A 72,089-nucleotide genomic window follows, 5' to 3' on the forward strand; every position below is an offset into this window, starting at 1 on the left:
GACTGTCCTTGACTGGTACAGCAAGCCCCCACTTAAACCCCATAAAACCCCATAAAACACCGGCCATGACACTGAAATATAGCACTTTGCAGACACATCCCGTCCTGGCTCATAGAAACGCACAGAACTGGCAACAAAAATATAAAGGTAAATTAACTTTTATTTATTAAAATTAAAATGATTCCAGGTAATGATTGCTTAACCTGAAAATAAAGTAGGAACATTAGAAAAACCCCAATGAAGTTAAAGAATTATTTCATTCTGAGGGTCAAGTTGTCTGTACTTTTTTCGTTTTTCTTTTTTTTTTTTTTTTTGCAGAAGCTAATTACACAACGTCCATCTGCAGCACTGTCACAGATATTTTTTGGCAGATATAAGTCAGCAACACGGTAATTTATGCTGAAAGAGCATGACTGAGCTGTTTTGTAGATTCATGCCAGACAACTGGCACAATGCGGACACACTTGGATACAGACAGACGCTTTATGGTCCAGACGAGCATATGCAGGCAAAGAAGTGTGGAGCTGCAACAGCTGTACTAATGATGCGGGGCGAGGCTGAGAGAAGATCATTCTGGGATTGTAGACTCCAATTACTCAGGATGGACGGGCCGAGGGAACAAATGTGCCCTATCATGAGCAGCATCACAATCACCTCTCCATAAACACTTTGGCGTTAGTGAGGGAGAGAGGATGGGTGGGCATCAGAGTGTGTCTGTGAATGCTAGAAAAGACAAGAGAGAGGAATTGAAATAAATAAAGAATGAGAGAAAAAGGGAAGGGAAATTCAGTGGGACTTTTAAAGTCTAGCCAGGTCTGTTAGGCAGGAGACACACCGAGTTTGCAACAAAAGCAATCAAAGAGTCAACAACATGCAGTTGTAGCTACTAATACACACATATAAATATATAGTCATTGGATATTTTTAATCGAGATGATTGCAATCAAACTATATATTGACAAAATAAGTATCATTTTCAAATCAAATACTAATTTGGCTGCTAAATTATGAGCACAAGAAAAAAGATATTTTTTGTTGTAATTTATTTGCCATCATATTGTGACGAAGTGATACTTTACCCATTGGGTTTCCCAGTGTTTCAGGAGCCTCTGATTATTCGAGCAACGTCTTTAAAAGTAAATACGTAACTCTAGCTCACAGACAAAGCCTATTTATTATGAGTGCAAAGATTTATGGCCTTTTCATTTCATTTGACAAGCTGAATCATAAGCAATATTGATGCAAAACATGAAGAGTTAGATGAAAAAGCTAACCAGCCACCAATGTTTAAAGTTTCAAATGCTTTATTGTGCTAAATCTAAAAATGACCATCCCAGTGAATCATTTGCACATTTTTCTTTTGAGAATCACACAGATATTCTTTGTTAAATGTTACGAAGTAAGTTGATAAACTGAACTTGGAAATTATTTCAAAACTTAACACAATAAAATGAGCTGCAACGACTTAAGTTTTAAGTTGCACTTGAGGCAAGTTTTTATCTTAATATCTAGCTTTATTTCTAGCTGTGATTAATGAAAACGCAGCTAAAAATAAAAGCATTCCTGCTTCTTTCACGGTTCCACTAGCTGAAAAATATTGCTACGGACAACTACTTTGGTTGCTGAGGTTTATCAGATTGACTTTGTCATGACTTAAAAAAATTTTTTAAGTCATGACAAAGGTGATTAGACCTTTGTCATGACTGGCGCTTTTTTTTTTTGGCTGAAAGTTCTGATAATCTTCTAATAAACTAGCATTCTCGAGTTGCAAAGCGACTCGTTGTATCACTCACAAGATTCAAAGACTGTTTTCTTACCTGTGTCTCCGCTTCCTTATTATTGCTGAAGCCTTTCATTGGGAGTAAAAAAAAAAGTATTTGTTTTTGAGTGTGCATGTTTGCAGAAATGAGAAGAAAAATATATATCAGCAGACTTTTTCCCGGTCGCACTTATTTGCAACATCAGGATAAATGTGTGAGGAATAGCATCGAGTACGGAAGTGAAGGAACATGCTTGATACAATTTTAATTTCATTATGAGCAGCAATAATTGAATGTAACTCTTGTCTGCAACATAAGTGGGCTTTGACAGGGCCGCTCGGCTCAGTGTGGACGTTTTAATGCCTGTTGTGAGGAGAGACGCCCTCAGGAGCGAATGACACTGTTTAAAGTTGAAGCGGAAAGGTCAACCCGGGTTGAGGTCGTGTACATGACTGCTGGCCATAACGAGTAAAGCAGCTCTGATCTCTGTTATCTAGAGTCATGGGTTTGACTTTCAGCCAGCTCTGACCACCCACACATCTATCTGCATAAAAAGTGAGGCGATATGAAGAGCATCTCTAGAGGAAAATTAAAGTGAACTACTGTAAAGCTGCTGCTCTCAGCAGCACCATGATATAATTCAGACAGTCGCATTCTTGCTTATTCAGAAATTCAGTTCTTGTTTTATGTCAAAAATATTTTCTTCTTTTCAAAGATTCAAATAATATCATGCTTAACCTTTGATAGACACCTGGGAAACAACTACAGTCCAATTATTTTTTTAAATTGGTAGTTTGAGTTTTTATTGTTGATTAAAGATATATAGATACATCTCCATAAATCTGTTAGTCTTTTCCAATTATACAACATAAAATACATGGCAGACAAAGAGGAAGCCTGTCTCAAACACAGCTCTTTTATAGGAAGTGATCTGATAATAAATGCTTGAACTCAATCACTTTTGAGTCATGAATCTAACTCTTCAGCTTTTGAACTGACCTGTGTAATTACTGGCATGTAATAATAAATCCCATCTGACAGACAGGTGAACCCTTTAAAAGAAACACTGTGCAGAAAGACCTTAGGATCACTTCCTCCTTATATCTCGCCAAACTTCATATTCTTAATTGACACCGTGATCAACTGGATCACACAATATGAGATTGTGCTCATGCAGAAGTGACTGCCGTCCAGACAGGTAGAATTAAACCTCAGCCAAATGCTGCTTGCAGGCACAAACTTCACCTGGTTTATTGTTCCTCTGACAGAAGCGGAGAAGAAGAAGGGAGTGCGACATATCAGACCTTAGAAAAACACATTAAACTGTCTGTTTGTATTACTTATACATGAACAACATGGCAGAGAAAACAACAACAAACAAAATCCAGATTTCTGTAATAGAAATCATCATTGCTTATATTTTCCAACTGCCTTTATGGTCCAGTTTAACAAGAAATGGCCAGTTCTCTTGCCGCACTTCCTTATTAAAATCAAACTTGTCAATTATTTTTTGTATTAAATATTTTGTTTAAACTTGCAAGCATGCTAGAGTTTCAATTATCTCAACAAATTGAATGCAGCCAGCCAAAACAGAGCATGTCCACAGAAACACACACATCAGAGTTTTGGCCCTACAAGATAAACCTCTGGTTGGTCTAAAGCTTCTAAGCACTCACTTGAAATATATCATTCACTTTTGTTGTCAGTAGGCATAATTGGGCAGAGATATCACTGCACTAGCTGAAACAAAAAACCCCAACAAAAACCCACAACGCCTCCACAGAGGTGACAATTGTATTCCTATCCGCTGCCACTGTCAGAGTCTGTCCACAGCAGCAAATTAGAGGGGTTAACACCAGACAGTCAGCAGACAGAGAAAATTCTCCAAACTCAAGGAAGACCCAGGTGGGTAGTGCTCTCCCGAATGAAACCTGCTTCCTGTGAGACCGCAGACAAAGCTTTGGTTCTCAGAGAAAACTCACACATGCACAGGCAAAGACAGGTAAACACAAGCAGAATACATCACACGGGCACAGATCTCCAGCTTTCACAGAACAAGATGTGTAACAGTTTCAGGTGAAAATAGAAAATGTGGGTGAATAAAGAAAAAATAATAAAAGGATATAGATGGCAGTCAGAAAACAGAAACGACAGCCCAGAACTGAATATTTCACCATGAAGTTTCCAGTTTGAAGATGAAAACGTGCAGCGAGGCCTTCAGCTTATGGTGGCAACTGAAGAGCCTGACTTTTTTCCCCAGACAAAACCAGACCACTGCAGACAATACTAGCATGTACTATAATACATTGATGTTTTAAAATGTTTGTTTTGTTGTTGATAACATAACATCTGCCTTTTAAAGAGCTTTGAACAAAACACTGGTCACCTTTAATATTTTTTCTCATTTTTCATTTATTGTCACACTTGAATGCGTCAGGTCATTAGACCAAATTTAATATCCAACAAATTTAACCTGAGAAATTAAAATATATATATATTTTTAAATGAAGATTTTTAACTATTTATATATAATTATATACATATAAATATGTAAATCAACTCATTAAAGAGTAAAACCCCCTGGGGGTTTTAGGTTACTTTAAAATCCCCTGGTAATTTTGATTTAGGTTACTTTATGTAAAGATGAGTTCACCAGTTATGCAGTCTGATTACTGTCAGACCTGCAGAATCAAGAAATGCTTTCAGCATGACCTGGCCCACAACATGAAGTAAGGTGAGACATTTCAGAAAACAACACGGCATTCCCCAAATTAAAGTTATTTTAAGCCCAACAAGAAACAAAATAATCAATACATTTCTTAATCTAGAGAGAGTCACAAAGCCATTTGTAAGGTTTAGATCTCCAGTCCAACACAATGAGAGCCATTATCAACAAGTTGAGGGAACAGAGGTGAATCTTCACAAATGTAGTTAGCCAATAAAAAAAAATTTAAAAAAAAAGTCCAAGAATAATTCCCCCTGACATTAATTTGGTAATTAAATGAATATATTTAAGAAGTTTATTTTCGCCTGCCTACCTCCTCCTTGCATTTGGAAACTGCTCTTTGCCGCTTTATGACACAATAAATCTCTGTCCATGAAATCATCATTTGTACATATTCAACAAATTTTGATGAGGCTCATTTGCCAGATTAAAAGTATCTTTCAAAAATAACACTTAATTGAACATATTTTTCAATGACCCCATATTTCTACAATAAATATATATTTTTTTCTATTATTGGTCTGATTCTGATCTTTAAAGTCATATTTTCATCAGTTATAAGCAGTAAATCAGCAAAGGCTTAAACATTTGTTAGCGTGTTACTAATCTGTACAACATGCTTCACTTTGTGAATTCAGCTACTGAAATAAATTTACTTTTCAATATTATTTCTAGCATATTATTAAAAACTCACATGATACATTTCAATTTTGTGTACTAAGAACCATCACTCCTCAACTCCACATCTGATTTCAACACTAATTACTCCAAATAATCTCTCTCTGATAATTTGTGACCTCTCTCTGAGTGACAGATGGTCATTTTTCACCTACAACAAGCCAGTCTGGTTTGCAGGATCATGATGCAACACCTAGTCGACTGGTTGCACTCTCTGTCTGGGCCGTCACGTTTTCAGCACACTCCTGCTGCGCCTAATTCTCAAGTTGCCTGCAGATCTGCCAGTTGGGCCCAACTGTCACTCAGATGGACAGTAATGACTCTGCCAGGCTAAATCCTGCACAATGACTATTCTTAAGGGAGGCTGCAATTCAAATTAGACAGTCATCCTTTCTCTGGACTGTTTAGTAACCTGCATGGTAACAGTCTTTGCTGCAGAGTAAAAATAAAACATTTTATGATGCGTATTGAACTTCTTTAAGAACAATTTCTCACTAATTTAAATAGAAAAAAAAACAGCTATGCTTACATAGACAATCCACTTCACATAGTTCACAATGATTCTGAGACAGATTCCATCCATCCATCCATCCATCCATCCATCCATCCATCCATCCATCCATCCATCCATCCATCCATCCATCCATCCATCCATCCATCCATCCATCCATCCATCCATCCATCCATCCATCCATCCATCCATCCATCCATCCATCCATCCATCACTTGTGTTAATGGACTTTGCTGTCCCCTCTGTAGCTACAACAGTTTGCTTCTTCTCTCTAAGGCATTATTTGACAGAGTTAGCATGTTTTGTGATGCTAGTCATTGGCGTAAAATCAAGTTGGAACATGAAGGAGATATTCCCAAACTGCTTCAACAAAGTTCTCCTGGTGACAGCCTAACCCAGACTCGTCCATTGGATTGGTGGACATCATTCGCCGCTCTGCTGCAGTGACCCTGCTTCTCAAGGCACACTGCATGTTTTAGACGTTTCCCTGCTTGGACACACCTGATTCACAGGAATACAGTTCAACAAGATCAGCTAACAGTTAAATTCAGGTGTCCTGAAGCAGGGAAATATCTAAAACATGCACGGCAGTGTGTCTTGAGGTCCAAAGTTGAGAGACATGGCTTTAGGGAAAATGTCTCCACTGCTTTGGAGCCGTGCAAACTTTATGCTGTGAGGCTTGGATATGGAGACGAATGTCATGAAGCTCTGAAGGAACTGTTGTTGAGCCAATTTTAGACCACACGAGAGTCACACATATGAAGCTACTAGCTGGTCTATGTTAAATCTGCACCTCAACATCCACCAACTGACTACACTCACTAGCGTGAGCATGAAAGCCTTTTCCATTGTGATGACATTGTCATGCACTCAGTCGACTGAAGGAATTCACAGCAGGAATTCACAATGCCCCTCACACTACGTCCCTCTGAAATCCAAGCACCAACTATACAAGCAAGCATCTTTATCATTAATAACATAAAGAGATGAAAGAGGCGCACCATGTGATGCACATGTGGCCTATATTTTATTCTCCAACACTGCATTCTCCATGCTTTACAGTTCAATCCATTCACCATTTTTAGGCTGATCTGTATCTCGCCACTCAAGATCAATTGTTATAAATGTAAATGCATATGAAGCCTCTAGACCTACAGCTCTGAAGTTAGTGTTTTTTAAATTTATTATTGATTAAAATCATTGCCATTTTCAGGTTGATCTAATACAACCTGAAGATGACGAACACGTTCTTGGACTTGTCTCTCCGTTCCAAAGTATTCTTTGTGGATGTATTTGAAATTCATCAAGCAAAGATATGTGTACTGACTACTGATTGGAGTACATGAAGAGTTTACTCAAAGACGGGACAATATTACATAGTGCAAACTAATTATACTTGTTCCAATAGTAATTATGCCAATAAGTAATCTTATTTAAAAAGATCTGATAAATTGCAAAGCCTTGTTTGTTCTGGAAAAAGTTAAATCAAACTGTATGACAACATAAAGCTTTGCATGTCTTTTTCCTAGGTCGTTACAGGAAGTTTCAAAGTTCAAATAGAGGCCAATCGCAGCCTCTATTTGAAGCTGCGATTCAAATAGAGACAGTGATAAAGACAGTGATACCAAAGACATGGTATCACCGTCTTTGGTATCACAAAGACAGTGATATCATGGCAAACAAGAGGTCATTTTCCTTTTTAAAGCTAAAGCAGCAAAGGAAAGAATTCTCTCATGTTGAATGAATAAAATGGATCCTGTTGACACCTGAACACTTCACTCTGGCGTCCATGGATAAGTCATCAATGATTCATAGGGAAATCTTTAAAAGGAGGAAAGCACAACTTTTACTTGAAACTGCCCTTCCTGCTGACAATGTCATGTATTCAATGCTTCAAAAGATTATTGTTTTGCTGGAAAACAAAGTGACATAGGAGCAACAGTTAACAGTTCTTTTTATTGCAGGAGAATTCAGTTTTGAACTTGCAAATGTTAGACAGACTCTCACTAAGAAGGAAATCAGAAATGCCATTGATCTGGCCTTTCGGTTCCTCAGAGAAGATAATTTGTCAAACAAAGGTTACGAACCAGATGAGAACTACAATCTGCTCTATCATGTGATGCCAGCGAGAGAGAAAGTCCCCGGGGCTGAATGTTACTCCACTGAACTATTCACTCTTGGCCAGATTGCTGTGTGCCCAGGTAACACTGCCATTTGTCACTGTCATCAGCTGCTACTGTAGCTTCTCTCGTGAAGAAAAAAAGAAACATAGCACATAGATGGGACAATTAATGGTAGCTGTTATCAGTGGTTAATAGTTGTGAACTCTGCAGCAGCATTGTGTGCGACAGAGGATTCTTCATCAGTGCCTTTAAGATGAGCTCAGTAGATTAGAACATCATCAAGATAGGAAACCTGTGTCACAAAATGGTGCATGTTAAAGTGTGATCTTGCCCTACATAAATACACAATAGCAGAGAACAGATAAGCAGTAAAAAGATACTGAGTACCTAATGAGGCACAGTGAGATTGTTTTGCGTGATCATATAGATTTCCACAACCGTTAGGTCCTTATTCAAAGATACACAAGGAAACTAAATGCTGCCCAGAAACCGTCAGTAGTTTGGCCTGGCGAAGAGCAACCAGCCCACTGGAAACTAACACATTTCAATATGTGCACTCGACTTTATATCTGTCTTTACAGTTGGATTTAATAAATCTATATATCTATGAAATAATTGGGAATTTTATTTCCCTTTGGTTTGTCTGGCATTTGTTTGGAGTCAGGGTTATGTATTAATAAAATAAAGTGAAATGTATTTGAATTTCTCCATAGGTTGTTTATCAGACCAATTTGTCAGTAAAACAAAGACAGTGATACCATGGTCATTAAAGCAGGTATGGGTATTTTTGTTTCAGTTGTGAATAATAACCATACTATGTCTGAGTTTGGTAACTTGAGCTACACTCCTTATTATTTAGGTCAAAGCCCTTTAATCAACTTCGCCTCTCAATCTCCTGTAGCAGACTTGTGCAATTTACAACCCACTGGCAACCTTTGATAGGCCCATTTGTAAATCCCATTACTTTGTTATAGATGCACAAAATACTGTCATTTGACTTTTATTTTGAAGGCCAGTAGTGCTTTCTTAACATCATCGGTGTGCTTATGTGTCTCAGGCAGGGGCGCCTAACTTATGACAAATATTCAAAGATACACAACGTCAAAGATACAACATTTGGCCACCCTTCCGCTTGAAGGTTGTGGTTATGTTGGTTACAGGGGAACTTTTTTCTGCTACACCATTTTTCTTCCACTGAACTTTAATATGCTTTGATGCAACAGTCTGAGAACAGTCAACTTCTTAAGCAATGACCTTGTTGCCTTACAATCCACCACTTATTTCAACAGTCTCCCCCATGATTGTGTTAGCTCTAACAACTTAACATCAAAATTGTTTTTCAAAAAGCTTCTTTTTCAGCCTTATCCTTAATTTAAATTTTCAGAAATTTTGAGATGAGTTTTGGATTTCCACTTGCTTCAAGCCATAATGATCAAAATTAACAACAACAAAAAATCTTTCAGTAGTGTGTGAAAGGAGTTTTATGTTTTAAAATGTAACTGCAGACGTAATATTTTTTGATAATAATCAGATTTATTTGGATGCGTCTGTAATTAATGACAAGGAGGTTAGAAAAATATTGTGGATCCTGTTCTCATATTTTGTGCATCTTAAAGAGAAATCGGAATAAGCAAAAAATCTGTTTTGTCATTTGAAGGTTTTACAAAAAATATATCTCAGTAATCTAGCCAAGAATGAAGAATAAAAAATATGAAACCTTCTGGTCACCTTTTCATTTCTGAATCTACATTCCTCAAACAGAAAAGCAGGGTCACTCAATTACAAAGAGTAAAAGCAGGACATCAACCAGAGGCACAGTTAAGTGAGACCGAACACAACGGCTCAAAAGACGGGACAATTTAGTAAGGAAAAAAATCATTGATATGAAGAAAAGAAAGTCATTTGTAAAGCTTCTTTAACTACCAGAGGCAGGCTCCTGGCTATCTTACTCTTTCGAAGGCGAGCTGCTGTGCTAAAAAACAAGAATGTTTATCTGTAATATCTAGGTTCATCTACTGATGGCCAATTATATATGGTGTTTAGAAGCTGTGGCCCCAGGACTCTATTTAATGAACATGTATTCACGCCGACCCGGAGTGGAGGTCTGCCTTTTCACTTTAAAGAGTCAGTGTGAGGAAAAGCAGCTTGTTTTGTTGCTGGTCCATGTGAACGACTCCTTCTCTTCCGTCTCCCAGGTTTGATGTGGATCAATTTGGACCTGATCATTTCTGGCGGCCGTGGCTGCACTTTAATTCAGCGTGGCTGAGCGCTCTGTGATTAATGGGAGGTATTTAGCTGGGGGATGTGGTCAATAAGTTCACGCCGGTCTCACAAACACTGAGAATGTCCACCAGAGACGAGACTGCCTCAATCCATCAGGGGGACACCACCCAGAGGTTCCAGGGTTAATAGCAGCAGCAGCAGGTGGAGAAGGCAGACCAAAAAAAAAAAAACACAACAAAAAACTTTGGAGCTTTGGTGAGCTTGGATTTAATTTGAGCAACCTTGCTGGAGAGCTGCAACATCAAGCTCTTCAAAAGCTCCCAATTATGTGCTTTTTCAGGGAAGCAGAGGGAGGCGAACAGAAAGGGGCAGAGAGTGTTCTGAATGCTCAGAGGGTGGAAAGTGTACATCCACATTTGAGAACTCGAGGGAAATGCAATCCTCAAGGAAGAAAGGCGAGATAAATGCCTCAGACCAGACGGATCAGCTCACATCTCTGTGATTGAGCCCACCAGAGAACGACTAATGACTTTAAGTGGTGAGCTTATAAATCATATAAGAATGCCAAGTATTATTACGTAAATGTACTGATGCCCTTACCCATCACCCATTTGCTCTTTGAGCTTCTTCCTTCTGCAGGCCTCATAATTAAAGGCAAGCCTCTTTAGGGACATTTCCAATGAAATCGTGAAACTCATGTTTTTTATATCTTGAAACCAAAAGAAAAGACAAATTTGGCAATTTCATTGAGGAGAAGAATGTGATTTCTACCTTAAATATGTGCAATTAAAGAATAGCCTACAGCAGCAGAATCCTATAGTTTTGGGAACCACAGTATACAATGTCTCAAATAAGCCACAATATCGTTAACATGGCGCGAGAGCTGCGTGTGTTTCCCATAAAGTGTCCCTGTAGAGCTGACTGTAACAACACTGACCTCCAGTGTGAGCGAGAAAAGGACGGAGCAGTGCGCGTTGTCCTTGGTGCGGGCTTCACGCCTGCCAGTTTGCGTTCTGGCAGCAATCTGTGCCCCTGCGTGCATGCCTCTGCTCGTTTTCTCTCTCTCTCTGCAAAAGAAGTTTTAAGGTCTATATTGAAAAGAGAGCCAGAGAGAGAAAGAGAGAGAGAGAGGCAGAGAGAGAGAGAGAGAGAGAGAGAGAGAGAGAGAGAGAGAGAGACGGTAAAATAGGGGAAGGAATATTTTGTTTCTCAGCTGTCAAAGGGTGCAGACGCTCCATACGCATTTGGCGTTTTAATTGGGTGTGAATTCTGTAAAAGTTTCCACCGTTCTTTCACTCCCTGTCTTTTTCCATCCTTCGGGGTGGAGCAGGTCTCTGATTGATCCTTCTTTTTCTTTTCTTCGTATTTTTTTTTCTTTTGCAAAGGACACGTGGTTGTTACAAACCTCTCTCAGGACGCAGCGGGGAGGTGGAGAGATGCGGGCGCAGTCGGGATGGGAGAGGACGCTGTGAGGAGACTGCCGCTTTTTATCCATGGAAATTTGGCCGCTGAGCTGCACGCACGTTTTGGTGAAAGGATTTTTTTTTTTTAAGAGTCGCATCTTGGACTATTTCCCTGACTTGTTTTTTCTATAGGAGACTTAGGCGCAGGATGGGAACGATTCCAGGAGGGGAGAAGAGAATAAAATGTGATGTAGGTAGATTTATTATGCATGGAAATATGCGCTCAAGTCTCAATCAGGTTTTCCCTCGAACATTTACTTTTTTTAAAGTCATACACTGAGCAAAGGATGGATTACTTGAATTCTTCTACCCTAGAAAATGAGACAGAGGTGGGAAATATCTCCTCTAATTCCACATCTGAACAGCCGTACACCCAGCTCGCAATCTGGGGTTTGGCTGGACTGGTCAGCTTTCTCATTTTGTTTACAATAGTCGGTAATGTGCTGGTTGTTATTGCAGTTCTCACCAGCAGAGCTCTCAAGCCACCCCAAAACCTCTTCTTGGTCTCCTTGGCCAGCGCAGACATACTGGTAGCCACTCTGGTCATGCCCTTCTCTCTGGCAAATGAACTTATGGGCTATTGGTTTTTTGGCAAAATTTGGTGTGACATCTACCTGGCTCTGGATGTTTTGTTTTGCACCTCTTCCATCGTTCACCTTTGTGCCATCAGTCTGGACAGATACTGGTCGGTGACACAGGCTGTCGAGTACAACTTAAAGAGAACGCCTAAACGAGTTAAAGGTATGATCATAGTGGTGTGGTTGATCTCGGCTGTAATCTCCTTCCCGCCACTGATTTCGATGGACAGGAGCAGCAATGAAAGGAAACCCGTGTGTCAGCTGAACGACGTGACCTGGTACATTCTCTACTCTAGCATTGGATCCTTCTTTGCTCCGTGTGTTATAATGATCTTGGTCTACATTCGAATCTATCAAGTGGCAAAAACCAGGACCAGGACAATGTCGGAAAAGAAGAGGAGCGTGGATTCCCCTCTGGAAAATGGGATGGACCAAGCCGAGCCAGGCACGGGAGGGTCCATCAAGTCCACCCAGGGAGGAAGCGCGAAGGAGCGAGAACGTGAGAACGGACACTGCCAAGAGCAAACCGTCGGATCCCCTCCGTCAAATGAGCCAAAACATCCATTAAATAACCACGAAGACGAGTTTGACGATAGCAGCTCATCGGACGAGAAACCAAAAAAGTGCATTGGTTCTTCCAAACTAAGCCAGAACAACAGAAAAGACAGGAAGTCCAGCAGGAAGAGCAGCTCTGCCTCCAAATACTCCAGCAGGAAGTCGCGTTCCAGCTCGAAGTCCTTGGAGCTGTTCTCCTCCCGTCGGAAACGTCGGAGCACCGTCAACCGAAAGAAAATCTCTGCCGCCCGGGAGAAGCGCTTTACGTTTGTCCTCGCTGTGGTCATGGGCGTTTTTGTCGTGTGCTGGTTCCCTTTCTTCTTCTCCTACAGTCTGTATGGAATCTGCCGCAATTCATGCAAGATCCCAGATGTGCTGTTTAAGTTCTTCTTCTGGATCGGCTACTGTAACAGCTCCCTCAACCCGGTCATCTATACCATCTTCAATCAGGACTTTCGTAGAGCCTTTCAGAAGATTCTCTGCAACTCATGGAAACGGTCTTTTTGAGAAAGTCCTGGATGACCGGGGGTTTTATTAAGTGGACATAAAGTCAAATGTCCCAGTGTCGTTTGACTAATGAAGCCTGAGGTGCTTTCACGCGCTCACTTTTAAGGATCTGACTCGGAACGATGGGACATCAGCAGAAAGGGAATAACATGAAGGGAATAAACACATGAGTCTGGCATCTTATGCCTCTCAGACTGATCTGATTTAAGCCTGAGCTGCTTTCCTCCAATGGTTTTGTCTCTCTTGCATTGAAGTAATCAGACTCTTTCCAGGCTCTGTGATGAATGCCTGCCACAGTGGCTGCCTTTGGGTGAACTTGACAGCAGGCGAGGAGTTAACAGAGTAGCACAGTTTATAAACTCACAACACCATAAATTAGTATGATGTGAAGGCCTTGACAATCTTTCTGAGACTGTTGGTTGTGACATTAGTATCTTTTTCTTTGTCTGTTCACTGTTTTTTTCTTCTTCTTGACCTTACTGTTACATCATGCTCTCAATATGAAGACCATTGGGACAAAGGGGCTCCTTGCTTACTGCATAAGTAGCGAAACTGTTTCACCAAAAAAAGGACTTGAACTGATGAACAAAAGTTACCTTCTGTGTTTATCATCATGTGTGAGATGAACCTAGCCACCAGGAAATAGCACATGATGATTCTGGCTATGCTTATTTTTTTCCCTTCATGCCTTTGCACCTTCTCTCTCTTCTTTGAGAATAGCTTGCAAATGGAGTTACTGTAGAGGTAGGTGGACACTCACAGAGGCATGATTGCGTGTTTTAAAAGAGAACACAGAGATAAAGTTTGCAACATACGAATGTCTGTGGAGATAAGTGAGCTACATCTTACCTCCATCTGCTGTTTGTGTGTGTGTGTGTGTGTGTGTGGGGGGGGTGTGTGTGTGTGTGTGTGTGTGTGTGTGTGTGTGTGTGGGGGGGGGTGTGTGTGTGTGTGTGTGTGTGTGGGTGTGTGTGTGTGTGTGTGTGTGATCGAGTGTCTTTCTGCTCCTCTCACAGACGCTCTGTCCTTAAAGTCAAACTCGGTAATGTTCCTCTATAATGATCGCTGCTCATATGAAATAAAAACATGTACAAATGTATATCATGAGTATTCACAAATACATGAACAAGATTTAATCAGCTAAAATATTCATCTATTCAGCCGGAAGGCTAATGTTATTTTCTTGTGTAAATAACTGAAAATGTACTTTACTGTTCCTGTGTGATGCCTCATATGCACATGTCAATATGATGAAAATGTTTGTTTAATGAACAATGCTCTGATGTATTTCCATGTTACACCTAACCTCTGTCTTTTTTCTAAAGGAACAAATGTTTATCTGCTTTGAGCACATGTGAAATTATCAAATAAAGACATTTACTGCAGCTTTCCGCTGAGGGCATGTGCTAAATTATTGCATCACATTGGCTCTATTTATTTTAACTGCAGAACTACATTGTGTGTTTACTCACATGAATTGGAAATGTACATTTCTGTCTTATGAGCTTGAATCAAACTATTCTGCAGAAGGAGTAATATAATGTAGTTTGGCTGCTTCAGATACCTTCAGCATGGACACAGCGAGCTTCAGCTTATGTTAAAATTATTGTTGCTGATGCACAGAAAGGTAAATTGGGTTCAAGTCTGGACGTTGGGTCTGTCGAACACATGAAAATACGTTGATCTAAATCATTCTGCTGCAGTTCTCCATGTTGGGTCATTCTCCTGCTGGAAGGTGAACCTCTGCCCCAGTTTCAAATCTTGTGTAGCATCTAACAGGTTTTATTTACAGGGCTGCCTTTTATTTTTAATCCATCTTTTCTCCCATTGATTCTGACAAGCTTCCCTGCCACAGTAGCATTTTGAATGTTGGCCATAAAGTTCAGTCTCAGTCTTATCAGAGCACCTTTTTCTACATTTGTTGTGTACCCTACATGACTCATGTGAAACTACAAAAGGTGATCATTCACTGCTGTATTTGTGTGACGGTTTACTTCTTGAAACTCTTAAAAAGGGCATCTTTGTGCAGGGCACAGCTAACAGCTGTCTGTAAACAGATTCTTCAACCTGAAGTGTAGATTTATGCAGCTTCTGACAGAAAATAGGCAAATGTTTTGGGTTGTAACATGGCAAAATGTATACAAATTTAACAGGTATCTGCAAGACACTATACCAACCCAGTTTTTTTCAAATCATAAATATTAATTTTTAAATGGTTAATGTATTATTTAAAGTGAACTATTTTCACATTTTACAAGTTATTTTAACCCAATTGACTAATATTCTGATCTAAATATCAATAATTAAGTCAAAATGTTTTGTGTATTTTGAATAGAATGTAAATGGAGGATTTTTAAGCGTTTTGGTAGGGATTCACCTCACTGTAAATAAATGTGAAGTGGAGAAAAATGCATTATTCTGTCATCATTTCTGTAAATTCAGAAAAAAACGATTGAAAATAAATTATATTTAGTCAACTAACACTGGGTTGCAATGCTGTAGAGATCACATTGTATATTACTTGACAGACTTTGAGTAAAACTAAAATTATTTTAAGAGCAAACTGGAACAGTAAAAACAGCAAATCTTGTGCAATAGTCATTTGTGGCTCTTTCTTGGTGATGATTCAGTGGCAATATTGGGAAGAATGTCATGATTTTTAAAAATAAAAACAAGTTTATTTTTAAGGAATCCAGTGGCATAATCTCTACTGAGAGTGGAATCGCAGCTGTGACTCCATTCCAGTGTGGCCACTGTGACAAAAAATATGTTTGTCACATACTCCATTTAACTTCATGTGAATAAATGTTGACAAAAATCTTTCATTGAAGCATTTGGAAGCTTTTTAATAATTTACAATTACTTGTTTTACCTTGAGCTATAGATAGAAAAGAATAATTTTCGAACGTGTGTATTTAGAAAAAATGTGACGCTTCTCTTATTTGGCGACAGTTAAGTTTCTTCACAAGCAATTAACTTCTTCCATCAATATCTTTTGTAGAAAAAACTGTAACTAAAATCATATCAGGTAACACAGGTATGAAAGGTTCTGTGGTTATTACAGGGTGTTAGAGACTGGGACTATGTGGGTGTAGTGATTTGCGACAGTCAGATTGCCTGTCAACCTCACAGTGACAACAAAAATTCAATAAAGTCCCACAATTTTGGAGTTGCTTGGAGGTTTATTTTTGAGCTCATGACAGAGCAACCTGAACGGCATCTCCCTTTATTTGTCTTATCTAAGCTGATTGTTGACTGGCTCTCCTGGCTCAGACAGGATTGTGCTATACATCGGAAAGAGAATATCCAGCCTCCCAAAAGCTGTCGGAATACTCTTTTGTGCACGTCTGTATAGAGCCGTTTAGAACATAAAGGCTGGAAAAGGGAAGGAAACATCCTGGATCTGGGCTGTTTAACATTTCCCTGTCGAGCATCTACAGCTACGCAGAAATCACAGATTGCATCTGTTCTGTTCACACAAACAAAAATGTTACATGTTGTCATTTTTCCACCCACTCAGGGCTTCGGTATAGTTATTTTATAGTTTTGGCAGCTATGGCAAAAAGTAGGTGGCGATATTTATTATTTCTCAAGAAAAACAAGGTGAAATTTTGACCCTTCATCAGTGATCATGCTTGTCAAAGCAAGGTGATTTCACAGTTTGTTATGAATCAACATGTTTATGTTTGTATATGAGAAATGATAAAAATCATTAAAAAAAATGTGCTTAATGCTTTAATTTGTTTGTTAAAAGGTGGCTCAGGTAGTGAAATGGCCACGATAAAGTGTCCTTGTGGAATTGTTCATAAAATATTTGGATTTTATCTTGAGAATAATGATGTCAAAATAATTCCATGAAGTTTCACTGTTGAAGTCTGGCATTTAGGAAGAAGGACGCTGAATACACAATATCCTTGAATTGAATTTGGTTTAAAAATACTTGATCAATCCTAACTGTTTGCGTTTCTCAAGGAGTCTATAAATGCCATTGGCTGTGGGCAGGAAGATCTCCTTCAGTGATCAGCCTTTGGTTAGCAAGTCTTCAGCTCTGGAGGACAGACAGTTGTGCTGGAACAAGGCAAGATGTCTTCCACAACACTGGAATATTAGCCTGGGTAAATCAAAGGTTAGAGAGATGCTGCAGAATCTGACACAGCTGGTTCTCACAGGCCGTCTGGAAGTGCAGCCTTGTTCTGGTTCCACCTCCCTGGCTGCATCTTCACGTGTCTGCTGAGGAGATGAAAGGGGCATCCTCACATGTTGGTGTGGCTGGAAGCAACTTGAAGCGGTCCTGCTGACACAGCAAAACCTGCAACATTGATTGCAAAATCTATTCTTCTGGGCATTGAAGGTTACACTAGCAGCTTTGAGGGAATCAATAGATAAGCAGTGGGCAGGCATGGAGAGAATGGTTAGCTATATACTACCTTGTTGGATCTGCAACAATCCTTCCATCTTCCAGGTAAATTCACACTTATTCACTCATTTAATGAATCCAAGGGTTTGTGGTGACAGCATGTTCCAGAATCAGGTAAGGTTGGGAAGCGTTTGTGATTGAGAGTGGTTCTCCAACCTTGTGGCAGGTCTGTCAAACCTGTGCTTGTCAGAAGGACAGAGGTTGAATGAAAGAGTAGGATATTTAATTTAATTAGACAGTAAATATCCATCTTCAAGTAATTCTGAATGCTCTGCTTGGTATGACATAATATGCTGTTAAAACCATTGCATTTCTGCAGAATGCATGTTCAGATACTTGGATGGAAAATGTGAAGGTCCATTGCTTTTATGGAACGAGATCGAATCCAGTATTTTTGGTAATATGGTGCAATATAAATACAAACAATTCATTTTTACTCTATTTGCAGTGTCATGAAATGTTTTGATGAAGGAAAGCCTCCCATCAGTCTGTGAGTCAGTTCAAGCTGCCAACAACCAGATCTGCAATACAGTGGATTAGACACTAATACTACATATCAGTACCGAATATGTAGTACTAAGCTTTATATACAAAAATATTTGAACATCTTCAAAATGTTAACCTTTTCTAATAGTGAATGTGTCAGATGTTTTCATTCATTTAATTATTTTTGGTGATGCATTTTTAGAAATTGGAACCATCAAAATATTAGTTTTCAACTAAGATGCCAATGTTTTTCATGGCTCATTGTAAAATGAACTCTGAACTTTGGAAAGCGTTCTAGACGCTTAGATAAATGGCTCACTAAACTTGACTAGTTTTTAGATGTATGGTTTGTAATGGCAGAGCCTTCTTTTCATATTTTAACTCTGGAAGGAGACTCTTCTCAATAATATTTTTATAGAAGGAGGACATATATTTATATATATACCCTAAAATGTCACATGTTCAGGTCCTATAATGTCTTTCCCCTAAATTAAGTTTTTTTCCTGCCCAAGTTTAACTTTGCTGTAAAACCCAACTGTTAGTCATTATGTCCTAGCGTTGGGGCTGTATGTTTGTCTTCGATTTAGTAGCGCATTTTTCTTTGGTTTTCAATAAACCATTTATTTGAGCACATCAACAGTGTGTCTTGAAGTACGTGACATCTCTTTTCAAAACGAGTTTGTCTCTGCGTCAAGGCTAACATGACAGAACCAATTATGTGTCTGACAGTTTGCTCATTAGTTTTCAAACTTATACGCCTCTTGATGCTCTGATTGTATAGAAAGATGGACAAAGCTGCTAAGAGTTGAATACAATTTTCTCAGTTGTTTGTTCATGTAAATTTTTCCTTGTCACACACAACCAGCATTGTCAACGAAGACTCCTTGACAGCGCTTCAAAAGTTCTAGCAGTACACTAACAGTGTTGATTTAGATCAAATCTGAGTTGCATTCTTCAACTTTTTACTGCATTAATTTTCTGACATTCAATACACCATGTTAAAATTCAAAAAAAACTTGTCATGCATGCATGCGAAGGCCCAAATAGATTCACATACAAATAGGACACAGTGCTGCATGATTTAACACTTTAAGGTTTTGCTGATAGCAAGCACAGAGTAATTAAGAAGTTTTATGCATTTATGCAAAAGGTCACCTTCACTTTACTGCTCTGCTTCTTCTTTGGTCTCCTTTTGACCCTTGTTGAGTCATAAATCATCCTCTTTTAATCACAGTGTGACCAAAGTCCCTGCATTTCCTTTCCTGGTTATTGGGAGATCATTAGACAAAGATGTATCACAGTCATGCATGTTGAGTCAAGGTTGATTGGTAAGAAGTTAACATTACTCTCTTACTTTGGTTTGAGTGTAATATTTAGCCTGTTTGATAAAGATATTGTCCATTGGTTCCTTTAAAAAGAAGAAAGAGTTGGAATCAGTCCGAGGTCAGCTCCATAAATTCACTTTCTTCTGCTCAGTTTTGTTAATTGGTGGACAGTGATGGACTGCGATCAATACATCGCCCTGGCATTTCCAACAGACTACCCCTTATTTCAACCCAAATGTTAACATAAAAGGCTTGAGGATATACAAAAAAAACATTCAAACTGACTGGAATGCAGAGAAAATCTATGAAGGAAAGCCTCTCATCAGTCTGAGTCAGTTCAAGCTGCCAACATCTGCAACACAGTGGGATCACAACATGATACCGATTTTAAAAAGACACATTCGCCACAAAGAACACAGAATAAAAGACAACAAAATATCCAACTTTTTTTTTTCTTATAAACCTTTTATAATTCTGTTCCAAGATGAATCAGTACTTTTATTGCCATTGTGTAGTTCAATTCAAGTTGTGTCTGTGTATTATTTTGATTGCATATCTGTGGGTAGGATGCTACAGTTAGATGACATCGGTTTTATGCTAACATCAAGTACCTTTCAAATGGAAAATGACCTGTTCTAACTATACTTACCTCTCTCAGTTGTAGCAAAACTGAAAGTACTCACCTTCATTTGGTAGATAATGCTGAGAAGGATCTGTTTTATTAAAAAAAGGTCAACAGGTATATATGTAGACAGGAGCCAGGGGCAGGGCAAGAATCAATTCTTTAATCAAATTCTACTCACTTTTTTTTAAAGGTTTTCTGTTTCCATCTTAGCACTGCAGCAGGCATAAGTAGATGAGAAAGGGACTGCGTCCCACCGTCTAGGATCAGTTTTGCACTCGTCCCACTCTCTTAGCTCCTGTCTTTCACCTGGTTTAAGCTCTCCAGCAGCATCAATCTATCCATTCTCCTCTGTCTGACAGAGGCTCTCCATTCTCTGAAGCAGCTTTGCGTCAGTGAGTAGAAGCTTACTGAGAGGAGAGCACAGACCCTTCCAACACTCGACAGCCTGACGTAAATACACCTTGTGGCTTTGTTCTTAGTCACAGCTTATTAGTTTTGATCTGACGAACATTCTCAAAACCTTTTATAATGCTGTTCCAAGATGAATCAGTGCTTTTACGGCCATTGTGTAGTTCAATTCAAGTTGTGTCTGTGTTTTATTTTTATTGCATATCTGTGAGTGGGATGCTACATTTAGATGGTGAAATATGAAATCTTTTGCCGCTCTTTATTCGAAAACAACTCACTTCAATGCAGTTGTCAGTAAATGACTCAATACTGCACAAACCTAGGAGTAATTTTATCATAAAATGGCCTTGTTTTTCAGCCTTAACAACTCTATGACGCAATAGACGTTCCCATCTTCCACTGAGGTCAAACCGTCTTTGATTAATCTCTGGTCACCTTATTAGCTATACTTCGTCAATTGTATAACTGACAAATTCACTATTTCTCAATAAATAGTGAATTATATTCAGCTGGAAACTTTGTGTGTCTAGTATCAATGTTACTCACTTAACTTTTCATGATACTTGTTCAATGTGTCTTTTCAAAAGATTCTTGGTGTGCCCCAAAGTCACCTGCGAGGCATTCACAGCGACTGCTTAGACTTCAGCCGACTCTTTTTGACTTGAAGGAGCAACATCTCAAAATCCCTCTGGATTGTCAGGCTTTTCTATCATCCCTGCAGGTGAGCTTACCCAGTTATTAGGGAAACTCAACTCTGTTGTTTCTGAGCTTGTCATGAGAAACAAGTTTTCCACCAAGTTCAGCCCTGAGTCCTCCTGCAAGCCATCCTCAGCAGATGCTCTGACCACTTAAACTGGCTCCTCTTTATGCGGAGGAGCAGCTGCTTCACTCTGATCCCACAGGCACCTCAGAGATCGTCTCAACTCCTACACACGAGTCCAGACCCCCTGCTGAGGGACAGCCTGTTAATCTGAGTGCAACTTAAGTTAAACTTTTTGGAAACTTTCTAATGACAATGCCAATTCCACTTGCTCCACACCAATCTTAAAGCTTCTGAACTGGCTTCCTGTGTGCAGATTTGATACCGAGGATCTCTTATTGTTTCGTTGGATCGCATCTTTAAATCACGTTAGACAAGTTAGTGCTTCCTTTATTTTTATGTCAGTATGTTGAGATTGTTTTCAATTTGTCTTAGGCAGGTCTAAAAGACAAAGTGTTTGTTAGGTATTTTCCTCGAACCTACAATAAAATAACCACAGACAACGTATATGAATTAAATATGGTCAGGCTTCTGCAGAAGGAGAAATCCCGATCAACAGCTCCTCCGAGCTGGTCAAAAGAGAGTTCTCATCTGCTTTCACGTGAGCTCCCTCTTTATTGTCAAAGCATCAAACAACAGAGGTCGTAAAACATTTAACACAAACAGACCAACAACTCAGTTCCAGGTGTGATATCTAATTTACAATCTGAGCCCAGTTCAGCTCTGGGTCAAACTGTCACCTAAGACCGGGTAGATAAACACCAGAGAAAACTTTAGGGTCTGAGAACCATAAAGTTTTACTATCTCGCATGAAGACAGTTGTAACCTCCAGGTCAGTTTATACTAAATCACAATAATACTTTAGACTGAATATAAACTAAAGTAACAACAAAATGATAATGTTAAAAAATATCTAACAGTGTTAAACTAGGAAAAAGCTTTGTATTTTTTGCTCAAAACGTAGGGGTCTTGTTTTTAATGAAGCTTTTATAAGTTTTATTAACCGCTTTTATTTTCTTGCTTTTCTTTCATCTTTTCTTGTTTTACTTTGAGCACTTGGTGCCACTTTCAGCCTTACAGTAAAGAGCAGTTCAAACAAGTAAGAAGACCTGAATCAAATAAAAGGAACACTGTGAGACTGTTACCATCAACATTTATAGATGTTAGCAAACCCAGGTTATAAAAGGAACATGGCCAGTTCTCACATTCCTGCAATGGATGAGCCATTTCGCCAACTCTTGATATTATTAAGCTACATTATTGTGGAAATGTGCAGTAAAAGTTGCTGGACTACAATAAAAGTTGATGATTTTTTTTAGACAACACAAGTCAAAATCCAGACTTGACTTACAGAGAAATTAGCAGAAAAAGGGACACATTAACAGAGAGACAGCAAATACATTCACCAGCTACCCAGACTGAATATTTACTTTGGATCCAGGATTACTTTGAAGATGCAAGTTCAGCCCTGAACTTGCATTTTTTCTTCTCTTCTCTTCCAAAGAGGACATTTTGGACAATCCGGGCCAGGTTTGTTAACTATGCCACATGATGACACTGAGGCACTGTTCCACCTCCTCTGGAGTAATGCACATCATTCTGGGATAAATAGTTTTGTTATACTAAATGAAGTTGGAAAGCAAAATCTGAGCTGTTTTTCCGTTTCAGTTTTCAAAGGGGTCAGACCAAAAAGGTTTTATATGTAGGAGGCTGCAGTCAAATGTTTGCTTGTTTTATCTCTACAAGCCCACCGTAGGTCTCTTTGAATGTCAAAGCAACAGAAATCAGAGCCTTCAGCTGTCATGCTACTATCTTGTGGAAACATCTCCCAGTTTAGGTTCAGTGAGTGAGCACCATCTCCACCTTTAATGTCGAGTTAAAAACACTACTTTATGAAAGTTTTCCTTCTGCTAGGAGCAGTTTGTCCTCTTACCCTGATGCATTTTCTATTTCATTGCCGTAGACTGATGTACCTTCTGGGGCACATCCAATGACGCACCGAGCATCTTCCTCTCTCTTTATGCATTTGTGAGCCATTACAGCAAGCCACTACTTTGTTTTTCCTACACACAGTTTTGCTTCTCTTTCCCTGCAGGTATCTGGCTACGGAAAGATATTGTCTGATCCACAGTTACTGGCCAACAGCAAACACAGAGCGATTGCTTGTTTGTTTGTTTAAGGTGTTTCTTACAGAACATTTCCTTTTGTCTCTCACTGTTCTATCCCCACTAACTGATTGAGGCAGATGGTTATTCTCACCAGGTCTGGTACTGTCAAATCTTTCCTCTGCCAAACTGTCACCAAGTCAATTTACTTGGATTATATGTGTATTTTTTGTTCATCTTCCTTCATGTAGAATAGTTTTGCTACGTGAAAAGCTAAAATATTCGACATACTCTACACCGGAGTTATTGACGTCTCGTCCTCAAGGAAATGTGTTCTGCAGCATTTTTGTTTGGACTGTCCTGCTGATGGTCTGCTTTATGATCAGCAAACATATAGTTTAAATCTTTTTATTTGAGTGTAGAACAGGTCAAGTGAGACATTATCCATCATGGATGAATGGATGCATGAAGCTGTCCTGCTTGCATGTAATCGCCAGTTGCAAATAGTGACAATGAAAAAATTGAGACTGCAGAATATACAGAAAAAAAGCAAAGGTGTTTCAGACTTATTTCTTACAATCTGCCCGTATATATATATATATATATATATATATATATATATATATATATATATATATATATATATATATTTCTCACTCTTGAACTGAGTGAGAAAGAAAGGAGATAATATAAAAGGAGGCTTTTGAAGAAATCCACTGATGTGTGAAGTGAAAGCATGGAAACCAGTAAACTAGCTACATGATACACTTAGATTAATGTTTGTTTTATTTTTTATGTTTTTGAGACCTTTTTTTTGCTTAAGTGTATCTTAAGATTGAACTTTCCAGACATGTCAATTTACAGAGTCACGTCAGAGAAGAAACCTGGTCAAAATTATCTCACTGTTATGTGAAATGGTCAAAACGATTTGTCATTAATCCCTCTATGTCACATGAAATTTAGATCTCCCCCCACTTTAACCATTTGAATTTCAATAACCTTGAGTAATAAAACAAACTGGCTGTGTTAGAAAATACTCAAGCTGACACTGATTAGTGTGAATACCTACAGCAATCAATATGTAAGTATTGAATACATATTCAGTACCTACCCATATTCAATGCCCCCAGAACACTATTGAATGCTGGTAGCATTCAATAGTGTGAATGCCCCCAGCATTCACACTATTGAGTTCCACTTTTCTGGTTGCTCTGCAAACTTCTTCTCCTACATACTTTGTGCTATTTTCACCATTCAACTTTTATACTATTCAGCTTTCCCTTTTAATGCCGGCCATATCTCTTGGTATTCATAACCTTCATACTTTTTATGAATTTTTCAACCCATGGGGGAAACCGCTTCATCCTGTGGCAGAATTGAGAAACACAATATAAAATGTCTGTTGCGTTACACAGTGGATATTTTAGGTCCTGCCTACTAATGGCAATCAATCATCCAGTTTTAGGGCTGTCATGGAGGACACAGGGCAGTGGCCATTTTGAAGTTGGGCAGGTTAACAGCTTTCATGCTGTTTAAGCCCTGAGAATAATTTGAGCTTTTGACATTGGTATTTTCATACTGCATGTAGCATGTTCTTTGTGGTCATCGTACTAAATAATGACTCCTAATAAATGTTGGTATCTCAGGAACCATGAACAGTATGGATTTCATGGATTTCATTCACCCACCTTTTTTAAATCAGAAGGAATAGGGGAAAGTTTCTGACCTTTTCAAATTTTAGGTTTTCCATGAGGTTTTTTTTTTTTTCTGCGAGTCTTCAGCAGCTGGCTTTAAATGCTTTTGGCATTTTCAGCAAAAGCATTCAGCATTCAAAATTCACACTTTCTATCTTAGTTTAATACCAAAACAATAAAAAATTCTTCAGCTCAGGCTAAACACCAGTTATCTCGTCATTGGTCAGTCATTTAATCCTCTTTGCCTTGTTAGCTTCTGAGCGATAATAAAGTGGGTCATGATGAAGGAATCTTCGTTTGTTAATCTATTAATCTGCCTAAATAACGTGACTCTTGGGTAAACGGCTACATGCAGTTATGAAGTCTCTTGTGTCAGACTGCTGGAGTGGCTTCACGGACATTTACAAAAGTGGAAATCTTCATTTGTGGACAAAGGCACAATAACATGAACACATTTCAAATCTCATTCCAAGTTTTTTTCCTGAATGTTTTGTAAAAGTCATTCTAGTATAAAGACTAGAAACACACAAAGTTGCACTTGTGGTCTGATTTATTAATGACTGTCCTGGCTGGTCAGAAATTAAAAAATATAATCAACACATAGTTCTTTCTTTTTTTGTGCGCGTACTTTCTAATAGCACAGAAATCAACACAAAGTAATTAACTGTGTTATGCAATATCATTTGTTTATTATTGAGTAATAAACAACCCAAGGAATTGAAACAGAAATCTGATCTATAGTCACTGGGCAGATGGTGTGTTCACTCAAGGGAGTAGCGCTGTGTGATATTACAGCAGTATTACAAGTCACAACTGGAGTGTAGTAGGTTGAAGCAGAGAGGAAAAGTAGCAATTGTGTGTTCCAGCAGCCTGAGCCTATAGCAGAATCACAATAAATGGCTCAGGATATCATAAGCTGCTCTAATTATAGGATTTATAAAAAAGGAAAGCTTTGGGTCTTGTCTTAAATGTGGACAGAGTGTACCGCATGGATTAAAGTGGGAGCTGGTTCCACTGGAGAGAAGAATAATAACTAAAAAATCTCCCTCCCGTTATACTATTCACATCACAATTCTGCCTGATGCATTTTAGACAGAAAAACAATGTTCATTGCAGCTTAATTGATGGTTTATGTGGTGGAGTGATCACTTTCTCACATAAGGCCAGGTTGGTTTTATATCCTATACCTTCCAAAAAAATAAATAATCATTTAAAACATTTTTCAGCCGGGCTTGTTGTCCGATCTAAAACATTTAAGCATGGCAACAAATAAAACCAAAATCACTGCTCTGGGAAGAGATAAATCCTTTTTCCATCACATTATCCTTAACCCTGATTTTTTTGTTCATCTTTTTTTAAAGCTGCAGTTTTGAAAAAAACATAAATATTTGAAATCAATTTCCCACACTGACAACATCCTCCAGTTTCACACCCATTCTGTCTTTAGGTTTTCTGCAACACTGTGATGACAAAATTAGAAAAATGTGGCTACTGAGCAACAAGTAGTCCCTCCATCGGCAAACAATCCCCACTGTGTTCCTGTTTATGATCCTGCAGTGAGTGATGCCTTCGCTGCCCTGCAGGATGGTGATGAGAATAACAATGTGCGCTTCATGGAAGTCTAACTTTCAATGCGTTGGTGATCCAGTAATCTGAAGAAAAGCTCACACCTCGCCAAGCATAATTGAGTTTGTTCACTCAAGGGAGCAGCGCTGTGTGATATTACAGCAGTATTAATTGTTCTGGAATATCAATCGGTTTTTCTGTTTCCATTGGTAGAAAGGACTGTGATTCCTCAGAGAGCTGAAGGTACAACATTGCAACATAAATTGAGAGAAAACCCTCTCAGGATTAAAATGTGACTTAACATTTGCACTTCATAAAACAGCTTGGAGGATACTTATGTTCTTGCACTAGTTTAGACATTTTCAACCATTGCTTTAAAACACAATTCAACCACAAGTTTCTCTACTTTCAAGTTGTACATGGAAGACCAAGTAAGGGCTGTAAGGTCAAAACCTCACTGCACAAAAACACTTGACCAGTGCTTCCTGGGTCCTGGTCTTCATCAAGGTCAATATAAAACACATTATGCTGCTGGCTGGCCTGTTCCAGGCTTTGGGGCGTTATTTCTTTCAGGTCTTTCATTCATTAAAATAAAGTCTTAGAGCTGCATCAGCAGTCACACAACCTGTTAAATGAAATCCTTCATTTAAGCAGAGTCTGCAGCTAACAGAAGGGAGCTATGACCAAAAAGAGTATTGAGTAGATTGGGAAAAGAAAAAAAAAATTAGCTTCCTTCATCTTGCTATAATATTGTCACTAGTTGCTGAATAACTTTAAAATTGATCCATAGATGACGGCATCCATTATTCTTCTCAGGCAGGTCTCTTTGGAGAAAAGTGTGCCGTTGCATAATTCAGTGGTGTGAGTACAAAAAGACTTGTTGTGCGAACACACTGTAGCTGTAGGGACAAAAGCCTGACCTGCCAAAAATGCCTTTTTTCATGTCCTGAAACAGAGATATGAACAGCAACATATCATTGTTAACCATGGCAGCTGCATTGAGATTCACTTTGTCTTACTTCTCCCATTTAACAAATGAACTGCACTGATTACTCTTGTTGTTAGTGCATACTGCCATAGGGAACACCTGCTTTAACAGTTTGTTTAGATAAGCTTAGTTCAGCTCATTAGATAACCTTTCACACAGACAACAATCACCTCCTTCACCAACGTGTCATACAAATTTGAAGAAATGCTTTAAAACGAGAAGTTTATCTCTGATGGAAGTGGTTCAGACTCTCCATCTCTCTGGCCTGGGCCACATGCTTCGTCCTCTGAGTTGGCTCACATGCAGCTCTCCTGCCCCACTACTGGTCAAGGGGATGCGTTCAGTTTGTAAAACTCTAAACATCAATATGGTAGAAGTAAAAGTCTTTTCATTTTAACACAATGGCAGATGCCGGTCTGTGACCTCGTATTTGGGAACCCCGGCTTTAAGTGCACAATAGCTTGAAACACTTAAGTTTTTTTAAGTACAGCTCAGGTGTAGAAACTTAAAACAGGAAAACATTTGTTAACTTTTGTTGATCAATGTTTACATTTTTCTAAAATACATTTTTTTTAGGTTTGTCTCACTTTGCAAAATATTTATGTGTTTGCTTGTTGTACAGTTCATTAAGTTCTTCCATCTCATTAGGTTAGATGAACACTAGACAGGATTTAGTCAGTGGGTTTATTGGGTCATAAGAATTAATATTTTGGGGGGCATTGATGCAGACTTTGATGTCGTATCACTTGTTCTATAGGGAAATGTAATACACACCTTTTTCTGCTCTGTTGGTAGTGAACAAAGCTTCTCACAGTCTCCAAGACAACAGTGATCCAAGAGGGAACAGAGACATGGTCCTCTGTGGACTGACAATCTGTCAACTGTGTTAACATGCAATGTTATGATCTGCTGAAATATGCAAAAGACAAGAAATGAGAATGTCATTTCTCTCATGAACAGTATTCCACATTTCATGTGTATGGTCTGTAAATATGTAATATTTAACTAGTTACATGCAAAAATCATTGACATAAATGTGGAGTATTTGAAAATGAGTTTGTTTTTCACACGAAGGTAAATATGTAGCCAATTTTTCCAATAATAAAACAAAGAAAACAGTGTGAACTAACACTGCATTTCCTTACAGTGGTATATCTTTCACAACATGAGTTCTGCCTTACTGATTATTTTCATAGACGGCCTCCTCCAGTATCATAGATTTCTTCTTGATGACTTAACCCAATTATTTCTGTATCAAAAGAGGTCAAGAGTCATTTCCCCCTGCTTAGCTTTACATGCGATTAGATTAATAACGGTTATCTGTTTGCTCTTAATTACCGACACTCTCCTGACAATCAATTAATAGCAGTAAAGTCTATTAATTAAGATTTTATGATTACAGCAAACCTTTTATGGAGAGGCATGAGACAAAATTATATTTTCTCAGATTCTGGTATCTGCATTAATACTGGCATTTGCAATGTAGATATTCAAATTTCAGAGAAGTGAAAAGACTCAAAGTTGTTTTCCATGATTTATTTTTTCAATTCATGCAGGTGCTAACATGGAGTAGGAGATATTTCTCCCTCTGTGTTGCCATGGCTGCACATGTTCATCAGCAGCGGCGCTGTGCAGGTCACTTTTTTACTAACATTTTAATAACATGAATTATAAAATGGTAGACACTGGAGTGATACTGTTAAGTAGTGGTCACAATAAAGAAAGATGTGGCCTCTATTTTTCAGTGTATGAGACGTTTGTATAGATTATCATTAATTACCTTTAAATCACACTTGACAATAAATGACACTGCATTTCTGCTACTCTTTAAATTCCTCTTAGATCTGTGTGAAAAACAAAACATGACATTATCTTATTCTTCCTAAACTTATTTGGTGTATTTGTTATGGTCTCCTTCCCACTGCCATAGTTTTCATTAAGACAAAGTAGTGTGCTTTGGGAAATGATTTTTTGAATTTCTCACATTTTGTCATTTTACAATCACAAAGTCAAATGTATTTCAGCTGTATTTTATGTAATCGATCAAACTACAGCAGTGCATAATTTGTTTTTGTTTAGTTTTGTTCTGAAAAGTGCAAGGTGTGCATTTGTATTCCACAAAAGTGTTGAGCTGCCATTAAAGTAAAAGAAAAATACATGTATGTATTGTAAATATTATCATTCTAATTATGTTTTTTTTCATGTTTGCTCAAAATCCAATTATGTTATTGCAATATGCTTTTCCCACATTTGAATAGTGAAATATATTTTAATATTTATCCCAAACAAAAACATTTTACATTCTTACAATATATTTACAACTTGATCATTCAATTGTAAGCATCACAAATATTTAGTTAAATCAACACATGGAAGAACGTAGAACATTAAAACTATCAGTAGTCAGGTGAGGGAATTAGGAGGATCAACACTATTTAAAACACAAAGAAACAGGATCAGCATAAATAGAAAAGAATAAACTGATAAGTTTATCTAAACTGGAGTAAACACAAAGGAAATAATCAAAATACAAAGACAGATAAAAAATACTTAGCATTGTGATGAAAACAAGAGAAGATTGCTGTGATTTAACTTCAGACAGTGGGGAATAAAAAGTGCACACATCTTTAGTCGACACATGTAAAGTTCTGGTTTCAGTTTTGACTGCTGAGATCTTGTCGTTAATGTCCTTATGATGTACACGAAACATGTATCATGGAATTAACACCATTGTGTTTTATGGTGACAGTGCTGTTTTCAGGAGGATGTTCGGTGGCGGTGTCACAGTGTGGGGGTGATTTCCTTCAGGATGGGCAGAGAGGCTCATCAGAAGGGATGGAAACATGGATGGAGCTAAATATAGGCCAATCCTGGGAGAACATAAATATTGAATACTATGAAAGCCTTGAGACTGAGCTGAAGGTTGACCTTTCAGCAGGAAACCCCTAAGCAACCCTGAGCTAAAGTGTACAGGTTTAGATCGAAGCACATTAAGGTAAGGTTGGTCTAGAAAAACATAGAAGTATTTCTTTAAAACAAATGTTTTTCTTCCAAAATGTGAGAGCCCGACTTAGTTTGCAAAGAAGGACGAGCAAAGAAAAAACAACAACAAAAAGAAAAAGAAATCAGTCTCTAGATGACAATTCCCTCAAAAGATTTACAGCTGCATCCTTGTCCATGACTGGTTGGTGAAAAAGAATGGGAATGTACAATAAAGGTGTCACTAAAGTGACTAAGGAAGATTAAATATATGTGGAGCACAGAAACTGATGATTAAAAGTCAGTGAAGCAAATCATTGCCATCTGATTTTCAAAACAATCTGCTGTTCTGTGGTGCAGGCATCATGGTTGTGCTCAGAACAGGCTGCTTTTTGCCCGTGAATTAAACATTTAACCAAATATTTATAAATAATTTATAATGTACACTGATCTGTATTTATACAGTGTTCCTCATAGCATTGCTACAGAGGCTAAAAGCAAGAGATCTAATGTGATTTATTCTTTTCTGTGTTTAGAACACAAATTTTAATCACTGACAAAAACAACAAATCCCAGTGGTTTTCAATGCAGTTTGGGGCGTTTTCCATAGTCTGTCAGGCATGAAGCAACACCAAATTGTAAAAAAAAAAATGAATTCATGAGATAACTGTTAATATACTGAGCATAACATGAAGCTTTACTGCTTTTGATAGTGTCCAAAATAGAGCAACAGATGGTCAGCCTGCCTCCCACTCAGCCCACTTTATAGTGATGTGTAAGTAATTTAAACAGCAGCAATTTAATAGTGGTCTCCGGATTATGTTTTTGCTCATGATTCTGGTGTTGCTACCAAAAAAACAATCAGATTCTCCATACTCTGTAGTTTAACTCGCACATTGTGCACTTTCGCAAATCGTCAACAGTTGATGCCCTGGCAGGGAGAGCCAGTTGGCAGATGGATAAATGTTGTGTAGCGTTTTGTGTGAGAAATGAAACTTTACTCTATGTATGCTGATTTCTTTCAGGAGTCTAAAGATGTACAGAAGTTGTGATTATGGCCTCAGACCTCAACACGATTTATTATTCAAGCTTGGTGTGTGTTCCTGGTGTGAATCAGCATGCTGCTAGTGTCCCTGTGTGCATTTAGAGATCGAGGAAGGTTGACAGCTTTACTCGATCTCACTGCCTCCTCCGTCTGTCTCCTTTTAATTGTGTCATTAACTCAGGAAACCCCAGTACTTACTGGGCAGAAAGGACAGAGGGTTTTCAGAAAGGAGACATCCTGTCTCTGTGGAGCTCACAGTGCAGCCACTTCCTGTGGACTGATTCAGCGATCTGTTTATTAATTTTACACCAAGAAATTAAAAACAAACTCAAAGCCAAAACATGAGTTGGGACTTTATATGACAAGTAAAATTTTTATCCAATTTTATATTTACTTATCTAGCCAACTGCCTGCTCACCAGAAGACAGTGATGATGAGTTGTTTTTAATAAGCAATTATTTCCATGTTACGTTAAAGGGTTTAAATTATTGTAAGATGTCTGAAATTTAAAAAAAAGGGAACAAAAAGTTCACCACTTGCACAGATACACTCACACACAGATGAGACCCTGAAGTGAACCTGAGGTTCAGTATTATGGCCAATGGAAGAATCGAGAGAATGACCCTTTAATCGTTAGATGATTCCTTCTTCCTCGTGAAGCTGCAACTTGTTGACTGCTCTATGATGTAGACACCATGTGGTTTTGATAAGCATCAGTTCTGAGACAGGGCAAAGATAATGAACTTTGAAATTGTGACAGACACATGTTCTTACATAAAGCAAAAAAAAAAAAATGCATACACAAAGAAAAGCTTGTCATAAATGATCTAATAAAAGACAGACTATGACAACGGCAAAAGGGGTGTTTAGGAAGGACAAATTAAAATGTTTTATGGTCCAAAAAAAGTATCATAGCCTCATGCATTCATCCACCAACGCCATTCCCACAGTAACATTCACCTCTTCTTATGCACAGATTCACCCATGTGGAACAGCTGACCATTTCACGAGCCATTTATTTCTTGCTCCATTCTTTGCCAGGTCAGAGTCTGTAACATCTCTCCCACCGGTTTGGAAATGGACTGGGAATTCGCTGGCTTTTGGCTCTAAAAAGCAGCTCTAAATGCTGCATCAGTAATCACACAGACAGAGCGGTGGGCAGCTAATTTACATATAGTATTTTGCAAATACTGCTTTTTAGCAGTTTTAGCTGCTAAAAAGCTGCTTTTTAGCAAAGACTGGTATCAATAACAAAAGCTTCAGAAAGCGCACGCTGATTTTCTGTACATACAATTTAAGTACGTCAAATTGTTTGTACGCCAATCCTTGTGGGAAATTTTGATACTGGGAAATCTACTTTTTACAAGCTTTTCCTCCATAGATTTTAAAATTTGCATGATGCTAAAGTATCCATGCAGTGATCAGACAAAATGTAATTGATTGCAAATAAAAGTTTAAGAAAGTTGACATAATCACAACAATCTCATTTGCATTGTGTTTGACTTATAAAAGGCTCCTGAAGGTAAAGTGTTATAAACAAGAGGGCAGCTGTATCACTATTATTCTGATTGAAGTGGACAAACACAATGATTGGTGAAAAGAAAGCAGTGTTGGCAATCTACTTTCTTTTCTGAGCCCTGGTTATCAAAAACAAAGAGTTCATGAAAAGGGTTTAACAGGGAAAAATACAGCTGTTAGATAATCCCCCAGTCAAGCATTTCTTAACGCATCAAAAACTGAAAGGACAGAAAAGATCCAATTTCCCTCAGAGAAAAACCTCAAGGACCTGTTTTCTGAAGAAAGCACCTGCGTCAAACTGTAAAAGTCCTGGATAAGGTTCTGAATTTCAATTTTAGAATCGTTTGGATTGTGTAGTCCATACTGCTTTCTTAAATGAATTGTTTAACGAGGAAAAGTTAAGGTCTCCCATGAGAAGACACTCTCCTGAGTCAAGATATCAAGCTATCCTCAAAAACCAACTTTAGGATTCAAGAACAATTTGGTGTTGAATAAGACTTCATCCAGGACAAAAAACAAACACAGAGATAAAACATGTACATTAAATGTCTGCGGTCCAGGAAAATGGTCAGATTACGAAACCATGTTGAGGACCTGTGGGCTGCATGAACCACATCGAAATAAAAACCTTCAAATCTTGTGAAATGTTCTTTTTCATATTGAGTTTTGTCAGATTTTTTATCATTGCAAAAATCTGACAAAAAATATCTAAGAAGACAAAACCAGCAACAGAACTTAGTTTCTGTCCCTGTCAAAAGCTTTGGTCAGGACTCTACACTCAAAGAAAGAAAATTTGTTCCCACGAATGATTCTTGGAGAACAGTTTTCATGTTGGTTAAAGACGACCACTCTGAACAGAGACAACTTGAACTGTGCTTAAAGGCTTAACACATACACCTGCACAGCTGTCCTTGCACAGGCTATGACATGGTCCATTACCCAAAGCCTCTGGTATATTGAGAGGAGGAGAGTGGGAGGTATTGATCCACACCCAAGAAAAGAGAGAGCATAAAAGAGAGGAGGACACTTTTCTTTGGCTCAATTCCTTCTCACAGCATGGACAGCTTTGTTTACATTAAAAGTAAAGTTCATTAAATGCATCACTGGGGTAATTACTCTTATTCAAGCAGTCCTTGAACAGGTCTCTCTGGGGTGTTGTGACATTTATCTACAAAAAGGTCAAGTTGCAATTATGTTTTGGGGAGTTTAGATTAGAATTTGATTCAGATGTTCTTGTTTTATTCTTTCCTCAATGTCTACTTGAGCCTCTGAAGGCTTGCGAAAATGTAACTGCGCTAAATAAATAAAAAACCCAACCAGAAAAAAGACAACAAAGCTCCATCTGGTGATGTTAATGGTTGAGAGGGCACCGAGGTCAATAAATCATGACTTATTTGAGACCAAGGCCGTTTTAAGGCTTTCAGAGGGAGCAATAAATTTTAGAATCAATCTGAAATATAACAGTGTGGAGACGTTATTAGATGAAAGGCTGGAAAAGGAGGAAAAAAGCGGGATGAGTGCCACAGTGCAAAGGTTTGTTTAAAAAGGGAAAGAACATCCTTTTACTTAGTCACAGTCACATTAGCTTCATGCCCAGAGTACTTATTCCACATACAGCACTAATAAGGTTTATAATTATGTTTTGGGTTCGTAATGAATAAATATAAGGGACTTTTCATGCTGTAGACTGATGACAATAAAAGGTGGGTTTATTTTCACATTTAAAATGGACAAAGTACAAATACTGTTCCTCTCATGGTCATTATTGACTGTATGATTGCTTACATATGAGCAAAGTTGAACAATAATTTATACCATGACAGAAATGGTTTCAAGTGGTAACATAAAAGATTCATGCATTTTAATTTAATAAAAATATATTGTTCAACCATCATAGGACTACCACCAATTGATACATAATCAATGAACTTAAATAAATCTGAAAAGTGTAACATTAGTGGGTTAGTAGGGGCCAAAGTCAAACAATGGCTGCAAGGTGATGCCCAGAGTCTTTATTTAATATTTTTTAAAAAGGAAACTAACATGGGGGTTGGCAGAGAAACAGCTGAAGACCATAAAGTGAAACAACAAAGAGGTTTAAGTGAGGAACCAGCAGGATCTGATGCAATCTTAAGAACTTAAATACTGCGGGAGAAGTGGAAGTGACAGAAGAACCAGAAGAGCCAATTACAGGTGAGTGGGGACAGCTGGGAGATAGCAGGCTGAGGAAATTGTGAAATGGAAATCAGCTGGGGAAGGGAGCAGAGAGGTAGACTAAGAGAGGAAAGAAAACAACAGAGCAGAGGAGGAGGGAATGGAGAAGGAAACTAAGTTAAGAAACAGAGAAACCATGAATGAAAGTGAAAAACCTGAAACTGAGAGAAGTGTTTAATCGAAAGAAACAAATCAAAAACACAAAGAAATTAAAAAATATGGACCAACACAAAGAATAAATGACAAGATCTCAGCACAGAAACAATAAAGAAGTATTCAAAACAGAAACATAATGAAACTTAGCATCCAAAACACCTAAAAACAGATCATTATGAGACCAATTCAATTGTTGTAGTTATCTAGTTTGCTCTCTGTCTTTCTCACAGCAATCTTTTGCTGTTGCTGGCTTTTCTTAGGCTAAACATGTGATGCATTTTCTTCAAAGTTACTCTCAAAATATTTCTAAAAATATCATAAATGTCTATTTTAAACCTCACACAAGAGCAGGCAGCGTGCCGAAGGTTATTTTAGGGAACAATAACAGTTATTTTAAGATTTATAACTATGACGATTCTCACAATTAGATAAAACGCCCATTGAATTAGAATCTCTCTTGGGTTTTTCTCACAAGATTCCTTCGAGCTTTGATCTTAGATGATAAAAGAAATCTGTGCCAGACAGTCGGGCTGCAGACAGCTGTGTTAGCGCCACATTTACTCCTCTAAAACCATGAACGCCTTTCAAATAATTTAGCCACCTTCTCCCCGTATCTGACATGTTGATTCTCTCTACATCTGAACCCTTTCTGTCCTCTCCTGTCCTTTACATTGTCCTTTTCGTTTATGGTCACATTACAATAATGTGTTTATTCCCACTTTCATATCTGTCTGTGCTTTTACTTTCACTCTCCTCTCTTGCAACACATCTGCTTTCTGAAGAAGACCATTACTGCTTTTTGATCTGACATTTGCAAAAATGCCAGTGATGGTAATATTCCAGGTATTAATGAAAATTTTCATTGATACTGAGGCAAAGGATTTTACCATATGCCATCTTATTAGCTGGTTTTCCAAACAAATGGCATCAGGAAATTATAGACAGAGATCATTTGAATTTCTGGTACGATGTCACAGTCCACTTAATTGAAATCACAGTCAGCAGTGGTTGGATTCATAAGCTTCATTCAGCTGCTTTCTGAGGGAAAAGTTCATTATCCTCCCATCTGGTGCCTTTAATGTTTTTACAGAGAGACTCGCAGGAGGGGAGTCAGCCACTGGAACCCATAAATAGGAGTGAAATATGAGTCTCTGAGTATGATAGAAGTTTCTGATTTTATAAATGAAATGTTATGTGGAAAGCACTGGAGAGAAAAATCAGTTCCTTGCGAAAGCGTATTCATGCTCTTTGAAGTTTTTTCACAACCACAAATACAACGTGTTTTATTTTTGATTTTATGTGATAGGTCAACTCAAGAGTAGTGCATACCTTTTGTGGAAGAAGAGTACAATCTGTGGGTTTTGCACCATTTTAGAAATACAATACAATGGTGAACATGACTCACCCAAACTGAAGATCCAAACTGAAGATCATTAATCAGGGAAACTGTCAAGAAGCTCCTGATAACGATGGAGTATAGGAGGGTGGTATATTGTGTGGAAAAGTGGTAAGACGAAGTTCATTGTTAAAGTATAAAATTCACTAGTACACATGGGGTTGGCTCCATAAACCTAGGGATGCTTTTTTTTTTTTTTAACTGGGGACGTTACTGAAACTAACTAGAATTGATGGGAATTTGGATGGGACTAAACACAAGCCAATGCTGGAAGAAAACGTCTTGGATGCTGTAAAAGACTTAAACAGCCCTAAACATACAGCTCTTGGAAATATACTCCATTCGCAAACCAAAGCTTTTATTTCATTTGCAAAACATTTTCCAACTACTTCTTCCTCTTCAACATTTTGCGAAAAAGAAAATAATGTTAGTTTGTCACATAAAATCCTATCAAAAACTGTGCAGCTTCCCATTCCAATGGGACAAAAATATGTTCACACTTTTTCTGCAAACACATCAATGTGTTTGCAGAAAAAAATGCACTGCAGAGAAAAACTATTGAGTTGCAATACTTCATCAGGAAGCACTTCGAAAATGTACACAAGCCTCTCTCCAGACTTGGAAAAGAGGACTTTAATTACTCTAATAACCCCCTCTATATTCTTCACATCAGCCCCTGACGTCCCCCTGCACTGTTCACTCAGCCACAGCATCCACAGCATCCACAGCATCCAGCACATGGATAAAGCACGGCCATAACCATGGGCAGAGTGCCTTCCCTGTTATTTATCAAACAGTGAGAAATGAAATAAAACAATAATTATGATAATGCTGAAGTCCTGTATGTCACAAAGTATTTTACATTAAGTTTGAAAATATCCTGGCAGGATATTTCTGTCCTGAAAAGCATAAGTAAGAAATTCGCAGCTGGACCGATGAGTGTGTTTTGAAATGCTGGAAGGACTTGATACGTTCTGGTTCTTTTATTGAACCAAATGCATCAACTGCAGAGAGAAGCAGGACAAGGGGAAGTTACGGCCGAGCTTAAAGCCGTGCATTTTACTCCAGCACGCCGTATTTTAGGCTCATTCCCCTATTCTTCTTTGACCGTGTCACACATTCCTGTAACCCAAAGTGAATAATGCAGTAACTGAGAAAGCTGCCTATTGAAAGGTGATTGAATTTTAGTGAGAGAAAGTTCACCAAAATTGAAAGATGCTCATTTTTATGTGCATGATCATTTGTATTTCAGTTTCTACAGGCTCAAAAATACAGAATAAAACACAACCCTGAAACTTATAAAGCACTCTTGATTTTCAGATGGCCTTCAAAACTTTTAAATCATTTTGTTTGTTTTCCTTTACAAGTGGAAGAAGCTAAATCTTTTGCACAGTCTTGAAAAGGAGACAAAATGTCAATCTAAGTGACTTTCATCTCCTCTCAGAATCACTTGGTTCCTCTTCATTTTAGCATGAAATGTGCTTAAACTACAAAACAACTCGCATACAAAATAAATTCAAAACTAATTAGCTTTGTTAAACTAAATTAGTAATGTTTGTTCATCTTAGTTATACCTTACACCTCAGTGGCACAAGAAGACCCATTGCAATAGGTAAATAACACTTCAGCATTGCTTATAGTAGTCAGCATTGTTGTTAAGTGTCATCATTTCTTAATGATGTTAAACAACTATTCCTCAAGCTGTCATTGACCTGACTGCTGCTTAATTTCATAGTCATAAAAATACAGAAAGATTCACAGAAAAGGAAGACGTTGGTAAGAGACAAGACGCAAAGGCAAAACTTTCGAGAAAAACTTGCTGCAGCTCTGGTGGAAACATTGTTCATTACTGAGGAAATCAGATGTTCCTTTTCTGTCTTTATGCATTTTGGAGTGTTTGTGCTCTTTTTTTTCTTCCATTTTCCTACAGCTCCAACTGTGAGACAAATGAGCAACTAAATTTAGCGAATCGACTCCTGTATCCAGGAGTTGTGTCTCGGCTCCCAAGAGGCTCCGCTACAGTGCTGCAGACGAGCAGCTGCAAGGGGAAGCGCAGAAGTTTTACCGGGGCTGAGCTCGGCGAGACAGTGTGAGACGCGTCGGAGTAATTCAAATTATGAAGTGCTGCTGAAACCCAGTTTGCCCATTACATGAGCGTAATGAATCAAGCAACTAGCAGCAGCTTGCTCTGAATCAGTGTTATTGCTTTCAAGTACGTTTCTCAAATGTCCTTCTCATGTTTATCAAAGCTTCATCTGTCAAGAAGTGTGAGGAGGACGTTTGCAGTTTTTACAGTTGTGCATTTAAGAGGAAAGTTTTACGTAGTAAATTTTAGATAGATGAATTCGACTATATTGGATCTAATGTTCCATAGCCACACTTAACTATTTTAGGTCAAACATAACAATTATTATTGAATCTATAATCCCCCATGCATACAGTCACTGACTGTGTTGCCCTTAACACCATCATTTCCATTTCCTGCTTTTTCAACATCATTACTGTTTAAATGACGCACCAAGACATCTCAGATTTTAGATGAAAGGATGAAAGAAAGGGTGAAGGTGTTAGGAGTTTATCCTCTAAGGAGGAACGACGGCTCCGTCTGCCTGTTGTCGAACAAAACACTTCACCCTGCTTGCCTGTTGCTGGTGGTCGGAGAGCCAGGTGACGCAATGTGGCTCACCACCAACAGTGTGTGAATGACTGGATGTAGTGTGAAGCATATTGCAACTTCTCCACTATGTCTTTGCTGTGTCTTCAGCCTAAACAATAACACTGTTTGCAAAAAGGTCCTAATCCCTCAGTTTTAATGAATCCACAAAAAGAATCCAAGATTGTCTGTTTTTTTTATTTCCTCCAAGAAAACAAACAACGCTGACTTTGAGATGCAACTGGGGTACAGGAATAGAAGACCGCGTAGAAGACCCCACATGTAGAAACATGCCTATGTCGAAACAGGCCTGTTTCGACATACATGTAGAAACAGAAGGCAGTGTCGTCTGAAAGCCTCAGAAAAAGCTTGTTAAACTCTTTTCAGATTGAAAAACGCAAATAACTTTTTTTCTGATGTATTTATTTGTTTACATGAAACCAAGATGTGTTACTTTCTGAGATATTCACTTCATGCCAGCAGGATTCAATGGTTTTATTTTTAATTATGTTTAATTTCTTGATTCTGCAGCATTGGCAGTAATCAGGCCTGGGTGAAACTGAACTCAGCTGTCAAACAATGTTTAAATGTTACGTCTAAAATACTTTTAAAATACTTTTAAATAAAATCAAAGCACTAAAAGGTTTTAGATCTACAGCAGGATGTTTTTCATCGTCTACAGGTACACCGGAGGGAGATGAGGCTTTTCTTATGCTCTCTGTGTCCAAAATAAGCAGCAGGAAACATCCATCCCCTTAAACACACATGGTTTTCTTTGAGTTCCTATTGAAAAGGTAATATACAGAAAGTTAACCAGACCTAGAATGAGCTTTGGATAATTTAGATAATTGGACATTTCTACTGCAACTGAGAGACTAATGAATCTTCTTTTTGTTTTTGCTCTAGGATGAACAGAAGAGAAGAAGAACCCTAAACTCTGCTTTCCCTTTGCATCTCAGTCACTGAAATGTGTATCCTGAGGGGGTATCAAAGTGGGAAAATAGTTTCCAAATCATTAAGTCATGAAGAGCATGAAAGCATTGCCCCCGAAATATATTACTGGACACATAATTTCACCAAAGTTAAGTTTTATGATTTATTTAACTCTTTTCTTTTTTTTTTTTTTACACCACCATTGCTTTACGGATAAGAATGGAAAAAAAAATCAGCTTAATTCTGAGAATGAAAACGGTTTAAATTAAATCACGCATGATCTCGTTGAAGCCATTTGTAAAGGAGTCATTTTTAACCCTGTTCATAAATCATAAAGCTGATTAAGTGGCGCTCGAGATAACGATGTAAAACAAACGACTCGCTGATGTTAGATGCTCAGTGAAACTTTGTAGCATTTGGAAGAGCCCTGAGCCCCCACCTCGCCCCCAAACCTAATCCGTCTGGCAGGAATCGCAGACAAGCACCCTGGTGAGGAAACAGATGCAACATCAAGTCTCATAAATAGAAATGAAATCATAGCGGCTCACAGAGTGAGAAACCAGTTCTGAACACTTTAAATTCAGCCCTCCGCTGCAGCTCAGCAGAGGAGAGAGCAGGAGGAGACTTTCCTCAAAGTCCCCACACAAACAGATGCCAAGAAAGAGTGAAAGACCTTCAAAAGTAAAAGCCATCAGGAGGACCGGATAAGCACTCCTGTTGCCATGACAACTAACCAAAAAGGGCCAAAAGAGACGCTGGTTTCTTTCAGGGATCCATTAGTTTGACTCTCTTGCCATCTCATGGTTGAAACATTCACTTTCATCCACTCAAGTTGTTTAATTGGAACTGTCAGGTTTTGAGGCAGATAATAAAGCAAATAATTACTGTTCTAGTGATATATAAATGTTACATTGGTGATCCAAATAGAGCTGGTTTCTAAAAATGACTGTGACAATCTTTTAGAAATTATTATTTCAATTTGTGCATCCAAATATGTAGTAACAGAGGAAAGCTTTCAGACTTCTAAGTGAGCATTTGCTTAAAAGAAAAGAACAAAAGAAAAGAAAGAACAGTGCCACTAACAACATTAAATGTTATTAGTGGGACTGTTCCTATTATCAAACATGTCCATCCATTGCATATTGAGGTAATTTATATGTTCAGCAAGTTCCTGGTCTGCCCAGAGATCACCTCCTGGTGGCCCTAAAACTCTTGAAAGGAGGAGCTAAATCAGCAACTTTGAAATCAAGCTAACATCAACAATGAAACCAGTGAACATTCTGCAAAAGAGCATTCAGATTGTGGAATATAATGAGAATCTGGGTGCTACCTTTACAGGTATGGCCCCAGTGGGCTACCTGCTATGAAGACTCAGGTCTTTTTAGAGTGCACAGGATGAGTCTCTATAGCATGAGCCATATTTTAAGTTTGATGCACTGGATCAGCAGCTTCCCAGCATCTCAGTGGGAATAATTGGATAAATGAATCCAGAGAAACACCTTCGTCCTGCAGTGAGAGGATAACCTGACAATGTCTCCACTACGCACTATTACACAATACATGCTGCAATGTTCTAATGTTATTGTTGCTCAGGAGCTGCTACACTGCTTGTCCAGCAACACTACCCGCCCCCATGAAATAATAGAATATGTAAATAAGATATGAGAAAGTGCATTTCCTTTGTTTACTTTACTTTACATTTTTAAAATTACATTTTCGACTAAGATATGTAAATTTCTTCTTTGTTGTTGTTTTCAGTGTGTTGCTCTATACAATCACTTTGCTGCTGATGGGCTAAACATTTTTCTCTCCAAGGGAAAATCAGTGGATTATTCTATTCTACTTTGTTCTGTTCTGTTCAGAAGAGACCTTCTGTTATGAGAAAGGCCCTTAGTGCCATCAAGTGGTCACTATGTGCATGTCTGAGTGAATCTGCCATGCTATTGTGGAGCAGTTTTAATGGAAATACGACCCTTGTTACTTGGATTTGTTTTTCATGACAATATGACAAGCCTGTTCTGAAATTTGGTTATAAATTATGGTTTATATACACAATTTTAATCTTAAAGTAAAGATTGTATCTTCATTCACACATTTGTGTATGAACTGCAGATTTTTAAAATCATTTTTACTTAAACAATAAGTTTTTTCTGACCTTTTTTTTCTCTTTTTTTTTTGCAAATGTTTTATTTCAAAAATGCATATTTACAAATGCATATATTTTATACATAATTCACTTATGAATATCTACCTTCTGTTGGTGCACATATCTGCTGATTTTGTCTTTTGATTTAAAGGTATCAAAAGGTCCCTTCATACCTTTTGGGTTAAATGTCCACCATTTAACCCAAAGACGTGAAAATTCAAAATCTTTGCTCCAGTCACTTCTCAGCAATACAATCTAAAAATTTGCCATTTTTTAACCCAGGAAGAAGTAACATCTTCTAAATTGCCAGCAATTTAAATGTAAAGTTTTTTTTTTTCTTTAGCTCAGTTATTTAAAAAAAGAAAAATAATCAGATGACTAAAAAGCAGAGAAATAAGGTAAAGGAAATTAAAAAAAGGTTTATTTGTGGGGTCAGTTGTACTGAATGTGCAGAAAATCTAATAGGTTAAACTGAGGTGACATAAAGGAGCAACAAGTGTGTGTGCATGAGTGTGTGAAGGGTTCTCAGTGCTTAGGCTATGGCCTGATTTCTTCAGTCTTGTCACGCAACGCTCCCTGAAGCTCCTCCCTTTCTCTTTCACTGGACTTCCTGAATTAAAGCCATCTTGAAACAGTCCAACATCGACTTTCGCAGTTGTGAGAACTGACCTATTGTTTCTCTGCTGGGCTAAAACTACAAGTGGATATTTCCACACATATTGACTTGCTGAATATGTGTGAAAAGAGTTCACTCCCTACACCCATCTGCAACCGTCAGGATTTCTGAATGGCCTTGCTTTGAATACCATTGCTTATAGTAAATTTCATAAAATGCATAGTTATTTACACCTATTTAGATATGAAGTAATCTTCTAAATTTTATCAACATGTTTTTTTTGTTTGTATTTTTTTTTTTACTACAAGTCATATTCAAGTCTTTGAATCCTTACTTGAATCTGGTGACAGAATTTGTGGAGAGAGTTGAAGATTAGGGTGACACCAAGGGGAGCTTCCACAAATCAAAGGTTTTGGGTAACATCACCAAAGATACTTAAATACCAGTGAGACATGTAAACATGTGCACACCAATTAGGAAGTGTTTGTTATATCAACCCAGATTTTTTTAAATGATAAATAATGATCCTGCAATTATTTACAGAGAATATCAATACTTATTCATCATAGTGTTTTTACATCAAATGAAAAGAAAAATGTCTTTTTTTTTTTTTTTTTTTTTACAATTTAGCCTTTAACACTGTTTTCATTTTGAGAAACCACATTTCTTATTTCCCATCAGAATCAGACTTCTTGGACAAATAAAAATAACTTTATTAATCTGTCTTTAATAGGCATGAATACTTTTGGGCTTCACTACAAACTGAAAACGCAAAGTCATGTCAAATTATTACTAGAATTTTAGTACACAGATCTAAAACTAAAAATATTATCCACAAAACTGCAAGGACTATGGCAGTATATATAAAAACACTCTCCTCACACCAGTGCGAAACTAGGAAAAGGGGGAGAACAAGTCTCATATAAGTAGATATAATTTTGATGCCTTATTAGTCAGTTTAATTGATGCGGCGAGTTGAAGAAAGAGTGGTTGAAACACTTACCACTAAAGGACTGTTTAGAACAGAGCTACAAAAGCTGGAAATTTTCTGTCAGGTCCCTAACACTGACAGCGAACTTGTAAAGTCAAGAAAAAAGTATCGGCATGTACTTGAACTAGGACTTGGGGTGATTCTGGCATGTCTGCCCCTCCCTGTGACTCCATATCTATATGATGGACCTGGCCTGCCACCTCCTCATTCAGAACCCTCTCGCGCGTTAACCGTAACCGAGAGACTTCCGGTCAGCTTGAGGCATAAAGGTTTGATCCTTCTTACAGTCTGTGTGGCGCAAGGCTGAATAAATCGGCTTCCCAGCGGGCTGAGGAGGTGAAACTCACATGGTTCGCTTTGATGGATTTCTGTAAGCGGATTTTGTTTTATTGTTTTTCAGCTGCGATCAAACTAAAGTGCGTGCGGATCTGACTTGCATGCGCACTCCTGACAAGAACACAAAGTAGTTGTCAGTGCTTTCAAGAATTAAATGAAGAAAAGGAAAAACAAAAACGGTTTGTTCTTGCAGGATTGACCCACTTTATAACAGGAACGTCGTTGCCTGTTTAATGAGGTGTTTCAGTCGTTGGCTTTGAGTCAACTGAAAGTAACACAAACTGAGGAAAATCGTCTCAACGGGGAGCAGAAACTATTGACCTTTTCCAGCAGCAAATAATGAAGACTCGGTCAATTGAAGCATCAGACAGACACAGACAGATGCCGTTTATTTGTATTTATTTATTTTCTTCAAGTAAACAAGCAATTTCTTTCTTATGCACGTTTCTACACAACTTTTATTTCTTGATGAAGTTTGGTAATTTTTAAAAAAAATTAATGGCAGCTGAGAAGGCTCACATCTCACGTGTCGTTTTGCTCAGTTGTTACCAGAACCACAGTGGATCCCATCCCACCCCCCGTCCGCTCCCCCTTTGCCCCTTTGTACTGACCTGACGAGCGCGTCCTGATGGGGGTCAACGTACCGTGAAGAGGTTAAACAAACGGATAGTCCCGTCAGAAATTCTCCACTTGGCCCTGCGATTTATAGGGAGGGGAACGGCGGAGGTGACGCGCGTCTTTATGGGCTTTTAGTTCCTCTGGTTATGATCTTTCTGTCAGACAGACCGCGCTGTTTCTGTGTCTCTGTGAACATTTGGTGGCATTTAGCGCTTTTAACTCGAGATTGTAAAAAGGGTTTATAAAGTCAAACAGGAGTTTGGAATTTTCTTCTTTGAAGAAAAAAAATTGCATGGGAGCAGATTCGTGAAATCTAAATAAATAAATAAATTACATACTACATTTGTGAAGCATGTTTCACCATTTTATTGTATTTTGTTTTTTTCTGCCACATTTTCATGTAAAAAACCCAAAACCAAACAAAACAAATGATAATAATAATAAAAAAACAACAACAAAACAACCAAGTAGCATCCAAAGGAATTCTGGAAAATATGTTTCTAAGTTTCGAGTGGTCTGGGTGTCATTTTGCTTTTAAAGCTAAACATTCACACCTTTACACCCGAAGAAAACAAACCCTGACCGTCTTCCCGTGACGCAGGAGTCGACGTCACTCTTAACGTTTTGCAAATGCAAAATTCATTAAGATTTTAGAGTCTATTTCATTGTGTGATAAAGAGTCCAATAAAAACAACAACAAAAAATACTTGTAAATTAAAGTCAGAGGCTTTATACATCATCAACAATTGATACGATGAGTAAGCAATAAGAAAAATGAGTGGCTGTAAGTCAAACCAAGTTGGGGAGTTATGTGCATTAATGCGTCATAAGACGTTTAGCGGAGATGTGAATAGTTTGAGGAAGTTTTGAGTCTTTCGATGTACATAAAGCAAAGTTATTGTGGGTAAAAGTACAGCTGATCTGCCTCAGGATTCCAGTGCAACGAGTCTGCAACGATCCCCTGAATCGACTCGAGTGCTTTTGAGCTCAGAGTTTGGAAAAGAAAAAAAAACAATCAAATAAATAAATAATAATAATAAAATGTCCTCCCAGCATTGTCGCGAGGTTCACGCTGAGAACTGCAGCCTGACTGAGCCCCGGCGTTCAGAGACTACACATGCTGTTGACTCGCACCCAGAGGAAAAGGGAACGACCGAGATTATGGGCAATTAAAGCCCACTTTATGCCGGTCCGCCCGGCGTCACCCAGTCTGGCCAAGAACGCTCACCTCGGCTAATATCAATGGGAACGAAGTCAGCAGCATCAACTGATTTGCGCGGTGAATTATTAATGTCGGAGCTATCGCAGACGGGCTGGGCGCGGGGCTGTCAGTCAGGGAAACCGGGCAACCAAGACGCTGCGAGAAAGTTACAGGACCACGTGACGATCTCAGACCCGGAGCGATCATGAGTGAGTCCGCTTGGTGGCTGAGAAAAAAAAGGGGAAAAAAAACCCGATAAAAAAAATTTATAAATAAATAATATATGAAAATAGGATAGCAAACTGTAGAAGAGAGAAAAGTTGGAGCGACAAAAAATACATTTTGATTTGACTTCAGTTCCAACATGTCAGTTCCCACCTGAATAAATCCTAAATGTCTAACAAACGCGCTTCTCTTTAGAAATTTACATGGATGTCTTCTTAAGTATTAAAGATGGCTCTCGTGATGAAGCTTTGGCGCATTTTACAATAAAACGAACAAACAGAAAAATACTCTATACTAGAGGATGACTTGTGGATGGATGCGTAAGAGCGCAATACACACTTTTAACCGGTAGAGGGCCCCGTTTAATCTAAAGGTACAAGCCCTGTGGTTCCTTTCTGATTCATAACTCCTAAAAATCTAAAATCACTATCATTATTCAGCAAAGTGGTATTTGCTCATATGCCACAATTTTTAGTACAAATGTTCAGAGATCACATTTCTGCAATGTTTCTTTCTATTTCACATAATCACATGTGCTTTGTGCATCAGCTCAGATGTTGGGTGAGGTCTCGGTATTCACTGACTTACTATATCATTCTGCAGCAAAAACTGTTTAATGTCTCACAGGAGACCATCTGTTTCTGCTTGCCTCTCTCAATGTAGAAACGAACTGGGTCAATCTCTCCCCATTTTTCATATGCTGGGAGAGCAGTGAGCTCCAGATCCACGAGAGCAAAAGTCCTGCAGAATTAACAGCCGCTTTTAACATAGTGACTGCAGGGAAATTAATGTTAGAAATATAGATATATTATATATAAACTAACAATCAAAAATAGCATATTCTAAAATATGAGGACCTCCTACCCAGTGTTACGCATGGTGGAGGACTTTGATGATGAGGGCTAGTTCCTCTTCCACTGACCTTGCCAGTGCTGTATGCTTGCAGGTCCAGTCAGTCAACTTTAAATGGATTGACGCTCAACAGCACAGCAGGGTTTCAATATAACAGTGTACTCTGGAGGGGTGTTCTGAAGTAAACTATGGCTAACGTATTGCCGACAAGTATAGTAACTTGTAATTGTGGAAGATCAATGGCAAGATTCCCGTTTATGATTTTTCTGTAATTTGTTGATAGATCATGTCATTGTGATTTAGGAAGGAAAAGACGTCACTGTGGAGAACAAAGAAAAAACAAAAGTAAAAATGGGAGCTTAAGATAATCTGTCGCACTGTACACACAACGGTTTGGGATTGCGGTGCAGTCTTCCTACGTCTCCTGACATCTCGAGCTGCCGGGTCACAAATTCTGATACACGTCACAACAAATATCCTCTCTATCGATGAAACATAGAATGAGTCTTACCCAGCCTCTGGGCATCACATGTTGTATTCGCTGTTGCCAGAAGGGTCATCTGTGCATTTGTCTGGTCAGATCTATCATATCAAGGAAAAACTTCTCAACAGTCTGAAGAAATGAAGAGTAGGTTGAGAGCAACTTCATCAGGATCTTGTTGTGGGTCACAAACTATACCCTGAGAACGACAGAAACGGGCTCATGTCCTCAGTCTCTTCCTCTATTTCGTCTCCTAGCTCCTCAACCACAGCCTCACTCCTCTTCCTCATCTTTTTCTCTCTGTCTGTTGACGCTGTCCAATGTCTTGTTCTTCCATTGCCAGAAACCCAACAGCGACTCCTATAATACATTGTTTACATGACATAACAATTAGAAATGTAGGGGAAAGCAGACAATTGTATAATCCCTTACATGAATGTACAAAAGAATTTGCAAATTGTTCAAAGAATTGAGAAACTGCTTTTTTGATGTGCATAAGTTACTCAATGAGTTGAAGATCGAAGAAGCAGTTTTGAGAATTTCGATTCTGACCGGAGAGTCAATTTTGACCAAAATGACTGAAAAAAATAAAATAAAGATAAATAAATAAATAAAAAGGATACAATTTCTCGGTAATGTTGAGTTTCTATGTTACACACCATCAATTCACTTTTCAGGATCTTCTAATGTAGCTTCACTGCCATCCTATGATTGACTTTTGTTTTCTCTCCAGCAAACCGGGAGACGAGCTGCTCATGCACGTTGGCGCTTGAGGCCTCACAGCACAGAGGAGTGGGAAGGATCACACTCACCAGCGCCAAGTGGAGAAACATGCTCAATTTGATGCAGCTGTCTCCTGGAGCAAATGTTGATGATCTGATTTATTTTTGTGTGTGTGTGTGGTTGCGACTGTGTTTCTGTTGCATTTGTGGAGCAAAGAGGCAAGGGGAAGAGGGTGGAGGAGGCATGGGGGGGGGGGGGGGGTTTGAGGGTCATGCATAGCATCAGAGGAGGCCAGCAGGCTTTGTTATGAAGCAAAGGGCACGCCAGGCCGGATGAGGATCAGAGCTGGATGAGAGAGAGGAGAGAAGACTGAGACGGAAAAGTGAGAGGGGGGTTTGGGGGGATTGGACTGTTGGTCTCTGAAGCAGCCGGTGTGCAACATCATTCAGACGGTGTGATGTACACATAGAAACCTGATCTAATGCAAGGTTTAAACAGCCTGACACTTCATTTTCTTTCAAAAACAGAGAGAAACACAATATAATAAAATGACCACGACCAATGCAGTTTTTCACAATTCTCAATTTGGCTGTGGAGTTTGTGTCAGATCTTAAGGTACAAACAGCAGCAAAGGAAAAACAAATGAGAATTTCAATTTTAAGACAAAACCTAATGAAGAAAACAGAGCAGATGATGCACCAACAAATGCTCTGTCATTTAATTAATTAATGAAGATAAAACATCTTATGCTACATTGTCAGCAAAATGCTCTCCAACTGAAAATATTGGCCCATTGTTTTTCAAATGACCAATTTTGGAGAGCCTGTTTCTACTATGCTGTCAGTTTGTTTCGTCAGGCTTAATTGAATAGTTTTACAAACCTTCAAAAACATGTTTCAAAAGTAATTCTTTGTTTTTGACAACTAATTAAATTAGTCAAGAACACACATACTGTTTATGCATTTGTTTGGGTAAATCAATCCATCCATCCATCCATCCATCCATCCATCCATCCATCCATCCATCCATCCATCCATCCATCCATCCATCCTCCATCCATCCCATCCATCCATCCATCCATCCATCCATCCATCCATCCATCCATCCATCATCCATCCATCCATCCATCCATCCATCCATCCATCCATCCATCCATCCATCATCTATCTATCTATCTATCTATCTATCTATCTATCTATCTATCTATCTATCTATCTATCTATCTATCTATCTATCTATCTATCTATCTAATGAAAAACACTAAATCTGCTGACAGCTAAAGACAAATCGAATCTTCACAGATCGTTTAAGATAGATAGTTAGTGAAGGATGTTAAACAGGTTTCCCTTTGGGAGAACACAATGAAAACCCAAATCAGCCAGTGTCTCTCCTGCGGTGAGCATTACAAGACAGGTGCATAGACTGAGCTCTGTAAAACCTTGGCTCATATTCCTCCTGACTGTGCTGAGTGTTATGTTGAGGAGCAGCATTACCACTGATCCTCTGTCAAAGGGTAAGTCTGCCTTTAGGGAGGGAGAGGCAGAGACGCACACACAGAGTTTGGAGTTAAAAGGTCAGCATCGCCGACTCCATTGAGGAAAATAAAAGCTCAAATGTCTTGCCATTTGGACGAAAAGGGTAAAGACGCCCGTCAGCACTCATTTACATGTTTCAGATCACCTGGAAGTGATATACTTATCTATATTATTGGATTCTACTTATTTGAAGACCCGTACTCTAATCAGAGCCAGCAAAAAATTACGAGGCACTGAGCAGGATGTGCTTTGGGGTCTCCACTTCCAAGTGAGCTCGTTGCCTCAATGATGATTGTTCAAATGTTTTGTGCATTCAACACCCACAAATTCTCTTGTGCTTAGCCTAAAAAATAAAGTAATTTAAAAAAAAGACTTACATTATTCATTTCGCATTGTGAATCAAATTATGATGTGTGTTATTATGTGTGGGGGGTGTGTGTGTGTGTGTGTATGTTTTCAGGTCTGTACAAAACAACTTGATTGATTGACTGATTGATTATATCAGAGAAAAATTATGAAAGAGAAAAATTAAGGTCAGTAATATTCATCAAAACTGACATAGGAATTTGGTCCAGGTTGGCCAACTCCAAGGTGCAGTTAGTCATGTCCAAAAATGTCCAACCACTACGAACAAGCTTTCTTAGAACTGGGAAACCTATATTTTCTTTAAATATTAAAAGAGAGAGAAAAAAACAGAGTACCTTTTTTTTTTACTGAAAGGGCAACATCCATGTTCTTATGCTCGATGTTCCTTTGATTTGCACTTTAACTGACGCAAATCAAGAAAGTGCGTCAATTCGGACAGAGAGATTCCTCTGGTCTGCATGGCCTCGAGGGACTGCCCTGCACGTGAGCACAAACACACACACACACACACACCCCCACACACACACACACACACACGCACACACACACACACACACACAAACACACACCCACACACACCCACACACACACACACACACACACACACCCCCACACACACCCCCTCCACACACACACACACACACACACACACACACACACACACACACACACACACACACACACACACACACACACGCATACTAACTCGCGAGACACTGTCATTCTCTCCTTAGAAAGCGTCATTCGCCGCCGCGCTCGTCCAATAGCTGGATGACTCCTGGGCTCATTAATCTCAGAACTTCATTTGTTTGCGGGATGCCGTTTCCATCTCTGTCTGCCCCTCATCCCGCCCGCACCGAGGAGGAAATCCACGTCTCTGCCGCGCTGCGAAGGCAGCGACGTCTGAAATGAACGCTCGGACTTTAGATAACGCTCGACTGAAAGAGGATCCGCTCGCTGGCGATTTGCGCAACAGCTCCGTGACATCAAAGAAAGGATGCAAGACAGGCCGGCGGACAACGGGGCTCCCGCTCCACCGAGAGGCTCGTCGTTTTTCATAGAGAATCTGCTGAGCAAGGGGTGGGAGAAACGGGGGTCGGTATCGGCAGAAGCCGAGGAGAAATCCGCCCACGACACCGACGAGAGCCCCTCGGCTTTGGACTGCTGTAGCGCCACGTCCCGCTGCTCGTACAGAGACTTTTCGATGCAGTGGACCCGTGATGGGACTGTGGCGAACATCGGAGCTTTTGAAACACCACGCAGTGAGTCAAGATAATGGCAATGACATTTCAATGAACAAAGCTTTTGGTTATTGTTTCTGGTCCACTGCGTAAAATGGGAAACCAAAGCGTCCCAAGCTTTAGAACAGCGTAACGTTCATATTTCTTAGTTATATTTACACGTCGATTCTGTTATGTTAACACTCGATATTATATTTCAAATTAGAATTTTACCTTTCTATAATTTGTTTTTGCTTAACTGTGCGTAAAAGGTCAATAATTAAATATCGAGAAACCGATTAGTTATATTTTATGGCGTTAAACCTTTGCGGACCCTGTGTGTGCGTGTGTGTGAGTGCGTGTGTGGGTGTGTGTGTGTGGGTGTGTAGGGGTGTGTGTGTGTGTGTGTGTGGGGGGGGGGGTATGTGTGTGTGTGTGGGGGGTGTATGTGTGTGTGTGTGGGGTGTGGGGTGTGTGTGGGGGTGTGGGTGTGTGGGTGTGTGTGTGTGTGTGTGTGTGTGTGTGTGTGTGTGTGTGTGTGTGTGTGTATGTGTGTGTGTGTGTGCTTCTGCTTTTCTTTTTCTCACCAGTTTTGGCTTTGACAGACTTTAAAAGCTAGAATGCCTTCCGTTGTCAAAGTGCTGCACGTTTCATTTCCAAGCGGAATGCCTGTTCAAACACTGTCACTGCAGCTGTTCATTGTAAAAATCCTAAATATATCAGACGGTTACATGCATAGATCAAGCACGACAATGTGACGATTTTACGCGCATTCAGTGACATTTGTGCCACTGTCATCATCACATCAGAGCTGAGAGCGCCTGCCTCTGATGCGTCACTTAATGGCTTTGACAAGCTGCTGGTATAATTGTCAAATTGGTTGCTCGCAGATATTTAAATGGAAATCAGATTATTTTTTCTTCTGAATAAGACTCACTTTTGCCTGGAAATAACAGCCTAAAAGTTCACAATCTGGCCAAGCTAACGAAAAGTATTTATGCGCCTCCCAACTTTGACCAAGCTGCTGGTTTGTTGTTCTGAAAAGCGGAAGAATTTTCCTGCCTATACGCCCGAGAAGATGGTGAAGAGAAGTCTTGACTTGCTGGTATTTACGCCGCTTCTGAACTTTCTAGTTTTGGTTAATTCTTCGAGTTCAAAAAGGAGGAGTTCATCAAAGATGTTTTGGAGCACCAATGTGTCAGTTACCCCCGCCAGGGGAACCTTGCATAGTCTGCCTGGTGTGACACGTGACGATGTGAAGCGTCATCAACTACACTCAGCTTATTGCCAGGAAATTAACTTTTATTACCCCCATAAAAATGTCTGCCAGCAGGAGGCTGATCGAGGAGCCCATGTTTCAGATTTCATTGTAGTCAACTAGTAAATACGGGAATCAAAGGGATGTGGGTGCAAGTTGCTAAAGGCTGGGGGCCTTCCGGGGGCCCTGCATGCTTCTTTGTTGTTGTTTTTTAAAAGAATATATGTTTTCTAAATTTCAAAATAAGTACACAACTATATCAGTGTGGTGTATTTTAACTTCAATATTTTGTGAGAGTAACAAATGTGCAGCTATTTAGAAATGATCGTGTCAGCAATATTATTATTATACGTCAGTGGTAACAACACAACGCTTTAAGGACATGTTAACTTGGTGTATGGTGATGGTGTTACTCACACCGCCTGGCAATATCTCTTTTGTATAAGTGAAAAAATAAATCCTGCAAATAGGATTGTAAAAATCTTTAAACTATGTGTGCACAGTCATCAGTTTATTGTAATTTGGATGTATAGGCTACAGTGATTTTGACGCCAAGGATCCTACAAGATCTTATCCCCAATGATCCATGGGCCTACTGTAAAACTATTTTAGTGAACAAGTCATTGGAATTACGCAGTTGGTCTGTCCTGGGATATGAAATGAAGCATGGATGTGTAGATATGACATCACGTAGACACAAATATTATTTTGCTTCTAAAGAAGCTACATAGAAGGAGCAACGTTAGAAAAACAATAGAACTCGTAAAAAAACTGAATATTTGGAATATAGTCTGCACTGATTTTATGTCCTCATCAGAAACGTTGTTTTGTCTCCTTTCAAGGCCCGACATCGGATGACCCCAGCTGCGCACTGTCAACCAGCGACAGGAACTCCCCCGCCGTTTCGGAACCGATGACTGAGAGCAGCGACGAAACCGACCAAAAGACGGCTGACGGCAGCCTCACGGACGAGAACGAGGAGTCAAGCGGGTTGGACGCGCGGCGGGAGCGGGACTCAGCGTCCGGGTCGCGCTCCGGCCGGAAGAAGAAGACCCGCACCGTGTTTAGTCGCAGCCAGGTGTTCCAGCTGGAGTCCACGTTTGACCTAAAGCGGTATCTGAGCAGCTCCGAGAGAGCGAGTCTGGCCGCGTCCCTGCACCTGACGGAGACTCAGGTGAAAATCTGGTTTCAGAACCGGAGGAACAAGTGGAAGAGGCAGCTGGCGGCAGACCTGGAGGCCACGCACATCCCGAACTCAACTCAGCGGATTTTTAGAGTGCCGATTCTGTATCACGAGAGGCAAACTTCCACTGGAGTTCTCGGTTTCAGCCTGAGCGGACTTCCAGTTTCCCCCTCCTGGTCCGTCAGCCATCCTCTGTCGCCGTTGAATATGTTAAGCTCACAGATGACCGGCTTGGTGTAGAACCTCAACCTGACTGGAAAAAAAAAAAAAAAAACTTCAAATATTCAGTCAGTCAATATAATTGTGCAATAATCCAGCATGCCGCAGAGGGAAAAATGCGGTCTGCACCAAGACATACGAAACATCGAGACGTTCTGTTTCTGTTCCTGAGGTTATGCAACAAATCAATAAACCCGGCCAGACTGTCGGTAGCGGGTTGTATGTAATGTTTAAATACACGTATTTTTTGAAAATTTTTATAGTCTACTTAAAGTCACAGATCTTTTTTCCCCAACTTTGTCACTTTTTCACATAATTAGAAAAAACAAATAAAACAATCATGCACTAAAACGTACGTGTTTGTTGTCATTGTGCTCCGATCCTTACCTAAATTTAGTTTGAACATTTCTAATTTTCTTCGAGCCAACTCATCAAGCATGTAGAGCTTTATTTAGGATTTTTTATTTTTTTAATTAAGTTAATTAATGTTAAACTTCTTGGAGTGTCCCCTTCTTTGTATGTTTTACAGCGCACTGAATTCATAAACTACAACTTTCTGACCTTTACCATATATATATATATATATATATATATATATATATATATATATATATATATATATATATATATATATATATATATATATATATATTACAAAAGAGAGAGAGATTAACAACATTTATTCCGCAATGCCTATAAAGAACATCTTAAAGACATTTGGTGCTTTGAATGACATTTCAGAGTTCAATTAGCATCGAGTATCAGCCGTCCCGCAGAAAGGCTGAATATATCTGAGAAGTCCGCAATTAAATGTGCAGGACGGTGCATGTTTTACAACGTTGACATTTGCAAATCAAAACACATGAAGGAATGCAGTTGGTGTCAAATTAGAAGTTGTAAAATCGCATTATGTGATCCTCTCCAGGGGCTCTGTAATGACTCCACGAGACACCGCTCCGATGATGAGAACAGTATGAGGTGTTTTTTTTTATTATTGAAAAAGAGCCGCAGGAACCCCCCCCCACCCCCCACACACACACACACACACACACTGCTCCCCCGGGTTCTCCCCATCTGATTCTGTTCTCCGACTGCCATTGGCCCTTTCCGACAGAGTCTCTGAGCCAATCAGCGACGACCCAGCGCTCGGTCTGGTGCGAGTGGTAACAGCGCGAGTAGATCTGAGCTGCGTCTGCTCAGTGGCTGCTGCTATGGTGCGAGGACCGTCCCACCGCCAGCGGAGAGAATAACACCCCGGTTCAGAGTTCAGGGAGAAAGTCTGAGGTGGAGGAAAAATTACAGTCTCACACAGGAGAATATGAACAAAGCAGAAGCACCATGTCGACCCATCGCCTCTCTGAAATTCACCATTGACAACATCCTGAACCTGAGGACGAGCTGTGACAGCTGTCATTCCTCCGGGCAGCAGGATGAAGCGGTCCCAGAGCGGAGGCCAGACCCGGGCAGCAAGCTGAGCCAAAGGGGTAAGAAGTTTGGAGAATTTGCCTTGTTTATCGCCGTTTTTCCTCAATCCGACATGTGGAGAAACTAGAAAGGCCTGCTTGAGTGAGTTTCGCTGAATTTGCAGGGCTTCTGAGCACCGGCAGCGGAACGGTGGACTCGGTCATCATCGGCTGCGTGAACCAGGGGAAGGCGGCCGACACGCGCTTCGAGAGCGGGGACAGCAGCTGCGACGACAGCGGCTCCATCTCCACCACGGTGACGGCGGCAGCGCTGGTGGCTCCCGGGGACCCCCACAGAGGAGGGAGCCCCAGCAAGAAGAGCAAACTAGTGAACAAAAAGAAGACGCGCACAATTTTTTCCAAGAGACAGATCTTCCAGTTGGAGTCTACCTTCGACATGAAACGCTACCTGAGCAGCGCGGAGCGCGCGTGCCTGGCCAGCTCTCTGCAGCTGACGGAGACGCAGGTGAAAATATGGTTTCAGAACCGCAGGAATAAACTGAAGCGCCAGATCTCCACCGAGATCGACGGACCGGCCGGCGATTTCCCCGAGGCTGGGAAACCGGCGTCGGTGGGGAACCTGCCGCCCTTGTACAAAGAGAGCAACCTGCTGGGCAGATGTCTGCTGCCCATGCCCCTTCCAGTGGTGTACCCGGGGAGTAGCACGCCTTACCTCTGCTTCTCTAACGCCAGCAAGTACTTCAGCCTGTACGACGGGGACGTATGACGACATTGCAATGGCTTCCTGTGCGGAAAAAAAGACTATTTTTGGTCGCCCTGTAGCCAAGTTTTTTGGAGCGTTTGAGACGTTTAGCGACCATAACTTTTTATTCTAAGCATCATTTTAATGAAGACTGTAACTCTAATGGGAAATGATTAGTTTCCTATTCCATACGAATAGGCATATGCAGCATTATTTATTTCCAGTTGAAGAAAAGGCCTTTAGAAGAACAGGTTACATAACTGATAGTCAAGAAGAAGGCCTGAAACAGTTACATGTTATTGTTTATCGCATACTATTTCTTTTTTCTTCTTCTTATTATTTTATCAACTGCAGCCTAAGCCACCAAAGAAATTATTACTATAGCCTATCTGCATGCGTTTTCTGTCATGATTTTTTAATACTAAAGTTATGTATTTAAATGAATGTAGTTAACGATTTATTTAGTTTTACGCATGTGTTTTATTTTTTTTTTCTAAATATCCGTTCTTACTTTATTCCACTTTGCCAAGAGGCTCATTACACATTTTAATGTTATTAAACAGCTGAAAAATAAGCTTTTCAGAATTAATTCAATTTTTTGACATGCAAATATATTTCAGGAATTATATGAAGATGAAAAATGAAAAAAAAAAAAAAAAACAAGAACAAAACAATGCTATTTTCATTACATTCTGCAGTTTTTCACAATGATCCAAGGTGAAAAGTACAAATAAGCAAACTGAACCTGAGTTGCAAAAATGTAGACAAGTAAAATCTTTTAACATATGATTTTATAAATTGACCTGAGGTTGAATCATAATCCAAAACCCCATACTGCTGCTTCACCTGTTTTAGTGAATGTGACAAGTCAAAAATACATCAGAAGTACTGCTGAAAGTAGCTAAAAACTATTATGAAAAGTATAAATATTTGTAAAATGTAAGCGATCAATGAGTCTCATCATGCACTCATGCGTCTGGTAAATTTAAAGTAAACTCGATAAGTTTAGAAGGGAGTCACATGGAGACATGAGGTCTGGAACTCATGCCTGTCTGCATTTCTGAGTGGTGTGCAACTGCATTACATCTGCATGTATTAATTATGCAATGTGCAATATGTCAGAAGAGGGCCATGGCGATCGTAATTCTTTACCTTGCTTAGGCAGTAAATACGGGAAGTTGCTGATCCTTGCAGCGAATGGATGACAAATGCAGACAAAAGGGTGAGGCTTATCTCGTTTTGTTTTGAGGAAGTGCATCTAATTCCAGTCTCGGCAGCAAGTCCAGTTTTTATGAAACATACTTAGACCATTGTGTTCATATGATCAGTGCTCACAGAGGAAAATGCACTCTCCTGTAAATATTATTCAGACGAATAAAATCCAATTATTTATAAAGACCTTTTCAGCACAAGTGAAACACTTAAGATTATAGTATAATAAAAGCTTAATATAATAAAAAGTAACATGCAAAAGAGGAAGCAGATAAAAATACAGTCGAAGTAAAAGGACAGATGGGTTAAAAACAACAAAAAGTGAAGGACAAGTAGTTGGAAAAATACACAGTGATTTGTATACATTTTTCTTTATATTATTATTATTATCATAAGTATTGTTGTTAATGTTATTATATCATTTATATTTTTTCAAAATAGTTATTTTAAACACAATTTTTTTTTCTGTGGGTATGTTATTTTCCAAAATAGATAATGCTAGTCTAATAATAATAATAATAATAATAATAATAATAATAATAATAATAATAATAATAATAATAATGGATGGGGATTATGTGTTTTTGCTATAAAGAGCGAAATCTAATTAGATATTTATACATGTATCTGAATCTAGAAGAGTATTTCAAAATAAATATAAGCATTTAATTCCATTTTAAAGTGCAAAACCTTTTGCTGGAAATGCTTGAGCTCAACGCTACGTCACATATGAAGTCTTACAGTTTTAATTCTCAGCCTTGGTGCTTATTTTTTAAAAAGTGGTTATTGAGGCATCTTAAATAATTTCTGTTTTCTCCATAACACATTTGGATTTTTGATGTAATGATTTGCTGGTCATGCATTCAGCAAATGCATTGCACCAAAAAGAAGACACAAATTTTATTCTTGTGTTTGTGAGATGTTTAAAGGCTGAATCCATCAGTATTAAACTTTGATCTTACTATTATACATTAATTACATATTTAACCTTTAGTAACTATGTTATTTAAAATGAGCAGGGTTTTGTCTTTGTCTTTGATCTTTGACATTATTTTATTTTCTATTGGATTGAAAGACAGAGTGCAGGCACGTGTGTTTACTAAATTAGGAGGCCCGTCAGGCTGTCTCATGTTTTCAAGCTTCAGCACTCATCTATACCCACAATGCTTTGCGTCTAGTTAGACATTTTGGCAGAGTGCCAACCTTTAAGTTGTGGCATGATGGCATATCGTCAGCAATTACCTTACACATATTGGGGAAGATAACACCATCTTGAAACCATCAGTTTTCAATGCGTGACTAACAGAGAGGGAGACAAATCATTTAAAACAACATATGATTTATTTAACTTTGCACATTAACTCAGAGCACTGCTGCTTGTAAGAAACACTAATTGCTTCTACTTACTTCTAGTTCTACTACTCAGCCCTTTTCATTTTGTCACTCTTCCGACCCTCTTCCACTCTCACTGTGCTTCCCTCTTGCCTACCGCCTTGCCATAGCTCATTATCGTAATCTGTGCACCGAAGCACAACTGTGTTGATTATGTCTGAATGAACGGGGGCCGAAGAGGGAGAGCGTGCTATGAGGGAGGGAGTGGGAAGAAAGGGAGAGAGCCGCTTGATGAGTGTGTGTTTGTATTGGAAAAGCCGCGGTCCAGTTTGTATTGCTGCATGGGTCTGTGCTTCACTGTAGCCAGGGGTCCCCGTTGTTTCCTGAGAAGAAAGGGAGGCGGCGAGCAGCTCCAAGTGTGTCGTAGTGTGAACCCTGCCTGGGGGACCTTTTCTGCATGACATGCTGGGGGCCCCTTGGTGGACTCACCCATTTCTTTAACCTCTCTTGACCTCTCAGTGTCATCTGACAGAGGTCATCGCCCAAGACGACGGGACAGATCGTCAGCATGCAAGAGTCAAAGCAGAAAGAAGGCCTGCTTTAATGAAGACCTAGACTTACAACTGTTTAGTAAAGCTAAAAAAAAACCCACGTTTTAAGACGCTGTTGTGCCAGCTGACCTGTTCTCTGCTTGGATTCCTCCGAGCGTCCCAAAGCCCTGCAGGGAAATCCGAGACCAAAACTAGCTGATGCAGCTTATTGTTCGGTAAACAACAAGGCTATTAGTTAGGGGTGGAAACTTGAAATGCAACGCCTGTGTATGTGATATACATTATGGGCTGCAAGATGGCCCATTGATCTGCCTATTTAGGATCTCCCCCTCTACCCCATTTACCACCAATGCAAATTGGTGGAGGAAATTGAAAGATGCCAGTGGGGATGAAATCCGATAATAGAAAGTGATGCAGAGTCAGATAAAAGTGCAAAGACGAGAGAAGGTGAGGCCAGACTGGAACGTGTCCAAAAGTTAATTGCAGGGGAATCTGTTTGAGAGTAAAAGTGCACAATTTTTAATCAATTAATTTTATGAGGCATAAACTACATCAAACACAATCGCAATGTGTTTTACAGACATGCTGCTATTACTGTACTTAATTGGGATTTTTATAATCAAGTTTTGCATAATTTATTTGAAACATCCGGTTGCCAAACTGCTTATAAGTATTCAACTGCAAGTAGACATAGTTACCATTTACGCAACATTCATTCTATGTTGCCCACTAACAATAATTTCTGTTGCATTTTCTGCTTCAGTTTAGATCTAAGTAACGCACTTTAAAAGACAAAAAAAAAAAAAAAGCCACTGACTTATAATTCATTAAAATTTATGGTAATCTAAAGATTTTATCCAAATGAAAAGCATATTATTATTTGAGGTGAAATGTATAGAACTACGTCTGTTTTCTCTCATTACCAGACGTCAAAACCTCTCACCACTGGAAAACTTTGGCCCACGAATGCAGGCTGTGTATCAATTAAAGAGCATCATCTCTAACACTCTCCCTCACGTCCTGTCCCCTCAGACGCCCTCGTTAGGATAATGTGCCATTAATCTGCTGCTGAAAACACATTATTAGTCCAATCAATAGGTTAGATGGAGGGATAAAGGCAGAGGAAAGAGGATGAGGAGGACGGGAGGCAGCAGACGGATGCTCTAAGTCTGAAGGGATGCGTTCAAGCAAAGGCGGGGGTATTGACACTTATCCATAACACCCGAGAAAGAGAAAGAGCTCCAGTGAATGCAGAGAGGAATAATCACTGTGGTTTCATGCTGACAGTCAATAAAGATCCATTAGGACCAGAAAGAGTTAGCAGAGGATGTTGACTCTTTCTATTCCCATACTATTGTACATATCTCCTTAACAACAACAGAATGCTATCTGATATTGGGTCACGTTCCCAAGCTCTTGGGATTTACAAAACAGGGGTTTTCATGTCTCCAGCAGACATGGCCACACATCTGAAACCAGTAAATGTGGACAAGTAAAATACGTTAAACATCTAAACAAAACACAGACTCGTGTTAGAAAGGCAGCACAACAAGTTGAACATTTCACACCATCAAAATTGCCGCATTTGAGAAGCAGATTTTACACAAGTTTTTGGTTTTTCAGAAAAATCCATTACGAGAAGCTCTCTACCTCGCTCAAAACATTTTTTCTTAAATAATCACAGGATATCTGATGCTTCAAGATGTTTTTCAAAAAGAGTCAAACGGTCTTTGAATCCCCTCTAAGTAAATTACTATAAAAATCAGATATTTAGATACACAGCATGAAAATACCAGTAACATTTTTGGCATTGTTTGAAATTAAAAAATTTTTTTCTTTACTTACTTTTGCTTAAGTCCATAACAATAAGTATCTTTTTAAATATATTTTACTTTTTAAAATTCATAAATGTAAATGCACAACAACTACGCTGCCTTTGAGAAACACACTTTGGAAAAAGTCCTCATGATGATGTCATGCCTTTGTAAGTTTAATCATTTACAACATTTGAGTTAACTGGAAAAAGACCTCAAGATGTATTTAATGATTTGATTTAAATGTGAATATCTACCCTATAACTAATGCCAAAAAGTAGTTGAAAGATAATCAAGCAAAAAAGGAGGTGTTACTACAACAGCAAAAATTAAAGTGTCTTTGCAAATGATCTCTATTGTATTTGGAGGAAAATGGATGAAACTTGCAATTCTGAAAAATACATCCCATCTGTGAAATATGGGAGTGGTAGCATCATGATGTGGGGGTGAATACTGCAAACGGGACAGCATCTATCCCCATTTAGATGAGAGAATGAAGAAAATCTTGATTGATATACTTCTCAAGACCTCAGCCATGATGTTAAAACGTGAGTACAAATGGGTTTTCAAATGGACAAAGAACTCAGTCAAACCCTTGGGAAGCTAAATGTACCATGAACTATTTTGAGAAGCTTGTAAAAATATGTCCAAAACACTTCAATAAAACTGTAAAACATGAGCAGAACTTTTAACCAACATTTCTAAACCTTGTTATCATATTTAAAAATTAAACATTTTCCAAGGTGATGGTGATTCAGTGGGATAATCTCCCATTTCTGAATGAATCAAAAGGGAAATGTTCTTTTGCTCTAATACTACACAAAGTTATTTAAAACAAAGTTAAGCTGGAGAGATATAAGTCCGGTCATAATTAGAAAGCTGCAGCTGACATGAGCAGATTTCTAAAAACCAGTGATTAGACACGGAAATAACTCGAGGACATTTGGAAAAACAGAGAGAGACGAGGTCTGTTGTTTACAAACTGGCCCGATTTCATTCCTCATTTCATCTGATCACTGGAGATAAAAAGATTTTGTATAATTCTGACTTCAAATTTAAATATAATAAAAAGTCTTTGTATTTGGGACAAAAGGACAGAAGAACAACTTCAGTCCCAGTCTTTGGTTCGACTAAATTGTTTATTAAATCCCTGGATTTTAGTAAAATGTGATTTAAATTCTGACATCTTAAAAAGAAATCAGGCTATTTCTGTGGCAGCTAATCAATAATTGATACATAATTCGTAAGAACAGAGACATTTGTTGTTTCTCCCGGGGATGGAAAAAAACCCCTACTTAATTCTGTTCTTGTTGTCCCGATTTGGAAGTTCTTGTAGTTTATTCTCCACACTTAATGTAGAAATTCCTCTTTTATGTGTAACCTGACGGCATTTTTTATGTCATGTGTGGGAAACTGAAATTGGACATGGCTTACAAACACACAGACATTACACTTTCTAAAACTATTGGTGCATTTTCGACAAAACAAATCTGAAGTTTTGAAATGTAAAATGAGTGTAGGAATTTCAGCGCCCCCTGGTTTGAGGGCTCTTAGAAGAGGTTTTGTTCAGTTTCGCCTCAGTATTGCTTTGCTTTCTCCAATAACTTTCTTCACATAGTTCCACATATTAGTCAAAGAACGTGAAACAGAAAGGTTTGGGAAAACCTTGGTGGCTTTGTACCATAAGATGCTGTCATTCATATGTACGCAGAGCAGAACATGTACTGTGTGATGTGCAGAGTTGACCTACAATCATCTATAGCACCGCAACACACAGAGGCTCCCAAGAGACCAAGGAGACACCGGTATGCTGCCATAAACATTCTCTTCTGATGATGCTGAATAAAAGGCTCCAGATTAAACACAGACATCTTCAGAAATCAGCTGAATAGAGAAGAACAAAACTGGATTACAAGATATATTATAAAATTAAGAGCTGATTATACAATTATTATTATCTTTTGCTTCCAAATCCTGTTGGAATCTTGGTGTGTTTTACTTTTGTTTGTATCACAATAAAATTGGATCAAACATAAGTTGCTTTCATCACTGGTAATGCACTGAGGTTATATAAATCCATCAAATCTAAATCTGTTAACTCACTTTCTCTTGGTTACTCGATGACTTCTGGATATGGTGGCAGTGGATTTTTGAGGGGGGCAGAGTAAAGGGGGCATTTTCATTAGTGCAGATTCTCATTGGCAAACAGTTTTGAAAACCATGAATCAGTTCACAACTTTGTGAACTGATTCACGGTTCATCCCAGAAGAATACACTGACGTTTGTAGTTCTAGTGACAAAATGTGAAAAAGCTCAAGGGGTATGAATATATTCAGGAAGATACAAAGCAGAGGTTTGAATAAGGGCAAAGAAACTTGAATTTCTAGCAGGAGTATGTATACAAAATGGTGTATTTTACTACATTTTGCCATAGAAAACTCAGTTTGATGCAGCTGACAAAGAAGGTAATATTCAAAACATCTCCAAAGTTTTTTCTAGTGAAAACTTGAACAAAATTATTCCATCGAAAACTTTCTTTGTCATAGCATTCTGTTTTACAGCAGACATCCGAATTCACAATTACTTTTGTGACAAGAAACACACACAACAAACACACTTCCTACTAGTAAAGAGTGCCTCTCTGGAGGCCTGTGCTCCCCCTGGCTGGTTCGGGGGAGGCTCTAAGTGCTCAGTAATAGCCAGCAATCAGCACAGAATGGACAGAAACCAATGTCTCGCCCTCAGGAAAGAAATATAAATAAATAAGATGAATAAATAAAAGCCTTGTGTCCTCACAACCGCATATTGCATTCAGCATGTGTTTTATAATGAATATAGATTGGAAGTTGAAATATTTATGGTGCAGGGATGACGGGATGAAAGCGGGTTGTTGGGGGTTGTGGGTGGGTGGGGGTTAATGGTGTGAAATCTCATCCCAAGTACAGACAAAGGCACCCCTCAAAAGACTCAATTACTATTGTTATTATTGTTATTGAAAAAAAAATGTCAATAATACTTACAAAAGTATTGAGGACTCAAAGTATTTTTGTTGGATTGTTTTGTAATTGACCATCAATGTAGTATTTAATTATCAGGTGGAAAGAAAAAGTATACATGGCTTTACAAAAAAAAAAAAAAAAAATCTGAAAAGTGTGGTGTGCATCTGTTCAGTCCATTTAAGCCTTCATGCCAATTTTAGCTGCTGTACCAGTCCAATTAAAACATTGTCTACCTATTACTTTTGTGTACAAAAATCATTAATTATGCAAAATAGATTGGTCTGTGTTTCCCTCAAAGCAACACCTCTTACTTTTTCACCTCGGTAAATAGTTTACAGAACAATTGTGATGGTTCTCAGCTGGTTAACTAAAGTCAGTTGCTATCAATATTGTCAGAGCTTTCATTAAGACTCAGCTTGGCTCCTGCAAGACTTTTGGTCCAACTCAGCAACACATTCCATCCTAGACCCCGGTTAATATGGTGAAATAAAATGCTAAGCAAATAATTAGATGCTTTTGTATCTGCACTATTAGTTTTGTCTAGCAGCTGAGACATATTATTATTTATTTCACATAATCATTAGGAGGCGGAAGGGTAGAGGGGTATTCTTTGAAAAAAAGGACAAAGCCAGATACTGCTATCTGGAGACCATTTGTCACCTCAGTCCATAAGCTTGCTGAGACATATTTTTGTCAATTTTTTATTTTGGTCAATTTTTTCCAAAGGTTTCATTGTGACTCATAATGACATAACATCTCACCACAGCATACTGTGTGTCAGTAATCAGACCACCTGATATGTGCGAGAACACCTGAACAGATCACCAGACTTTAGGTAAAGCAGTCTCTCTAAATTGAGTGTAATTAGAGAGACCAGCCATCTTGACCCAACAACACAGCCCATATTAACCAATTGTCTCATTCCTGATTTTAATCTAATCTAAGCGTCACACCTTAATAAAGTTGGACTGCATCAACTATTCCCATAACACCAACACTAAGGCAGTTTGGAAGAAAAGCATTTCCAATTTATGTCCAGTTATTTAAACTTGCTATTGATTGTCGTTCTGAATGATTGATCTTTAAGAAAGAAGACAACATATTCCATTTAACAAACAGGAGCCTCAGAAGGCTTCCAGCCAACCATATCAAATCACAGCAGCCCCACACTGGTCACTGACTGGGGGACACACTGCATCCAGTTCTTCAACTAGCATTTGTCACAAGTCAGAAAAAGTAGCTTCTCTGGAGACTCTGACACAAATAGGAGGTCAAAGCTCCTGCTTGTGTTAAACACAGTTGAGGTCATGAGTGCAGTCGGGCCAGACCATCTGATGAACCCCGCTGTGGAGGAGTACATTGACATCCTGGAGGGTTGGATTCGGTCCCTAATTGTATACTTGAGGGACTGACATGTACACAATTATTGGTGTAAAATCTGATCTTGATGCTTTGCATCGAGACTGCATCCTTAGCCAGCAGAACATAGACTTTAAAATACTTTTGTTAGTTTATAAATCACGGATTAGCATCAACATACATTAAAGACCCTTTGTTGTTGTTGTTGTTGTTGTATCAATCTTCCAGACCATTCAGGTATTCTGGTTCGGTTCTGCTCTGCATTCCCAGAACCAGAACCAGAACCAGACATGAAGAAACTTCTCAGCACTACAAATCTGGAACAAACTTCCAGACAATTGCATTTGAAACACAATAAAAAACAACAACATGTGTTAGGCGTTGTCTTTGATTAAATTTTGATGAATAATAACTGGAACATTCATTAATGTCTGTGACATACATTGAATTATAATTTTTCTAGATGATTTTGATGACAGCTTTTGACTCTGTGATTTTTATTGCTTGTCACTATGTTTTTATCATGTGAAGCACTTTGAACTGCCTTGTTGCTAAAATGTGCTAATCAAATAAACCTGACTTGACTAAATGAAAAGCTCTGTTTTCCCAAGCCATCACTTCTTTCACCAGAAGTTGTCTGGAATTGATGGAAAAGATCTTTTAAGATCAAGATGGGACCATAAAAAGCCCAGTGTGGTTTTTCATGGTCACGAGCCGCACAGGGCTGCTTGACCAAAAAGTGCATTTTCCTGGCAAATGTGGCTCTATTTAATGGAAAATATGTTTATTGCTAAGAAGATTCAGCGCAACAAAGAAATAAAATGACCTTGCTTTTTGTACCAAGTATCTGGTTCAGTCCAAATTAAATACAAATCAGCACCTTCAGGTCCAGTTACATACAGTTGTGTTCAATCCAAATGACAATACCATACAGACTCATTAAGTCGATCATTTATTGCCACTTAGTAACCCGTCTGATTGCACTGCGTCATCCTGACAAAGAAATATCTGAGTGGAAGGGCGATCAAGTTTGCTAATTTTGACACTGAAATAGTTCAGGTGAGAGCAGATGATATATCACAGTATTAATCAAAAATTGTCTCAAAAATTGTTGGGGATTATTTAGGCACGATTTCACGGTTCTCAGCAGTAAACGTCTTTATTCGCTCATAAAGGCAGCACTCAGAATGAGAAGACCTGAAGTCCATTCTGCGCTCCAGTTTAAGCATCTGATTTGAACAGAGCAGACAAGCGAGAGCAGCCTGCCCTAGAGTCATGTAAAATGCAAAGGCATATACTGCTCTATTAAAACCTCCTGATAGCACAGACTGGCAGTGCACACATACCCAGACTTTCACATGCTCTCACATTTTTGTACACACATTTGAAAACTCTCATGATGAAAATCACCATGTCGGATAACGTCACTGTGCAATTCTTGATTATGGATATATTTTCAATACACGCATCCAAATGTCAACTTATTAGTAGAAACAAGAAGCATCAAAGCTTTTGTTATTTGATGTGAGTTGAGTAATCAGATATGGGGATTAGTTTAAACTGTTTCCTCAGCCGTCACAGACCTGACCCAGATTCATAGCTGCAGTTTGTTAACCATCTTCCTGGCACCTCCTGGTCCCAACTTGTCATCTGGTATCCTTTCCACAACACTTCTGAGTGCACTCCTAAGTGTACTCAACTCTAGCAAGACCACATGTTCTTGTTACATTATTAAACCCTCCCAACAGGCTATCAAGTTTTTATTCTGCCTTCTGCTTCAAGTTGGCTTTTATAAAAGGTTCCCCCAGCTCTCAGCAAAGCCCCCTCCTAAACCCAGCTGACTTTTTACATCGCTTACATTTACAGCTGCACCTCAGCAATATATTTACACTGGGCACCAGAAGATTATACACATCAAATAAAAATGAACAAACAGGGTTTTTTTTTCTCACTGTCTGAAATTAAATCACACCAAACTTCTCTTGTTTTGGATCAGTTAGAATTATCTAAGCTATTTCTATTTACTAAATGCCATAACAATAGCAGAAAGAATAATCCAGAGATTCATGTGATATTGTCTTCAGTATGTGGTACTGGTAAACTGTGTGACCTGGGTCAAACCTTTTTGGGTATCCATCCACAAGCGTATCACAGTAGTTTGCTGGAGTTCTGGCCCATTCAGGGTTCAGGGTGAGTCGGGGTTGTAGATGCCCTCACTTGCTAGGGCTGAAAAGATTCCTCTAATGATTCAAGTACCTTGATTATTCAAATTCCTCAAGGAAACTTCACCTGCCTCGAAACTTTGTTTATTTATGTTTTCTTATTTAACGCACTGTGTTAAATAATGCACTGGCCGGAAAATTATTTGGATTGTGTGGAGCTCTCACTTCCGTCTTTGAGCTGTTGACAAAAGCTAAGTGTTAGCATTTGGCATAATGTCCAATTTTCAAATTCGGCCCGTGGGGATTTTATGGAACGATGATGCTGTAAATATCCCGTATTGCTCCCGCTGTTCTTACTTTCGTCTCCTGCCTATTTCCACCCCTTAACCTCATCTTATGTTTCAGCTCATGTCGATACAGGACACATTCTAATCTGGATAATGACTATGCCTTGCTAGCATTAGGCAGCAACTTCACTAGTTTTTTGGCTTTTGTTCTGGAGTCGATCTGCCCCTTTTGGACAAAAACCTGTTGCTCTCTGGGACACAGAACCCATCCTTGAGTGGGACGACAGTCAGACATTCCCATCATACTTGTATATGATTGTTTGAACAAAAGGAAACAGAACCTTCACACATCTAGAAATGTTTTCCAAGGATGAACCAGACTGGAGGTGTTTTTGTTCCTGATATATTGACGAATATATTTCCCATTGCATTAAACAAGAAAGCAGTGTGTTCCAGGTGTGGCTTAAAAATGCCTTTTATGAGAACTAAATAAAGTGGATATTTGCTCATCTCCTGTCTGTTTGTGTAATTTGCTTCCAGTGGGTAATGAGCATGCCGTTTAACTTCTTCCTGATGATCCAGAGGTTAAAAATTGTTATTTCTCTTTGTGAGCATGTCAGAGAAACAAAACCTCTAAATGTGTGCAAACAACAAAACAAACATCTTGAAGCAGATCTCAGGTTACAGCTTGGATGGTCAACGGTTTCTCACCGAGTTCTCCTGAGATCTTAGTGCAACTATTTTTGGACTCTGCTCAACCAGACTCCTCTTTTCTGTTACATTTTGCTGTCTTTCTCTCTCGCTTGCTTCTCTAAAATGTTCGCTCACCCCGAGCCACTTGTTTATCAGTCTAATGTCTGTTCCCGTCAGGGACAATATGTTCCATCTCCGAAGCAGTCCACTCAGTTATTCTTCATCAGGCCCTTGGGCTGTTCTAAGTCAGCCCATGTCCTAAAAACACCTTCCTCTCTGACCGATGGAGGGTTTTAACTATTAATGGCTGTTGAAGGTGGACATCGCTCAGCCAAAGGAGACGACAAAAATAAATCATTCCAGGAAGATTTATAACGTCAAGAAAAAAGTTAATACTTTTCAAAAAGTTACTAAATCAGGTGATGATAAGTAAAGATTGATTCTGTTATGACATAAATAATTAGAGGACATTGCAAAAAGTAGTCAAAGTTTTATTTATCAAGCAACAACCAATAACTTCTTTATATTCTATTGGGATTTTAAGTGATAAAGTAACCCACAGTGGTACTTTGATGTGAAAGGGAAGGAGAATGTTAAATGTTTTTGAACGTGTGACGTTTCTGCATCCACATTACAACCCTAAGTCTTTAAGGGCATGTCTCCATGGCTAAATTTTCCATATCCCTCTTTGTAACTATTTAAGTTTGAGCAGAACAAATTACTGCAAGAGATAAAAAAAAAAAAAAAAACTGTCTGGATTTAATGGGGAGAAGTCCCTCAGACGTCCGGCTTCTTCTGGATCACTAAAAGCCTTGAAACACTTCTTGACTCAATGTTGGTGAGGTGTGTGGCGATAATAAATAAGTGAATAGGAAACATTTCAAGGCTTGAAATGCTCTTATTGCAGTGGTTTCCCTGTATGCCCTTTGGCAAAGCAACAGATGAACATGTGTCCCCTTTATGGAATGCGGGTGGGCGTGTGTGTGTGTGTGGGTGTATGTGTGTGCGTGTGTGGGTGTGTGTGTATGTGTGTGGGTGCGTGTGTGTGTGTGTGTGTGTGTGTGTTTGAATCGTGCTTGGTGCACAATTGGTGAGATTAAAAACACAAAAATATGTTTTTCACCATCGTTCCATGATTCATCTTGGTTTTTTTCCCCCAGTTCTAAGTCATGTAACGTCTACCATGTTCTGGGCTGATTACGACTTCATCTCCATCTCCCTGTCCTGTACGACACGTCTTTGAGATTTATTGCAATAATTTCATAAGAAACACATAATCCAGTTTGTGTGTACATGCAATGAAAAATTGTATGTCTGCTGCCTGATTTATGATGCTGTATCGGTAATCAATATGGCTCTTTTAAGTCCTTTGGATTCAGTGATTGATACTCGGACCGGTCAGCATATGGACCGGGAACCCGAGCTGTACGTCTGACTGTTCCCATATGGGTAACATTATATCCAGTGCATTCAGTGCATTTATTGTTTGTGCTCAACTGAATTAGCTGGAAATAAAAAAAGAAGAAAGCTGGAAATAAAACGTCGCATTTAAAGTCAGCGATCACTAATAAAGCTTTACATCATGGAACCTTTGCCCGCATCCATTGCTACAGTCAAGAAAGTACCACACACTTTAGTTTAGGGGAGTTCTTGCCTCTCTTTCATGTGAGAGTTGATGTGACAGCAGGATTAGATGGAGATAAGACAGTACAGAGGCCTCTTTTTGGTCATCTGTCAGCGGACAGAGACGAGAAGCCCTCTGACTGACATACTGGTGAGGGGCGGGGGAAAGGGCAGCGACTTTGATTGAGCTTTGATTAAATGTTGTTAACAATCCAGAGCACTGGTTGGGCCTTTTTGCAAACTTGGCTGGCACATGAGCAAAGTGACCGCGAACAAAAGCTACAAAGAACTCCTCAATTGAGCTTCAGGGACACGAAGATCGCTCAACTGGCAGGAAGGCTGCTGCTGAAATAAACTGTCAAGCTTTGCTGTCAGTAGTATCTTTTGACAAAGGGTCAAGAATGCAGGTTATGTTTTGTAAAGAAAGCTTTGTGTGGAAAAGTTACATAAAACAAACATTTCCCTTTAGGTCGGCAAAAAAGAAACAAAGCGTTGCGCTTGAACTCACGTTTTTGTAAAACGCCCAGTGTTACACAAAAATTAAGATGCAATTTCAGCCATCGACCTACGTGCGTCAACATCTTGTGAGGCTCCAAATTATTGCGGAGGAATGTTTCATCCAAGGCGATGAAAGACAACAACTGCACTCATCTTATCAGCTCCTGGTGATCAGGTCAGATACTCAAATCCCTGTAGGTTAAAAGCGAAGGAGCAGATAAACACTGTGCTTGTTTCACAACATAACTGATCACTTAAAGCATGTTTTTAAGTAAAAAAAATTTTCTTAATTCTTTCTTTCTTCTGGTTACAGAAAAAAATAAATAAATCAGTCACAGTATTCCTTTATCAGGATTTGGATCATAAAATAATTCCATTTATTTTATCAATTTAATTGAAAAAGGGACATTTTACAATCTGAGATTGTAAACTTTCGCTAAAATTTAATTAGGGCTAACTGATGAGGAGCAAAATTTATTGTTGCGAAAGACCAATAAATAGACATGTTTGCAGTCCTATAAGTTCACATTTCACCCAAGCTCTTGAATATGACTTATTCATTATACTGTCAAGACTATCATGCTTATTGCTTTTGCAACTTTTACTTCCTCTCATATTTTCATGAATTTTTTTGGATACAAAACTCTTTGAACGGCCGGCTTGTTTAACCACCATTTTTAATGGATTACCCTTAAAAATCCACGACTTTCTGCCAGACACCTGACAAGTCTTGCCTTAAATTTTATTTTAAGGGTCTTACGTTGATAGTTTTCTGAGAATAGGATGTTGCCGTTTCATTAGCCGTAAGTTGTAAAAGTCAGAAATATTTAAAATGTGTCACTCTGTGTGCATTGAATATGTATACTTGAGTTGAATAGCCTAAAATAAATGTTCAGTTGTATTCCAATTTACTGACATGCACCTGTAAATCAAGGACTTGCTGTAACTGAAAAACTGACAGACACGGTAGAAGTGGAAAACAATTCAGCCCAGAAACAATGGACTAGCATGGAGAGCCTGGGGAAGAATCAA

General features: G+C 38.9%; 3 protein-coding genes across 3 annotated transcripts; all 3 read left to right on the top strand.

Moving 5' to 3' along the window:
• Positions 1-11,296: 11,296 nt before the first annotated feature.
• On the top strand, positions 11,297-52,113 carry adra2c (adrenoceptor alpha 2C). Its single transcript, XM_055041572.1, has 2 exons — positions 11,297-13,989; positions 52,091-52,113. The coding sequence occupies exon 1, from the start codon at positions 11,693-11,695 to the stop codon at positions 13,121-13,123; it is 1,431 nt and encodes a 476-aa protein (XP_054897547.1). The 5' UTR covers positions 11,297-11,692; the 3' UTR covers positions 13,124-13,989; positions 52,091-52,113.
• Positions 51,158-54,706, top strand: hmx1 (H6 family homeobox 1). The gene is made up of 2 exons (XM_055041575.1): positions 51,158-51,743; positions 53,802-54,706. Exons 1-2 carry the CDS (start codon positions 51,479-51,481, stop codon positions 54,380-54,382), a joined length of 846 nt encoding a protein of 281 aa, XP_054897550.1. The 5' UTR covers positions 51,158-51,478; the 3' UTR covers positions 54,383-54,706.
• An 804-nt stretch (positions 54,707-55,510) lies between these two features.
• Positions 55,511-57,095, top strand: hmx4 (H6 family homeobox 4). Its single transcript, XM_055041335.1, has 2 exons — positions 55,511-55,845; positions 55,950-57,095. Exons 1-2 carry the CDS (start codon positions 55,680-55,682, stop codon positions 56,549-56,551), a joined length of 768 nt encoding a protein of 255 aa, XP_054897310.1. The 5' UTR covers positions 55,511-55,679; the 3' UTR covers positions 56,552-57,095.
• Positions 57,096-72,089: the final 14,994 nt, after the last annotated feature.

This window comes from Poeciliopsis prolifica, unplaced genomic scaffold, assembly GCF_027474105.1.
Source record: "Poeciliopsis prolifica strain line A6 unplaced genomic scaffold, Auburn_PproV2 SCAFFOLD016, whole genome shotgun sequence".
Lineage (NCBI taxonomy): Eukaryota > Metazoa > Chordata > Actinopteri > Cyprinodontiformes > Poeciliidae > Poeciliopsis > Poeciliopsis prolifica.

Excerpts from the sequence above, each read along its gene's own strand:
- hmx1 (XM_055041575.1), top strand. The coding sequence starts at position 51,479 with ATGCAAGACAGGCCGGCGGACAACGGGGCTCCCGCTCCACCGAGAGGC. Across the intron at positions 51,744-53,801 it reads AGCTTTTGAAACACCACGCA|GCCCGACATCGGATGACCCC; the intron begins GTGAGTCAAGAT and ends TCTCCTTTCAAG.
- hmx4 (XM_055041335.1), top strand. The coding sequence starts at position 55,680 with ATGAACAAAGCAGAAGCACCATGTCGACCCATCGCCTCTCTGAAATTC. Across the intron at positions 55,846-55,949 it reads CAGCAAGCTGAGCCAAAGGG|GGCTTCTGAGCACCGGCAGC; the intron begins GTAAGAAGTTTG and ends CTGAATTTGCAG.
- adra2c (XM_055041572.1), top strand. The coding sequence starts at position 11,693 with ATGGAAATATGCGCTCAAGTCTCAATCAGGTTTTCCCTCGAACATTTA.